A 72,089-nucleotide genomic window follows, 5' to 3' on the forward strand; every position below is an offset into this window, starting at 1 on the left:
ATTGTCCCGACCAGTTGCTCAAGTACATCCCTGACCGCTGTGTTGGATGTATTCACCGTGAGGGTGGTTGAGCATCTGTCCTTGGATGAACCAGGAGTGGTGGCATTGGCCAGGGCATTTTTGGCCTTCTAGAAGACTTCCAATGCTTCCTCATTCCACTTGACCTCTTTTTACTTCCCCGCCATGAGCGAGAATAATGGATGTATGGTGCGGGCTGCCGCCAGTATGAAGCGGTGATAGAAATTAATCATACTGGTGAACTTCTGGAGGCCGTTCACCGTATGTGGCTTGGTGAAATGCCTGACAGCCTCTACCTTTTCGGCCAGAGGTGTCACCCCATGTCTATTGATTCTGTGGCCCACGAACTGGCATTTGGCCGGTTTGATGGTCAGGCCCAACTCGCTGAGGTGGGTGCATAGTTGTCTTATGTGGGCAGCGTGCTCTTGGTGGTTGTGGCTGGCTATCAGAATGTCATCCAAGTAAATGAACGCAAACTTGCAATCCCAGCCTATGGCATCTGGAATGTCTGAATCGTATTTTTAAGCCCAAAAGGCATCCTCAGGAACTTAAGCAAACCGAAAGGTGTGACAATGGCATTTTTAACAGTGTCCTCTGGGTGGACCGGAATTTGGTGATAGACCCTTATGAAGTCGACCTTGGAGAATGTCCATGTCCCCTGTAAGTTCACAGTAAAGTCCTGTATGTGGTGACCACGTTGAGGCAGCAATAATCCCCACACAGTCTCCATACTTCTGCCTGCTTCGGTATCACGTGCAGGGGGGATGCCCAGGGACTGTCAGACCGCTGTGCTATTCCCAGCTCTTCCATCTTCCGGAACTCCTCCTTTATGAGGTTGAGTTTCTCAGGGGGAGGCCCTTGGTGAGGATGTGGTGCCATAACCGTGTTTTGGTTCTGTTGAGGTAAACTGTGGTACCACAATGGAGGGGAGTTCTGCCAGGATACATGTAAACTTGTTATTGTCGGTGGTGACAGAACATAGGTGGGGGGCAGGTACCTTGGCCTCCCTTAGGGTGGAAGGTCTGGAATGTTCTGGTGTGCATTAACTGCCACCCTTTTAGGCCACCAACAAACAATGAGCCTTGAGGAAGTCTGCCCCCAGTAGTGGTTGCTGCACTGCTGCCAGGGGGAACATCCATGTAAACCGGCTGTTCCCAAAGCAAAGTGGAATGGTGTGAGTGCCAAAGGTTCGGATGTTGGAATTGTTTGCGCCCCTCAGGGTGGGGCTTGGTTTCCCGTTCTGGGTGTTTCTGAGCTGAGGGTTACAGGATGCTGATCTTAGACCCGATGTCGACCAGGTACTCTTGCTCCGATAGGGTGTCCCACATGTCGAGAAAGCTGTCTCATTGGCCAGCCACCACAGCCATAAGCACAGGGAGGGCAGCATCGATGGGCCTCTGAACCCCACGGTTAGTGATAGAAAAAGTATTGTTCACTGGGGTGGAGGGGGGGGGGGAAGTCATTGGCTTTGCTGGTCATCTGTGGCTGCACATGAGGCCTTGTGACTTGGTCTACCATGATGTAGGAGTCTCTTTGGTCCCTAGAGGATGTCTGCTTGAGTCACGACCTTCCTGGGGTTGCTGAAGTCCTCCTCGACGAGCAGCAGCTGGATATCCTCCAGTAGTTGCTCCAGGAAGATCTGCTCGAAGAGCAGGCAAGGCTTTTGGCCATCGATTAATGCTAACATGCCATTCATAAAAGTAGAAGGGGCTCTATCCCCTAAATGTCCATGTGCAACAGTTGGGCCACACGCTCGTGTTTCACAAGCCCGAAAGTTGCAAGTTAATACCTCTTTGATGGCCACATATTTGCCCTGCTCTGGAGGCTGCCAGAGGAAATCAACCACCCTGGTGGCTGTATCCTGGTCAAGTGAGCTCACCACGTAGTAATACCTCTGGACCTTAGCTTCCTCAAATCATACCAGCGGCTGCGAAGTCCAGAACATCAGCAGTTTTAGTTAAACTGCGGGAGAGCTGCTTGTTCCTCTATCGTCAGGTCCAAATCGCCATTTGGACTGGTTGGGGTCACCAATGTAGTGCATGCTACGGCAGGGCATAAAACCAAGACACTGACACGAGGTGAATACAGTCAATACTGCTTTATTGACGGTTCGCCCTGCCTTTATAAAGGCCCACCGGGCCTGGTTGTCATGCTGCTTCCAGCGGAAATGCTGTAACTGGCTTCTTGCCAGTGTTCGCTGTTTCCCACCGTGTGGCTGGTGGCAGCCCATGAAGAAAACCGATTTAGCCAGCATGGCTTTTGCCGGATCGCCATGTTTGGACGCCATCTCGTGTGTCGGGCTGCCCCAGGCTGCCACACGCCCACTAAATTCTGTTCTTGCTTGAGATATCTGGAATCATAAAACTAATTGAACACCAGGGGAATTTAGCGTTCAAAAAATCAGATTTCCTGACAGAAAAGTGAGAAGAGTTGAAAAGATACAAGCAGGAGAATATAAACTGATCCATTCACGAGAAGAGAACTTTTGCTCTTTTGTTAAGTTGTGGAATCCTTATCATGAGGCAGAGGACATGGACTCAAGCCTCACCCCAGAGGTGTGAACATAGAGTTTAATCTAATAATTAAGTGGTCCACTGATTGTGAGTTGTTGGTTATGCCTTGTTTGAATGAGATGTTAAACTGGCCCCTCACTTGCCCACTCTTTTGGGTGGAAAGGATCATATAGCATTAAAAGCACTGAGATTTTAACCATAACTTGCACATATCATCAATACCAGGGTATTTCTCAAATATGTGTAGAATATTGGTCCACATAAATTGTTTTGTTTTAAATAACAGCCATGATAAATCAGGCAAAAGTAATTTGCTGTCAAAACATATAATAGCTGCTAGATATAACTCAGCCTTTTATTTTCTTTGTGGTCTTCCAAAAAAAAATCAAGATTCAATAATGTAGCTTTAAGAGTCAGTGCTCTGGGGAGTTTTGATCCAGCAACTTGGAGCCAATCATCAAGAAAATATGTGTCCCCCCCCCCCCCCCCCCACCTCCTCCTCCCCCCCCTCCTCCTCCCCCCCCCTCCTCCTCCCCCCCCTCCCCCTCCTCCCCCCCTCCCTCCAGCAACAGCACGTGGGGTGGAGATTTAACTCCCTCCCTCTGTCTTTTCCTTGAAGAAGTTACTGAAAAGTAACAAAGTGACGGAGAGAAAGAAGTTTGGGACAGAGCAAGAGAAGGAAAACCCCGACCGAAATAAGAAGCGAGTGGAGCTGAAAAGACCAGGAGGAAACAGAGAGGATCAGAGTGTGAGTTTAAGTAAAAGAAGGTTATTCATTCTGGGGTTTCAGCTTGCCCAGTGCGCGATTTCAAATGTGCCTGCTGTGGAGTGGGGGAGGGGAAGGCTCGCCCACTGCTCAGTTGTGCTTGATGCAGTGTGGGACCGACGCCTCGCCGGGCTTGGGAAAGAAAACCTCTCCTTGTGGGAAGGCTCTGGTTTACTAACCCTGGGTTCAGCTGATCTTTCCCGGTGTGTGGTAGAGATTTCCTAGTCTGGGGGAATAGTGTTTGGCCAGTAAAAATACAATGGTGGAAAAACTCAGCAGGTCAAACGTGTACTTTTTATGGCAAAGATAATGATACATAACTGATGTTTCAGGGCTTGAGCCCTTCATTGAAGGTATGAGAAAGTGTAGGCAGGTGCCTGAACAGAATAACAAATCTGTGGGATTCTCTCTGCTCCCCATCTGTGATCCTTGCATTCTGTATAGGTGCATGCTACATTTTGCTCCTACCTTGATGAAGGGCTCAAACCTGAAATGTTGGATATGTATCTTTGCTATATAAAGTACATTGTTTGACCTGCTGAGTGCCTCCAAAATTGTGTTTTTACTTCAAATACAGTGTCTGCAAACTTTCATGTTTTCCTAGTTTTTGTCCGGAGTAGGGGTCAAGTTTTTCTGGTTAGGGGGATAGTGTTTTCCCGGTGTAGAGGTGGTCAGTGTTTTCCTGGTCGGGGGATAGTGTTTGTCTAGTGTAGGGTGGGGTCAGTGTTTTTCTGGTCGGGGGATAGTGCTTGTTCAGTGTATGGATCAGAGTTTTCCTGGTCAGGGGATAGTGTTTACCCAGTGTAGGGGTGATCAGAGTTTTCCTGGTCAGGGGATAGTGTTTACCTGGTGTAGGGGTCAATGTTTTCCTGGTCAGGGGGATAGTGTTTACCTGGTGTAGGGGTCAATGTTTTCCTGGTCAGGGGATAGTGTTTGTCCAGTGTAGGGATCAGAGTTTTCCTGGTCAGGGGATAGTGTTTACCTGGTGTAGGGGTCAAGGGTTCCCTGGTCAAGGGGTGTATGATGTTTGCCCGTTATAGGGATCAGCGTTTTCCTGGTGGAGGATAGTTTTTGTCTGATATAGGGGTCAGATTTTCCCTGGTTTGGGGTGTAATGTTTGTCTGGTGTAGGAGTTTGGCTAGTGGTGGGTGAAATATTTTTCTAATGAGAGGTCTGAAGTTTGCATGTTTGGTATGTTCTGTCTATTCTGAGATTTATACTTTAATCCCAATTCTATTCTTGTTGCCGTTCTACTAACAATGGAACCAGGCGAAGGAGCAGAATTGCCTGATATCAGGATTGCATTGCATTGCCTCTTGTCCAACTCTAAAACTTCTTCAGGCTTTGCCATTGCTTTTGTCTTTCAGTTTTTCATTCTTCTATGACATTTGGTTATAGTTCTGGACTCTCTCCTCAGGATAGGATTATTCTGGTGACAGTACTTCAAAGGATCTGATCTAACCACAACCAGAGGACACTCTAAACTAAACCAGGACTGGAATCTGAGCCATACCAAGCCAAGTCTTTAAACCAAGCTGAACTGATCGGCACAGAAAGATGAATTGAATTGATTCAGGCCTGACAGCTGATCATAAACTGGATGTAGATTCTCTTTTCCCTGGTAAGTGGGAAACTCAGGCTGGCAGGACCCATGCCGTCTTGTTATAATATTTTATATTCGAGTTCAAAGTCTGTATTTCCTAAAGAATGTACTTTTGTGTGGTGTCTTCATCAACTCCAATACGTTGGGTTAATTTAGCACTGTTGAAATGGAGTCAGATAGAGGCATGCAGACAATTGCTTGAGAGCAAAATCCCACAAGTAGCGCTAAGATAATGACTAAATCATCTGGTTTAAGTTGTCAGTAAATGATAAACATTGGGCAAAGCACATGGAGACAGTGAACTGTGGAGCATGGAGAACAAAGGATTAAGTCCTTTTCCTGGGGTTTTTATCAGGTGTCCTGCATTTTAACCAGTGTTCTGTATTGGACCAATTTAAATTACAACTGCTGGGGCTGATCCGGGTCCAAATAACCAGCAAGATCCCAAACTTGTCTGGTTTTGTTACATCCTCTCAAGGTGACAATAATAGTCATCAATTCATTCTCGCTGTGATTTGTTCTCCTGAGAAAATGAAAAGACAACTTTTCAATTCACATGGAGTTTTGGTACACTAGAGTTTTTGGTCCGCTACCAGTACAATCAATCACAAATCATCTAAATTAGCATGGGACTAGTGTGAATTCTCCAAGTTGCGTACCTAGATTATCTGTCCAAATACAGCAGTTAGTTTAGCTCTTTCAAACTGATTTTTATTCCCTGCTCACAATTCATTCCTCATGTGCAAGACTGCGTACACCCAGTGTGGAGAAATTCTTCCTGGCCTGCAGGAAAACATGATATCAGAGTTCTATGTGATGTCATGTACGTGCTCTGACAATAAATCTGAACTTTGGAGGTCAGTCTGTCTCAGGTGGAATAGTCCTACAATGTCACATCTAGGAAGCTGAAAGGAGAGATGATCTGTGAAGATGTAATTTGCAAATGCCAGTAGTGTCAGGAGAGATATTTAATAGTGGGAAAAGTACAGGGATGGAGATTTAAAACAAATTTTTAGGCAGTGACTCATTTCATGAATTCCTTGAGCTTGTGTGAAATGTGCTATATATTTTGCACTAATTTATAAAGTTATGATTCCTCTTGACTGTTGCAGTGCAGTGAGATTCTCAAGTCCTTACCCAAGCAGATCTACTACATGGCCTGTTTTCTTTAGACATACAGCTCGCCTTTTCTGCCCACACCCCAATTACACCCAATTGACTTACAACCCTGGTACATTTTGAACATTGAGAGGAAACCGGAGCCCGCGGGGAAAATCCACACAGACACGGGGAGAACATGCAAACTCCTTACAGACAGCATAGGATTCAAACCCCAGTACCGATCGCTGGCACGGAAACAGTGTTGCACTAACTTTGTCCCCCCCCCCCCACCCATGTTGTTATCCTTCATGTCAGATATAGCTTTGTTAGTGCAGTTTGCCTGAGTCATAAGGCTTTGAATTTAAGAACCATTCCAAATTCTTGAGCACAGAACCCTGGGCTGTTGCACCTGTACAGTACTGAAGGAGTGCTGCATATTTGGAGGTGCTAGCCTAGGCTCTTTCTATTCTTCCAGACAGATCCCTGGTGATCTGTCCAAAAGCTACTTATGTTAATTTTATTAAAATGTATTATTTGGTCATTATTACATTGTTGCTGTTGGGATCTATTGGGTTAGGTGCATCCTTTCCAATAGTAACACCCCTAAACTTCAAACTGCCTGTCTGATTCCACTGTATCCCATTCTTTTTTAAACTTACTTCTGTACTTAATTTATTTTCCCCTTTTGACCTTTACTTCTTCCCCCACCCAACCTAACCGTCTTTCTACCTCTGATACCTTCTGCCCTATCATCCCTGGTCCCCTTTAACTCCCCTTTGGTATATGTAATATCACCCTCTGCCCTCTGGTCGTGTTAGACCTGGACTATTGAATGACCATTTCAACTTGTGGCTGCTGTCTAATCCCTGCTGAATTACTGCAGCAAAGCCTTGCTCAAGGCTCCAGCAACTGCTGTGTTTGAGTTTCTCTGCACTTCAAAGCTACTTTGTCATCCTTACACCTCCCTGGTTAACTAACTCCCTCGTCTCATTCCTCCCACCCTTTCCTACTTGTACTGAACGTTGAAATTTCCAATTTCAGGTAACTTTCATGTATTGCGTTCCCCTCTTTCTCTTTTTCTGATTTCTCCCTCTAGTCCTCTTTCCCCCTCCCTTCCTTTACAATTAACCCACCCATTTTCAATCCCTTCCTGGTTTTCTCCACCATTACCACACATTTTATCCAATAGATCCCCTCCACCTTCTGGTTCCATCCAGTCATGTCTTTGGTTCATCTCTCCCCTTATGGTTCCCATTACCACCATTATCAAATTTTTTTTACTTATTAGATAACAGTTCTAGTAGCTTTTTTCTCTGCTAATCGTCCTCCACCAGCTGTCTTCACCTTCACCCACATTTAGCTATCTAGCCCACATTTATGGGTTTCATTGTCGGGCACCTATTACCTGCCTCTGTCTCCTAACTCCACCCCTCACCCTCCCTATCTGTCCATCATGCTTCACTCTCCTTGGTTCACCCAACTTTATCTTCCCTCTCCAATACTCTCCTTGTACTGGCTATCTTCCCTCTCTATCAATTCTGATGAAGGGTTTCAACCCAAAGCATTTTAGTTTCCTTTCCCCTCTTTACTTTCCTCCCTCCTGCCCCCTCCCCCACTGATGCTGCTTGACTCCGCTGAGTTCCCCTGTTAAATTGTTTTTAGCTTCATAACAACTTTGGCTGCAAAGTGCTTTCAGATGTCATGAACAGTTCCAAACTATGCAAGATTTTTGTATGTATCTAGGGTACAGTTAAGTTCCATTCTGAGATCTCTCTTCAAGTCTAAATAGTCAATTGAACTGCATGCATCACAAGGTGCTAGTTATTACACAACACACATTTCTGTCCTTGGGGCAGAGGTTGCTGGTCATGTTGAGTGATAGGAATCCTACCAATACAATTATTGTTGGGGCAGGCCAGAGCTCAACTTAATTCCATGATGTGGAAACTCAGAAATAAGGTCAAATTATGAGACTGTGTAGCACTCTGCCCCCTGGATCGAGTTTGCAGATTCCACCTCCATTGCAGAGAGTTGGCTCATGGTTGGACTGATAGTTCATTGCAGTAATTTTGGGGATGCTCAGTTTCAGAAGAGACATGGCACTTTTTAATGAAGAATAATGCATTCTTTCCCAGGTCCTGATTAGGAACGATTATTTTGCTATTTATTTATGACTGAAAATTTGCAGTGTGAAATGTAGCTGCCACCGTTACTCACCAGAAGCCACACTTTCAGATACTTTTTTGGGTGTCCCAAGGTTATATCAGATGGCAGTATTTAATACAATTTCATTACTTTACTGTGAAAGCCATCAGTCAGTCCATAGGGTTCACACACAAACTTTAATCTTATTAATATTTAACATGTACACTGGTGACCAAAACTGCAGATATACTCCAAATTTGGCCTCATCAATGTCCTGTACAACTTGAACATAACATCTGAACTCCCACACTCCTATGAAGACCAATGTGTCAAAAGCTTTTTACGACCCTGTGTGACGCCATTTTCAAATAATTGTGTGCAGGTCCTTGCATCCGTAATGGGGAACGAAGAATCGGTCGTATGTCAGAATGGACACAAGTCGGAATTATGCCCACACACGTGGAGTATTGAAGCCTTAAAGCAAACTTTTTAATTAAATCTTTTTTTCAACATACATTTGATAATAACAACTTGAATAACTGAATTTGTCATTCAACATTGGTGGATCTTTCCACATTCTGGTCCATGCTTACCTTATTAGTCAGTGTTCTGGGGTCCTGGGGCTGGTGTGGCCATCTTGATTCCTGTGTACATGCGCGAGCCTTTGGTTGGTGCATGTGCGAGCCTTCAGTGGGTTCGCATAGTGGAGTTTGCTTGGTGCATGTGCGAGAGTTAAGCGCCTGACATTATTGAAATCGCATCCTTAACTCTCGCACATGCACCAATTAAACTCCAATACACAAACCTAACGTGCATGCACTGTGGGTTTGCGTATTGGAGTTCAGTTGGCGCATATGTGAGAGTTAAGCGCCTGACAATATTGAAGTCACATTCTTAACTCTCGCGCATGTGCCAACTGAATTCAATACGTGAACCCATTGTGCATGTGCCTACCAAAGTATCGCGCATTCACACAGGAATCAAGATGGCCATGCTCAACTCCGGGTCCCCGGAATGCTGACTAACAAGATAAGTATACATATTTTGGCTCTTATGTGCCCTGTGTCCCTGTAATAGTTTGTGAAATACAACACAAACTGTAAATTTTATATTTTTTTAAAATTCGGATGGTTATAAATCGCATAGGTTGTAAGTCATGGACTACCTGTATCTGTATTCCCAGACTCCTGATCCACTGAACTCTACAGTGCCCTAGCATTTGCTGTAAGCCCTACCTTGGTTTGTCCTCCCAAAGTGCGTCACCTCACACTCGTCTGCATTAAATTACATCTGCTATTTTGCAGCCCATTTTTCCAGCTGCTGCCGATTGTGCTTCAAGCTTTGTGAGCCTTCCTCTCTGACCATTACACCCCCAATCTTTGTGTATTCTGCAAAATTGCTGATCCAATTTAACACATTGAAAATCAGAGTGGTTGGCAATGTGTGGAGCCAAAAGAGTTGGGGGAGATCTTAAAAGGGTTTTTGCATTATTATTTACTCAGGAAACTGGCCTCAAATCAAAGAAAACAAGCAGTGAGGTCATAGAACCTATACAAATTAAAGAGGAGGAGGTACTTGCTGTCTTAAAGCAATTAAGGGTGGATAAATCCCCAGGGCCTGGCAAGACATTCCCTTGGACCTTGAGAGAAGCTAGAGTAGAAATTGCAGGGACTCTGGCAGAAATATTTAAAATGTCCTTAACCATAGGTCTGGATTGGAGGTTAACTCATATTGTTCCGTTGTTTAAAATAAAAAAGGCTCCAAAAACAACCCTGGAAATTATTGGCCGGTGAGCCTAACATCAGTAACAGGTAAATTATTGGAAGGTGTTCTAAGAGATCGGATAAACAAGAATTTGGATAGACAAGGAATGATTAGGAACAGTCAACATGGGTTAGTAGGTCGGGTTTTTATCCAATCTGATAGTTTTTCGAGGAGGTTACTCGGAAAGTTGATGAAGAAAAGGCTGTGGATGTTGTCTATGTGGACTTTAGTAAAACATTTGACTGTTGGGTGGGAGATTAGTCAGGGAGGTTCAGATGCTAGATATTCATGGTGAAGTAGAACACTGGATTCAGCATTGCTATATAGGAGAAGCCAGAGAATGGTGGTGGACTGGAGGCCTTTGACTAGGGGTATGCCTCAGGGGTCAGTGCTCTGACCATTTTTGTTTATTCTCCTTATCGGGGATCTGGATGATGATGTGGTAAATTGGATCAGCAAGTTTTCAGATGACACATTGTGTGTGGACAGTGAGGTAGGCTTTCACAGCTTGGAGAGGAATCTAGACCAGCTGGAAAAATGGGCTGGAAAATGGCAGATGGAATCTAACGTAGACAAGTGTGAGGTGTTACATTTTGCATGGACAAACCAAGAAAGGACATACACTTTAAATGTTAGGACACGGAGGAGTGCGGTAAAACAGAGGGATCTGGGAATACAGAAATATAATTCCCTGAAAGTGGCATCACAGGTGGATAGGGTTGTAAAGAAATCTTTTAATATATTGGCTTTAATAAAGGATTGAGAATAGAAGTTGGGATGTTACTATAAAGTTGTATAAGACATTAGTGAGGCCAAATTGGGTGAATTGTGTGCAGTTTTGGTCACTAGTCACAGGAAAGATATCAATGAGATTGAAAGAATGCAGAGAAGATTTCCTAGGATGTTGCCCAGACTTCAGGAACTGAGTTACAGGGAAAGGTTAAACAGGTTAGGACTTTATTCCCTGGAGTAGAAGAATGAGGGGAGATTTCACAAGGGGTAAAGACAGAGGGTAGGTGAGATACAAACCAGAAGACATGAGTTAAGAGTGAAAGGGGTAAAGTTTAGGAGGAACATTAGGGGGATCTTCTTTACACAGAGAGTGGTGGGGGTGTGGAATGAGCTCCAGCTGAGGTGGTGAATGCAGGCTCAATTTTAACATTTAAAAAGAATTTTGACATGTACATGGATGGGAGGGAAATTGAGGGCAATGGACTGAATGCAAGTCAGTGGAACTAAGCAGAAAAATGTTTGGCACAGATTTGAAGGGCTAAAGGGCCAGTTTCTGTTTCTATGGTTCTTTGGTTATCCAGATCATTGATATAGATGATTTAGATGTCTTGTTCCCTAATAGCAGATCCAGTACTGCATTCCCTAATTGGGATTTTTGATTAAGGAAACTTTTCTGAACAAACTTGTCAAATTCTAATGCATCCTATCCTTTTACAGTATGTGAATCTCAATGAGGAAAATTAAAATCACACCTATTACGTTTATTACAACTGTCTGCTATCTCTCTACAAATTTGTTCCTCCAATTCCCACCAACCCTTTGAGGTCTGTAATTTAATCCCATTAATGTAACAATTCCTTTTCTCATTCCTCCATTTTACCCATTTAGCCTCAGTAGATGAGCCCTCTAAATTGAACCCTGTCTGAGCACCGTCATGACATTTTCTCTGACTAGGAACACTACCCCTCTCCTTAAATCCTTCCCTCTCTATCACATCTAACCCCAGGACATTGAGCTGCCAGTCCTGCACCTCATGCAGCCATATCCCACAATGGGTGAACATGTCATAATTTGACGAGCTGATCTATGCTCTAAGCTCATCTGCCTTTCCTACAATACCACTTTCATTGAAATAGTCACAACTCAGAACTTTATTCCCACCATGTTCAACATTTTTATTTCTGTCTTTGTAGGCTTCAGGCCATCTTTTTTCACAACTAGGATGGCATGATTAGTTAGCAGTTAGTGCAACACTGTTACAGCATCAACGACTGGGGTTTAAATCTGGCAAGGAGTTCGTATATTCTTCCCATGTTTGTGTGGATTTCCTCTGGGTGCTCTGGTTTCCTTTCACCGTTCAAAACATACCGGGGATGTAGGTCAATTCGGTGTAATTGGGCAGCACAAAGACCTGATATCAAGCTGTAGGTCTAAATTTAAATTTAAACCACTCAACTATCTGCTCCAGCACACTGGTTCCCACCCCACTACACCATTAGTTTAACCCTCCCCTGAGCAACACTAGCAAACCTTGCTGAAGGATATTGGCCCCTTCCCTTCTGAGCCAAAGGAGCAAACTCCATGCCAGAGAGCTGACCACTTTGGCTTGTTACAGATAGGACACCTCCTATTGAGGGAAACAACCACTGGGTTACCCTATGTTGACTGACTAATCCCTTTTCTGTTAGTCACCAAGCTACATGCCTCCTAAGAGTGACTGTCTCTTATAACTCCTGTCTATCAACCTATCTGCCTTCCAAATGATTCAGAGTTCATTCAGCTCCCACATCCTTGTGTAGAAATAAATAAATAAATAAATAATTCTAAGTTTAAAATTCCCTGCAACACATGATGCTGGAGAAACTCAGCAGGTCAGGCAGCATCTGAGGAAAACAAGAGAAAATCAATGTTTCTGGCCAAACCTGTCATTGGGTGTAGAAATAAATGGGCAGACACCTGAATAAATCTCCCACCTAATCATACACAAATCTGCATTGAGACTTTGTTCTGATTTGGACTCCAGTCCCCTATTTCTGCATTCCAGTGCTGAGTTTGATTTTCTAGTGTATTTGTTGGGAAAGTTACCTGTGGGACCTTGCCTGACCTATTGGGTTTTTCTCTTCTCCCACCTCACCCTGCCCCACCAGCCTTGGTGCACAGGCACCAGTGATTCAATTGATGTCTTGCATGTGTTCAACTAACTGAAGTCAGATTGCATTGCAGAACTGTGGAGTTTGCTGCTCAATTTGGCTTTGTGTTGCTTCAGAGGGAGCTATGGCTCGTTGGGCAAGCCTGAATAAAAGGCCGCTTTAAACTAAAGCATGCTGAGAGGACAAGCAGAGGGTCATTTTAAACCTTGATGCCAGGAACAATATTGTCTCCTCACAGCTGCACTACTGAAACCCACCTGAGGCCCAGAATTTAATCACCACCCAAGTTTTGATGAGCAAACTTGTTACTTAACATTTTGTACATTGAGGTAGAGTGTTAGAAAAGAGTCGCATCAGATTCTGTGTAAACAATTGCAGTCCCCCTCTTGGTGAGATGACTAATCCCAGGACATGCCTACATTTGTTGCCCTGTCCCTGTTACCCTTGAGGAAGTTATGATGGAAGTTATACTTGAACAATTCATTTGCTCCAGTTGAGCACTTTGTTCGGCCCATCAGGTTTTGAGGATTGTGAAGGGAGTGGTGAATCAGATACAGGACCTCCCTGGATTAAGAGCTCCTGGTTTATGAACACCTGTACATATGAGCAAGCTCCCTAAAATATTAAATTGAAATGTGATAGTCTTGAAAACCAAACTTATTATCAGATACCATTGTCTCTTGAGAACTTAGACAGGAAATTTCACCACAGGTCACTTTAGAGAGTTTTGCAATTGACAAGCTCTTGCTCCCATTGATGCTTCTGCAACAGTACTCTATTAAACAATATAACAAGCTTATCAATGACATCCTGATTCTATACCATTGTAGCTTGGCAGGGGAAATGCAATAAGTAAATATTCATGTTAATTGACCCATGTCAAACATATTCATTACAATATTGTCGAGTGATTTTTTTTGTGTATTTCCTGACTGATGGACAAGATCGACCAATGGACATCTTTGGAAACGATGCCTGTTTGAAATCTGGTGATAAACAGCATTCAGCTATAACTGAAACCTATAGCTCCAACAGTTCTTGTCTTTCTTTAGCAATTATGTTTCCAAGGATCCAGAAAATTTAACTGTTCCATGTTAGTGAATTGATAATTAAATATCATTATATCGTGCAGCTCCTGGGAGTGGGTTTGTAACGTATCCAAATTTTTCAACCCCTTTGCCATTGTTCAAACAAGAAGTGGGTTGGAACTATTTTGGAATTGAGCTTTAGAATTTTATCCTTTAAATTTCTCACCCAATTCAAGTTTGCCTGTAATTTTTTGGTTAAAGTTCAGCCCTTCATTCACTGCTTTGTTAATGCACCAGCTGGTCTGGAAATATGTGATTTGCAATTTTGTTCAACCAATTCTTAAATACTGTATTCATTAACATGGCCAGCATTTTTATTCCCCATTCTTAATTGTTCTTCAAAAGGTGCAGGTAGACCCACCAGTTTGAAGTACTGCAGAGTTTCTGATAAAGATTTCTTTTAGTGCTGTTTAGATAATATTTCAGGATTTAACTCCATTTGTTACTACACCATTTATGTGGCTAAGTTAGGGTTCGTGGTCAGTAGTGACAGTGAAGGACCAGCCACACATCTTCAAATCAAGTCAAGATGTTAACAAAAGCACACCGAAATCCTGGAGGAACACAGCTGGTCCTTTCAGCGTCCATAGGAGACAAAGATATATTGCCCACATTTCAGGTCTGAGCTGAGCTTTTCAAAGAATAGGCAGAGATGGTGCACAGCTTGTATGAAACCGCACAGTTGGAGGTGGATCCACCTGTTTGCTGCCATTATTCTTCTTGATGATAGAGGTCATGGGTTTAGAATATATTGTTGGATTAGCATAGGTGAAGCCACAGTGCAGCAGTGGTGGATGGATTATGCATGTTTAAAATGGTTGATGGCATGTCAGTCACTGACACTACAAAGCACTGAGCTGCTTTGTTCTGGATGCTGTTGAGCTGTTTTATTGAAAGTGCACTCATGCAGATAAACAGAGAGTATTTCTGACGATGCCGCTTTAGTTGCCCATTCTGAGCCAGCTCTCCAGCGCATGACGTCCTGTTTTGCGGAAACTGCCAAAATGTTTGGCCTGGAAGTCAGCCTGAAGAAAACTGAGGTCCTCCATCAGCCACCTCCCCACCATGACTACCAGTCCCCCCACATCTCCATTGGGCACACAGAACTCAAAACGGTCAACCAATTTACCTACCTCCGCTGCACCATTTCATCTGATGCAAGGATCGACCACGAGATAGACAATAGACTCGCCTAGGCAAATAGCGCCTTTGGAAGACTACACAAAAGAGTCTGGAAAAACAACCACCTGAAGAAACACACAAAGATCAGCGTGTAAAGAGCCATTGTCATACCCATGCTCCTGTTCGGCTCCAAATCATGGGTCCTCTACCGGCATCACCTACGGTTCCTAGAACGCTTCCATCAGCGCTGTCTCCGCTCCATCCTCAACATTCATTGGAGTGACTTCATCACCCAATTGACTTAAAGACCCAACTGCGCTGGGTGGGTCACGTCTCCAGAATGGAGGACCATCGCCTTCCCAAGATCGTGTTATATGGCGAGCTCTCCACTGGCCACCGAGACAGGTGCACCAAGGAAGAGGTACAAGGACTGCTTAAAGAAATCTCTTGGTGCCTGCCACATTGACCACCGCCAGTGGGCTGATAGCGCCTCCAACCTTGCATCTTGGCGCCTCACAGTTCGGCGGGCAGCAACCTCCTTTGAAGAAGACCCCAGACCCCACCTCACTGACAAAAGACAAAGGGGGAAAATCCCAACCCCAACCAACCAATTTTCCCTTGCAACCTCTGCAACCGTGCCTGCCTGTCCCGCATCAGACTTGTCAGTCACCAACGAGCCTACAGCAGACGTGAACATACCCCTCCATAAATCTTCGTCCGCGAAGCCAAGCCAAAGAAAGAAATTTCTGACTTGTGCCTTGTCCATAATTGGAAGTTTTTAGGGTGACTGGAGGTGAATTATTTGTGACAGGATATCTTAGCCTCAGGCCTCCATTTGTAACTATACTATTTATGTGGCTAAGTTAGGGTTCGTGGTCAGTCACGACATCCCCGAATTGATACTGATTTTTGTGGACTTGGTCAGCTCTCTGCATTATCATACAGATGCCAGATTGTAATTGTACTGAAAAGTTTAACCAGAGGTGTGGCTAATTCAAGGATCAGGCTAGTATGCTGTGTGGCCTTTACTGACTTTAATACTCTCACCTATACTTAAGCAAGAAGTTGAAAGTCAGAAGTTCTCACTGGGGAAAGCTGAGGCAAGTACTAGAACTAAAAAAAAACACCATCTTATGTTCAGACATTACCTCCTGAGGAAGTTTTTTTTCTCTCTGTGACTATCACCAGAATTGGAACCCTCTATCTGAGAGGAAGAAAGTGGAGAAAAAATTGATGGGCAGTTGCATTCTCCAATGCTTCATTCTTGCTTTCACTTCTTACACCTGATACTAATCTTCATGGAAGGAATTAAAACCAGCAATAATTGACTGGTTTGGAAAAGATTCTGAAAAAAATAAATACATTTTTAGCAATCTTGAAAAAGAAGTGATTTGTTTAGCTGTTGGGACAAACCATGTTATCTTTACTGGTGGGTGTACCTCTAGAATTTGGAGAGCTGAACTCAATGGATGAGTTTTGATGAGCTGCCTAGATTCCTTTGTAGCAAACTTGTGAAGGAGATCAAGAGTATCCAATTACTTATTCAATGGCTTGTATTTTTGTTTCCATTACTCAAAGTTTATTCCAAACAGTGAAAGACTATTTTTGTGATGCAGCATTCACTAAAAACAGTCACAATATGTTTAAATTTAAAATGTTTGAAAGCACGGGCAATTGGCCTGTAGAGGACTGGCACAGAAGAGGTGCAGATCAGCAAATGAGTGGCAGGGCCAGCAGGAGGGTCATGGTAGCTTACTCCTGATCCTATGTACTTATGTTCTTAACTATTATTTATTTGAATTTTCTATCTGTTCAATTTCCACTGTATAATAGGGACTAATATTCTGGATTTCCTCTCTCCCCCCCCCGTCCCCCCCCCACAACATTCTGATTAATTTTGTATCCTCTATCAAATTATCTCTCCGGCTCTTCCTTGCTGCTCTCCTTGGTGCTGCCTCTGGTATTCAGGTGTCTGCATTGTTACTTGGAGATCAAATCAATTCAAACCTCTTTACCAGTTCATCATTATCAATAACATTTCAGTCCTGTGCCTGGAGTTTAGCATCTTGTGTGTTCAATGAAACCTGCAGAACAATGAAGCAATTTGGTCCATTGTGCTTGAATTAACTGTTTGAATGCGTTGTCCAAATAAAGAAAAGATGTGTAATAAAACCTAGTTCTCAGTTCATCCCTCACAATCTTATACATTTTTTCCTTTTCAAGTATTTCCTTCTGAAAGATGGTGCTTTTTCTGCTTCCACCATGTCCTCAGATCACGATAACTTGCTGAGAGAAAGACGTTTCTTATTTCTACTCTGGTTCTTTTACAAATTCTCATAATTAATTGGATGTGTTGGTCTGAATGCCTTGCAGATTAGCAAAGGATCTCCATGAGCCGGGAACACTAAGAACTAAGGACCTGCTGTGTGAGTGAGTGATGGGTAAGTCAGAGGTCATTGTGTTCCAGTGCATGGAGTTAAAATGGATTCTTAAATATTTGATGCATTTTTACAATTTTCTTTCCTTGCCTCCCAGCCACATGTTGACTTTTACTGATTGAACTCTGCAGATGCTGCATCCTCCCTGGTATTTTTCCCTCACGTGGCCTTTTATTTGAGAGTCCAAATAATGCACGTGGCTTGTTGACCATAGGAGAATGATAGTTGAGGCAATTCCTAATCCAATATCCATCTCAAATCCCATAGTACGCATTTCACAGGTGATAGGTGTGATGTCACTGATGCGTCTAGTTGTAGAAATCATTCCTCACAAATAAGACTAACAGTAACATGATGATGACCTCCTGGTCAGGGGAAATAATCAAATGGCATGTAGGCCATGAAGTTTGATTTCTTTCCGATGATTGAGGATGTGAGCTGATTCCCCATTTTAGGTTGGTTTAACACCCTGGTTTAGAAGTGTGTGGGGGAGCCAGGGAATGGGGGTGTTAATGACAGGTTTCGTTAAAAGATGGCTTACAGCTTCAAAGGATAGTGATGCAAAAAGTAGCAAGTGATTTATTCATTGCGAATTCTCCTCGTCACATTCGATGAAGGTGGATGGTATAAACTTAACTGCTGAAAAGTGATGTCGTTGAGAGTTTTTTAAAAGTTCAATTATTTAGATCTAGACAAATTGTCTTCTGATAAATTAAAAAAAATGAAGAGCTTAATTTTCCAGCAACATCAGTTCAAATGTGGCCACGGCAGAGTATCAATGTAAAAATGATTATTTCGATTAATTTTGGAATTTACGGAAACAATCTAACCAGTTACAATTACCATGAAACTACCTGTCTGGTTCACCTAAATCCATTTAAGATGAGTAGATCTACCATCTTTACCTATCTTAGCCTACTAGTTAGGCCAGATTATGCTCACTGCAAAGGCTCCATAACCTGATATGTCACGTCGATGGGTCTCGGGTGCTGAAGAATTTCCTGATCATGTCAGAGGTTTGGATCTGGAGTGTTGAGTTGCTGATGGATCAAGTAGGAGTCTGTGCGGCTGCAGAGACTGGGAGGGCTGGAGGCGAATCCACGGACACTCAGTGACATTGACAGGACTCTTTTTTCCTTTATTTTCTCTTGTACTGTAAGGGACACTGGGAAACTATAATGGTGGCTCTTTGTCTGCCTTATGGCAGGCAGAAGGCTATTTCATGTAATATTAAATGTTCTCTGCTATTACATGACAATAAAGGAATTTTTGATCTTGAATATCCAATTGTACCAAACTTCTACATCAATAAAAAATAAAATTGAACAGCATCAATCTAGGCACTGCATTGGAAATATTGACTGTAAATTCTTCTTGAATATCTTGTGACTAAATTAGGAGAGCTAACCCACAAACTTGACAAACAATGGTCCTAAATTTTCATGCTGACTAAATGATACTTGGCCTTTTCCAAGTTCCATGGGTATGTCTTGTATCATCACCAAATAAAGCCATTGGAGGTAGTGTTACAGCAGTTGGAAGTGCGGCATGAGTGACTTCAACAAAAACCTGCCAGCGGCTATACTTCATGGGGAGTTTGAGGAGATTTGGTACATCACCAAAGACTCTTGCAAACTTTTACAGATGTACCATGGGAAGCATTCTGGCTGGTTGCATCACTGTCTGGTATGGAAGTGCCAATGCATGGGACAGGAAAAACCTACAGAGTTGTGAACTTTGCCCGCACCATCACGGGCATCAGTCTTCCCTTCAGTGAGGAGATCTTCAAGAGGTGGTGTCTCAAGAAAGCAGACTCTATCCTCAAGGATCTCACCACCCAGGCCATGCCCTCTTCTCATTGCTACCATTGGGAAGGAGGTACAAGAACCTGAAGACTTAACACCTGGCAGTGTAAAAACAACTTCTTCCTCTCTGCCATCAGATTTCTGAATGAGCCACAGGCACTACCTCACTTTTCTTTTGCATTAATTTGTTTATTTAAAAAAAAATAATTTTGTACTGTAATGCTACAAAACAATGAATTTTGTGACATGTGTTCATGACAATAAATTCCGATACCAAAGTTATTGCCATTCTCTGAGTAGTTTCATCCTATCAGGTCAAACAAGGGCTGATTACAACCTATAACCCTCCCTCAACTCTCGTATTGGTAGAATGTTACTTCCAACAGCTGCATCCATTTACTTAATTTGATCAGTGCAGCAAATATAATTCTGAGTGCTTAGCAAAAATGATATTAAACTAAAGCTGCTGCCAAACCACAGAAGAAGCTATGATTGAATGCGATAATAGGCTGGATGGTCAACTATATTCTTCATATTTGCAGTTCCATGTTGATGTAAAACACAATGCTGGAGAAACTCATCAGGTTAAACAGTGTACTTTATGTAGCAAAGATAAAAATACATAGCTGACGTTTCGGGCTTGAGCCCTTCATCAAAGTTTGGAAAAATGATGGCAGGCGTCCGAATAAAAAGGTGTGGGGGGAGGAGCATGGTCGGAAAGGTAAGAGGTAATAGGTGGAGAAGGTAGGGAGGGCACAGCAGTAAGTAAGGGGAGGAGGGATAACGAGGTGAATAGAGAGGGAAGGGGGTGGAGAGCTGAGGGAAAGAAGACATGGAAGGGAGGGAGAATGGAGAATAGGTTAGCAGAAACCAGAGAAGTTGATGTTCATGCCATCCGGCTGGAGAGTGCCCAGATGGAAAATCATGTGTTTTTCCTCCAATTTGTGGGTGGTCTTGGTGGGATAGTACACAAGGCCATGGACAGACATGTGAGTATGGGAGTGTGATGCAGAACTGAAATGGTTGGCCACTGGGAGGTCCCTGCCACTGGTGTGGACAGAGCGGAGGTGCTCAGCGAAGCGATTTCCTAGTCTGTGTCCAGTCTCTCTGATGTAGAGAAGGCCACATAGGGAGCACTGGATGCAGTAAAACAATCCTGAGGATACACAAGTGTTGCTTCACTTAAAAATCCTGTTTGGGGCCCCGAACTGTGGTGAGGAAGTCGTTGTGGGTGCAAGCGTGGCACCTTCTGTGGCCACAAGAGAAAGTGCCGGGGTAAGGGGGGGGCGATTGGTAGGGAGGGATAAGTGCACGAGAGAGACATGGAGGGAACGGACCTTAAGGAAGACAGAGGGGAGGGGAGATGTGTCTGGTAGTGGGATCCTGTTATAAGTGTTGGAAATTCCAGAGGATAATGTGTTGGATGTGGAAGCTGCTGGGATCTGTGTTTGTTGCGTCTGGGTGTAGAGGGGTCCAGGGCAGATCAGAGGGAAATGGAGGAGACTAGGGTGAGGGCTGAATTGATAGTGGTAGTCACATTTGTGAAAGAAGGCAGATGTTTCAGAATATCTGGATTGGAAGAACTCATCTTGGGAACAGATGTGGTGGAGTCGGAGCAATTACGAAAAAGGAATAGAATCATTGAAGGAGACAGGGTGTGAGGAAATGTGGTTGTGGGAGTTGGTGGGTTTGTAATGAATGTCGGTGAGGTAGCCTGTGTTCTAAATTGTTCCATAAATGTAGTTGCATCTGCATGGACCTGGGGCCAGTTTCTCGTGCCCCTTGTTGTGCAGCCAAAATTTTGATGGGGAAGATTCAGACCATGTTTGATGTTTCAATTAACTGGAGTAATCTTCACATTTTAATGAGTGAAGGAATATGGTGATGCAAGTTAACAGAAGTTGTTCACGTCATTACAAGTTAGTGGCAGCTCTTTATTTTAAATTTAGAGATATGCCATGGTAATAGCTCCTTTCAACTCATGAGCCCCAGCCACATCAATACACCCATGTACCCATGTGATTAACTAACCCCTTTTGTCTTTGGAATGTGGGAGGAAACTGGAGCCCCTGGAGGAAAACCATGCGGACACAAGGAAAGAGAATGTATAAACTCCTCTCAGACAGTGGAAGATTTGGACCTGCGTCACTGGTGCTGTTATCGCGTTGTGCTAACTGTTACAGTAACCGCACTGCCTTCGTGGAATGAAATGTCAGAAAACTTAAATAATTTTGGTTTGGATTTCCTGCCATTTCTTTCTAGCACTATTGCCATTAAGTTGCACTGAGATGGGGAGGCACCATGGACCAGCAGTTGGTGTTGCTGTTGGACAGCTGCAGGAGTTGGGTTCAATCCTGATGTTGGCTGTAATGAGTGCAGAGTTTGCATGTTCTGTCTGTGACCACATGAGTTTGCTCTGGTTTGTTCCCATATCCTAGGGAATTGCTGTTAGCCCAATTGACTACTGTAATTTAATCCTTCGTGCAGGCTAATTTTAGTCAGAGGATTGACGCATGAGAGGAAGAATAAATTGTATAGGTACAAGAGAAAAAAATTAAAAAGGGAATGGGCCTAATGGGATTGCACTTCTGGAAGTTGACATAGCTTGAGGGGCTGAATGGTCCTTTGTGTTGTAAGAGGTACAAGATGAAGATAAACTGTGCTGACTTTGGATTGGCTCCTTCCTTCCCAGCCCCTGTAACCAGGACAAAGCGCTGCCCAAAATTAGAAAGTATAATTGTGTGGTTATGATTTATGTATGACATTGTGAACACTGGCATCTTGTTGCTTTTTCCATCCTGTAATATCAGCAACTGTTCGCAGAATAAATAAGCTTCAGGAAAGAAAATAAATTCAGATGGATATTTGGGATGTTGCAGCTCACCCGCTGAGGTCAGGGCCTAAATATGTTGGTTAGGTGAAGTTACCCCTTTCCCAGTGTAAGTACAAAGAGAAACCATCAGGATCACAGACCTACTAATGCACTTCCAGCATTCAAAGAATCATATATGTTTTTTACACAGCTGCTACGTTCCAGGAAATTTTTCCCATTTTCCCATAATGCAAGCTGTGTAAAAAAAAGAACAGAACTGTAATTAAGGTACCATTCCAGTTCTGATTTTTTTCCTCCTAGACTCCTTGTCATTTTCCCAGATTGCCCGAATGTAAACTGCACAGCAGGCATTCTCCGGGACCAACTGGGCTAATGAATGCAAAGTCACAGTCGACATTGATGCAGTCCCGCATCTTTAGATGCTGCCATTAGGTAAACCTATTCTGCAGGAGAAGTGCACAGGTGGAAAATTGTGATTGTTGAAAGCTTAAATGCTAAAATGACATTGGTTATTTCAGGGGAAATGATTCTATGCATTTCTGAGGTTTGAGGAGACTCACTTCCCTCGATTTTTGCCTGAGGTTTGGGGAGATCCGTTTCCCTCAATTTTTGGAAGGTCAGTCTGTCTCTTCCAAGTTACGCTGAAAGGACAGGTGACTGTTTTGGGGACTGCACAAGTGTGCTTTGACAGTGTAACAATCCTGCAGATTGAGTTTATTTCCCACTTTGTTCGAGTATGTGAAGATTAAGAAATTACATTTTCCAGGAATAAATATCCAGCAAATCCGCAGTCAGATCAGAAATGTGGACAGGTTCCTCATTGTGAATGTTAACCGTGTTAACTTATTTATTTTCCAACAAAATTCATAAACAGTCCGGGTGGGTTTGATGACCTGAAACGTTAACCCTGCTTCTCTTTCTGCAGTTGCTGTCTGACATGGTGCGTTTCTGTTTTTTTTATATTTCAAATTTGCAACATCTGCAGGATTTTTCAAACTCTTGGTTTAAACCAAAAAAAACCATTACCAAAGTTAAAGTGTGGTCATATTAGTTTGATGACCAACTTGTTTTGAAGGGCCATGGGCTTACTAGAAAGGCAACTGTTTATCACTCATCCGCAGCAGGTCCCACGAATGTTATACATCACAGTTGACGTTGACGCAGTGGCGTTGCACTTCCCGCCTCTTTACATACGGCAATGCCGGTCGGTATATTGTTTAAAATCACAGACAGAAACAGAGATTTGCAGTTTTGGTTGTTTCTGTGTGAACGACCAATGTCGGGATGTCGGAGACTCTTCATAACGGTAAAATCCCGCGAAGTCTGTGGAAAAAAAAATCATAATAGAACCTTATGGTACAGGAAAAATGTGAGTTGGGTCATTCTCCCCAAATAGATCAATTGTTTCTATAATTCTGTCAAGTGATAAAGTTGGTTTGATAAAGTTGTTACAAGGATAGACTTTACAGTATTCTTGTACTTAATCCAGTAATTTTAGTTTATAAGCAAGTTAAATTGCATGTTCATTGTAAAACATGTAAATTCTTATAATTATCAGGACGAAACATGTTTAACTTTACAGCCCAGCTGGAGAGAGAGAGGGGGAGGGGGAGGGGGAGGGGGAGGGGGAGGGAGGGGGGAGGGGGAGTAGGTCTGCAGGAGCTGGTTGAAGAATGCTCTGGTTGTCTGCATTCAGGACCTCAAATTGAGTTTAACAGTCATCCTGCTTACTCATGGGGAGGGAATGTTTGCTGGTCTCTTTCAGACACACATTTAACTCCAGGCTCTGGCACAGATGCATCATCTCCACAGACTTTGTCTGAACTCACTTTCTCCTTTAATCGCCTCTTACTTCAGCTCCTATTGTGTGGAATTAAAGGATCTTAACTATTTACAGAGGATGACACTGCTTTATCATTCACTCTCCTTGCACCTCTGAATCATAGGTGGATGTGTTTTGTTTATTTGCAGTTTTGATGGCCAAAAATCTGTGCATGTGCTCTTCTCTTCCTAAAGAATTGTACCTCTTGCTTTCCTGTCACACCCCTCCCCCCCCCACCCCCACCACCATGTAAAGTGTGTGTGCGCGCGTGTGCGTGCATGCAGAACTGATGGTGAAGGTTTTTTGAAGTGGTGTGCACTTGTGACCACATTCATAGGGCCACAATAACATTGGTAGGGGGACCAACCTATCTCTCTCTGTTTGCATTATACATATATAGATCCATACCCATCTCTGGTTTTCTGTATTTGGTCTAATACCATTGGGTGTATCTTTGGCTTGGCTTCGTGGACGAAGATTTATGGAGGGGGTAAATGTCCACGTCAGCTGCAGGCTCGTTTGTGGCTGACAAGTCCGATGCAGGACAGGCAGACATGGTTGCAGCGGTTGCAGGGGAAAATTGGTTGGTTGGGGTTGGGTGTTGGGTTTTTCCTCCTTTGCCTTTTGTCAGTGAGGTGGGCTCTGCGGTCTTCTTCAAAGGAGGTTGCTGCCCGCCGAACTGTGAGGCGCCAAGATGCACGGTTTGAGGCGATATCAGCCCACTGGCGGTGGTCAATGTGGCAGGCACCAAGAGATTTCTTTAGGCAGTCCTTGTACCTTTTCTTTGGTGCACCTCTGTCACGGTGGCCAGTGGAGAGCTCGCCATATAACACAATCTTGGGAAGCCGATGGTCCTCCATCCTGGAGACGTGACCCACCCAGCGCAGCTGGATCTTCAGCAGCGTGGACTTGATGCTGTCGACCTCTGCCATCTCGAGTACTTCGACGTTAGGGATGAAAGCGCTCCAATGAATGTTGAGGATGGAGCGGAGATAACGCTGGTGGAAGCGTTCTAGGAGCCGTAGGTGATGCCGGTAGAGGACCCATGATTCGGAGCCGAACAGGAGTGTGGGTATGACAACGGCTCTGTATATAATCAGCAAAAGGTTCTGAACTCATCCACTCAGGTTTTATGAATTAACAAGGAGAGAAGGTAGTCAAGGTGCTTGACCTAAGTGTTTTAATCCTTAATCAAGAAATGATAATGCTCAGCAGTAATAGTTCCTCAAACACTGAATCATTATAAACCATATAATAATTACAATACGGAAACAGGCCATATCAGCCCTTCTCGTCCACACTAATTTATGTGAAACTCCAATTAGTTCCACCTACCCACTCCCTGCCCATAACCCTCCAACCCCTTATCATCCATCTACTCATCTAACTTCTTAAATGACAGAATTGACCCTGCCGCAACTATATTAAAATGAATGTTTTTAATTTGTTTTGAAGGTTTTTGTTTAATGTATTAGTGTTGGGTAAGTAGTAAAGAACTAATCATTTTGTACTGAGTTAAAGATGTAACATGTTGTGCAATACATATAAAGAATACTGTAAACAAGAGCAGCACACAAAATGCTGGAGGAACTTAGTGGGTCAGGCAGCATCCATGAAAGGCCAACATTTTTGGGCCTATCCCCTTCATCAGGAATGGTAACTTTTTCTTCTGTGATGCAACGATCCAGGAATAACAGTCATAAGGACCCTGGGGAAACATTTCAAGATCAGAAACCACAACATAAGTTTAGCATTGGAAATGAAGATCAGAGAGATAGAGGGCCTCTGCAGCTGTTAAATTCCTTCCTATTGTGTTCACTGTGGGCTTCTCAAAGGGTAAAGACACAGAAATTTAAAGCTGGAAATAGTTACTTAGGATTTGAGGCAGCTTTGCGAGTTGCATATCGACAGTGTCCTGAAAATGGCAGAGTGAACAAAGGAAAGAGTATTACTTTATTCCTGGATGTGGGAGTCTTTGACAACGGCCATCACTTTTACCCATCCACTTCCTTGAACTGTTTCCATGCATCCAGGTTTGGTTTGCTGCTGGAGATTTAATAGAGAGTGGAACTGCACTATTTCGAAAGAACCAGTTGGTCCTTAGGGACTGTGTTAAAGCACAAGAAATAGTAGCAGGGATAAGTCATTTAGCCTCTAGTGCTTGCTCCAGCTTTCAGTGGAAACACCTGATCTCTTACTTCTCAGTTGTTTTCTTGCATTGATGTCCTATCTCTTGATTTACTAGACCAGCGCCTCTTGGTTCAAGAACAGATTCTCTTCAATACCTATCAGGATCTTAAACCTGCCTTTGTTACACTAATCATGGACTGTTTCAACATCACAGAAAGGACAGACTGTTGTAGCAACAATTTTTTTTCTTGCATTATGGTAACAAAATATTTATTATCTATCTTTTGTATTATTATCTCCTTTTAATTTAATGTATATAATAATAGTTATTTTTTTCATTGCACAGTACCTGATTGGCTGCAGCAAGTATGAATTTTAATGCATATATACACTGTGCAATGAATATGTCAGTAATATCTTGTCATGTCCAAATGTTCATTGGTTTTCTTTGAATATAATCAGAAAATCAAGTCTCCACAGTACTGTTGAAAAAAGCATTCTATTCATCAGTCTATGGGTAAGGAAATTTCTCCTCCATGTCTTCTAAAACTGATTCTTAATTTTGAGATTGTGACCTCTAATTTTAAAACACTAGAAACTAGAACGTTCCTACGGAACCTTTTGAAAGTCAAAATGGCATAAAGCGAAAAAGCAATTACCATTGATTTCTATGGGAAATATTTTTGTGCGTCTCCAGACCCAAAAAATAGCCTACCAAATAACACATAAAACCTAAAATAACACTAATATATAGCAAAAGCAGGAATGATATGATAAATACACAGCCGATATAAAGTAGAAATAATGTATGTACAGTGTAGTTACTCTTACCAGAATCGGGAAGACTGAGTTTTGACTGCCAGCCACCCTGTGACCTCCCCGCCGGCCGCCCTGTGACCTCCCCGTCAACGGCATGCTGACCGCTCCGTAGCCGCTCTGTGACAACTCCACTGGCTGCTTTTTCATAAAAGCGAAATCCTTTCGTAAAAGCGAATACAAGTTTCTTTACTTACAAGTGAATTTGCATAGAGTGATAATTCGTAAAGCGGGGTATACCTGTATTGCACATATTAAGTGGGAAGACCAGATCTCTTCATAGTATTCCAGATGTAGTCTCACTAATGTCCTAATAATTGCAATACAGAGTATTTACTCTTGTACTCAAATCCTTTGCCAGTAAAGGACAGTATTCTGCTTGCCTTTTTTAATATCTAGTTTTATGATCTGTGTACAAGGACACTCAGATACCTCTGAACAACATTTTAAAATCTCTCACCATTTTCTATTAAAATTGATTACCTTTCATTTGTTAACATTTTTCCATATCTTCATAAAGTTCAAGTCTGATCTAGCAAAAGCTGGAAAACCATCCTGTGTGCCCCACAGTATTACAGGTAATTTTGTCTGCCAGTGTCTACATAAGTTAAATGTTTTACATGATTATTCCATTACTTTGTAACACATGCCTCTAATTTATATTCTGCTCTTTATTGACAGCACTGTTTGTGGGCCTTTGGAAAACCCCCACCCATGTTTTCTGCCTCCTGTTTCTTGCTCCATCCAAACTGATTGTGCTGTTTGGTTGGGTGAGCTGCATTCCTTGCCTTGCCTCCTTCATTCTATCCTGAATCATGAAGACCACCTCTCCCTTTCCATTTTGCTTCTCCGTTCTTAAAAAAAATTAAAGTTATCCTGAAGTATTTAGTTACTAACCTTGGCCACTCTCCAATAATTTCCACAGTGATTATTAGGCCAAGATCTCTTTTTTAAATCAATGCTATTAACTCATCTATTTCATTGCATCTGCTTCGCATATTCAAATACAGAACCTTTCAACTTGACCTTGTTCTTTTTCTTCCCCTCCCCCTAATACCATGGGAGTTGCTGATGCCCATTACATTCATTGGCCTCCTCTGACATGCTGTTTATTTTTACCCAAATTCTTTTCCCTTGTAGGAGGTTAACATTTCTTTTGCAAACTTTACACTTTCCTAAATCTTCCCCATCTTAAGAACTTAAAGCTATGTTCACTGCTTTAGTTATTCAATTCACCAAGGCATCGGTTGTAATGTTCAATTAAAGTCTGCCCCAATGGAATAGCGCTGTTACTTAGGACCAGTGCGGGTGCTCCAGGAAGTCAAAGCCCTTGTGATAACCATTCAAATGATCTCATCTGTTTATCCTCAAGGCATCTGGCAAGTACCTCAGTAAATGATCCAGATATATTATCTTTAAGGTTCTGTTTTTTTTAAAATTTGCAACTCAACTCCTCAAATTTTCCCTTGGCAGAACTTGTAATCATATAGCCCTTTGGTACCCTATGTCTGTGCCAAACTGCTTATACTATTCCTGTTTACAACACTTGGTCCATAATATACAATGCCTGTGCAAACATCATTGCACTTTCTACCTAGTTCGTTGCTTTCAACATGCATTTCACTAGCTAGATTCTGTCCTTCCCCCTCTTCAGCATTGAAGAGATGAACTTACTGTGGCACATGGCATGCCACACAACTTGATGAATCAGTATTTATTGTCACGTATCACAATTTGTTGTCTTGCGGCAGCATTACAGGTGCAAATAGCCATAAATTACATTTTTTTAAAATAAATGTGCAAAAGAAGAGAAAAGTGTGGTAGTGTCTGTGGTTATTTGCTTCTTCAGAGGGGAAGAAGCTGTTTTTAGACAATAGGGTCTTCGCCTTCAGGCTCCTGTACCTTCTTCCTGATGGTAGCAGTGAGAAGAGGGCATGGCCTGGGTGGTGAGGGTCCTTTAGGATTGATTTTGCTTTATTGAGACATCACCTCTTGTCCTTAATGGAGTAAAGATTGATACTCATGATGGTAGCCTTTTCCTATCCTGTGCATTGACACCTCCATATCAGACAGTGATGCAACCAGTCAGAATGCTCTAGAAATATGCAAGAGTCTTTGGTGACATACCAAATCACCTCAAACTCATCACGAAGTACAGCTAGTGGCAAACCTTTTTTATAATTGCTTCGACATGGAGGCCCCAAGATGGATCTTCAGAGATGTTGACACCCAGGAATTAGAAGTTCTTAAACCTTTCCACTGCTGACCCCTCGATGAGGACTGGTTTGTCTTCCAGGCATCCACAATCCATTTCTTAGTTTTGCTAATGTTGAGTGCAAGGTAGTTGTTGTGATATCACTCAAGCAGCTGATCAATCTCCCTCCTGTATGCTTCCTCATCGCCGCCTGTGATTTTGCATATCCCTCTCATCCTGTCCCATAGCACAAGTACTTTGCCGGGCACACCACTCACTTCTTACTCCCATTAAATAGGGCAAATATTGATTCCCGAGTTCTATTCTCGCACCAGCACATTTTGCTACCATGATGTCACGTGATTTGCGCACACCTGTCAGAATTTTTGTGGCATTCAGGGTAGGAATCTCCTTGGAGATTTCATGAATCCATTCATTTGAACAGATTTTATGTCATTTGGAGGGAAGATAAGATTTTTTACAATTTTTTTGTGTTTACAGTCATGTAAAACCAGTGTTTTACGTGGATTTGTTTATCAATTTACAATATTTAATTTTTAATTGTTCATCATTTTATAATTAGTTTCTAGATGTAAGGGACACTCAGAAACACCTAGATAAGGGAATACTTGCTGTATGCAGTGTTTCTCTATGATTTTGACAGAAGCCCTTTTTCCAAGTGGAACAGAGAGTCGGGAAACTTTTGTCCAGCATGTTCTTCCTTATAAATGAGATACAGATATTACTTATTGTCATGCAATAAAACAAATGTAATATTACACAAAATTGCCTTTAAGACGAAGATTTGCCATTAGCATTGCCCAGCACCCTTTACAGTCAGAGAAAGGGAAGCAAAAGAGAGACACCCACCGACTGTCCGTGGATTCACCTCCAGGGTCCCTGTAGCCTCTGCAACTGCACAGACCCCTGTTCGATCCATTGGCAATCCGAGCTCCAGATCCAATCCTCCGACATGATGAAGAGGTCTTCAGCGCACAAGGTCTTTCGGGAGCCCTCCTTGCTCTCAGAATTCTCAAAACCCATTTCTGATACCTGCTTCTCATGAACCAGTCTCCAGCAGCCCACAGCCTGGTGTGAGTCCTTTGACCTCGTCACAAGCAGTCTGTGTGGGTTCCTTGCCTGCAAGACTCTCAACAGACTGCTGCCTGTTTGTGTCCTTCAGCTCCTCGCTGATCTGCCACCGTGCTCACCATTCTTAGGGTCTTCTCTGCTTCTCCTTCTCAACAGGAGGAGGGGTGGGGTGTTCTACCCATTATTGATGCCTTACACCCGTCTTCTGCTTCATCCAGAGTCTGCAACCCCTTGAGGCCGCTGCCGAACACAGGCACCGCCATCTTGGGACCTGACCCTGTGGTTGCAAGATTTTAAATAAAACACCATTGACTCCTTTAACAGGCCATTTAAAGGCTGAATGGAACTGTCAGCAGTAGAACTAGGTGGTAGGACCCCACAGGGGATTGCTGTGCCTCCACTCTCTGCTCTCCCTGTGTCTTTTTTTCTTTTTTTTCCCCTTTTTTTTGAGTAAGTATGTGTCCTTTGTTCATCTGTGACAAATCCGAGCAGCAAACCATAGTTAGCAACATTCAGGCTAATTTTTGAGCAGGTATTGGTGGTGTACTGATCATTGTTTATCCCACAATCAATGCTGCCAAGGTAGGCAAATGTGTCATCAGTCCTTGATGTCTTGGAACTGGTATCATGTTTCAAAGTGAGCCCATTTTAAAAATGACATAATTGGTTGTAAAGCACCCTGGGATGTCTTTAAGCCAAGATTGACAATATTTTTGTTTTTTTCTTCATAGTCATATTCCCCATTTATTCTTGTTTCTGATTTTTTTTTTGATTGTGACCAATTCTAATGACCTTCTTGTCTCGGAATAGATAATTAGGACCTCTATCATCTTGAATCCTTTAAAAATATTAAACCTCTCACTTGGCCTGCTGTACGTAGGGAAAACAACACAGATTTGTTCAATTGGTCCTCATTTAATCCTCAGTCCATATTGCAATTCTGATTCCAGATGGAGTTCAGTTAAACTCTAAATAATCCAGACTAATTTTCTCATGATATCTTTGTTCTATATCCTCTTCCCAGTTTATATTTTCCGTCTCATCACCTCGAGATAAATGAAAATCTCTTTTTCCACTCTATCAATTAATTTTATTTGATTAACTTAGTCGCTGTTTTAATGTCCTCCTGCTTACTATAGGGAAAAATTCATCGCTGCTGAGGAGAACAAAGATTGAACCAGTGAATGATGATGTCAAGTTCACAACAACTGTAGAGTCCAGCACTGTAATGGAGGCTGTCAACTTCACTGCCTATGACACAGGGAGGGATATCATTCCGGTTTACTGCTCCATTCTCGCAGCAGTTATCTTGGGACTCGTCATCTACGTCACAGTGAAATGGTGAATATTACTTCAAATGGAGATGTTTCCAAAACACATTTTACATTTTGCTGTGGTTTTATTTCTGCCTCTTCTGAAAGGAGGGAAAGTGTACAAACTAGTCAAACAGAGGAGTAAGATCCCAGGTGTGATCATTGGGACATTCCAAGTTGGCCATTTTGCCATTTCAGGAGGAGTAAATAGATATGGGAAAAGACATGGGAAAGGGGAAATGGGATGGGTGTAGAGGGATGACTAGGGCAAAAAGTGAACAAGGGAATGAGAACGATGAGGGACAAGTATATAATGAGGGAGAGGGGGTGAGCAAAGATGGGAGAAAGGAAGCAGAAGAAGAAGGGGGAGGAAAAGCTTTTGATCAGTGCATGCAGATTGATAGCCTTGGATTTTTTTATTTTAGCAGACACACTGGGCTGATTTCTTTTTTCGTTTATTTCCTGGAGTCACAGATACTTTCAAATGGTGAACTACATCCTCTCTCCACAGAAATTGTCTGCTCTATATTTTGATAATGTGATGCACTGTTTATCTCTTTCTTTCTTTCTCGCACTCTCCTTCCTTTCATTTAAAGTCCTTCCTTCTCTCTCCCTGCAGCTGGAACACCTGTAAACAGAAGAAGCAGCTAGCGAAGGCACGAGCTGGTGAGCTTGATGGAGGGGGTGAAGGCGAGAAGCTCCACAGTGACAGTGGAGTGTTTGTGGACACGCACAGCCTCCACGAATCACAACTCAGTAAAGGTAGGCTCGTGTCATCCAATTGCTCCAAGGGACCTGCCATTAGAGGCACAGCAATGCAGTGCTTGTTTTTGAGGGTGTGCAGCGAAGGTTCACCAGACTGATGCATGACTGATGAATGATGAAAGACTGGATAGACTGGGTTACACTCATTGGAACTTAAAAGAATTTGAGAGGATCTCATTTGGATGTATAAAATTCTGACGGGACTAGAGGGCTTAATGCAGGAAGAATGTTCCTGATGTTGGGGAAGTCCAGAACAAGGAGAAAGGCTAAACCATTAAGGACTGAGATAAGGAGAAATTTTCATTAGCGAGTTGTGAATTTTGGAAATCCTTGGCACAGAAAGTTCTTGAGATCAGATCCTGAGATCTATTCCAAAGGGAGTTGGCTAAAGGGATCAAGGGGTATAAAGAAAGAAGTGGGCTACAGATGATGTTTGATTAGCCATGGGTGGCCTTCTCCTGCTCCTGTTTAATATTTCTATGTTTCATTGGGGATTGACTCAACATGAGAATTCTGGGAGGCTTGCCATCTCCCTGATAGCTGCAGAAGTAATGTGGAGAATGTTTAGGGACCACTTGCACTGGGTTCTGAATAGGTTTGTCCCATTGAGGCAGGGAAAAGATGATCAGGTAAAGGAACCATGGTTGACAAAATAGGTAAGACAGCTAATTGAGGAAGAAGGAACGATACATAAGGTTTAGGAAGCAAAAATCAGGAAAGGCTCATGAAAATTATATGGTGGCCAGGAAGGAACTTAAGAAAGGACTAAGAAGAGCTAGAAGAGGGCTAAAGAAGGTCTTGGCAAGTGTGATTAGGGAAATCCTTAAGGCGTTCTGTGCATACATGAAGAACAGAAGGATGATTAGAGTGAAGGTAGGGTTGGTTAAGGATAAGGAAAGGAACAAGAACCTGAAGGCAGAGGAGGTAGGAAAGATCCTAAATGAATACTTTGCTTGAGTGTTCACTAGGGAGAGGGACCTTGATAAATGTGAGGTTAGTGTCGAGCAGGCTAATGTGCTGGATCTTCTTAGAAATATTTGGATTGAAAAGTCCCTGGGACTGGATAAGATGTACCCTAGATTACTACAGGAAGCAAGGGAAGAGATTGCTCATGGTTTGACAATGATCTTTGAATTCTCCCTGGACACAGAGGAGGTACTGGAGGATTGAAGAATGGCAAATGTAGCCAACTTGTTTAGAAAAGTAAAAGGAGAATCCTGGGAATTATAGACCAATGAGTTTAACATAAGCAGTGGACAAACTATTCTTAGGGACAGGATTTACAAGCCTTTGGAGATAGTCTGAGATAGTCAGCATGGCTTTGGGAGGGGCAGGACATGCCTCATGAGCCTATTGAGTTTTTTTGAGGATGTGACAAAAGGAATTGATGAAGATAGGGCAGTAGGTGTGGTGTATATGGATTTTAGTAAGGCATTTGGCAAGGTCCCCCACTAGACTCATTGAGAAAGCCATGAACCTTAGCTGTATGGATTCCTAATTGGCTTGCCTGCAGAAAGCAGAGCTAGTAGTAGATGGAACGTATTCTGCCTGGAAGTCAGTGATTAATGAATCTCTTTTGGGGCCCCTGCTCTTTGTAATTTTTTATAAATGATCTAGATGAAAAAGTAGAAGAATGGGTCAGTAAGTTTGCAGCTGACATGAAACTTGGAGGTGGTGGTGTAAGTTACAACAGGATATAGACAGGATGCAGAGTAGGGTGGAGATGTGGCTGATGGAGTTCAATCCAGAAGAATGTGAAATAATGCCTTTTGGAAGGTCGAACTTGAAGGTGGTTAATGGTAAGACTCTTAACAGTGTGGAAGATCAGAGGGACACCGGGGTCCAAATGCTTATGCCACTCAAGGTTGCCCCGCAGATTGATAGGATAGTTAAGAAAGCTTATGTTATGCTGGCCTTTATTAGTTGAGGCATTGAGTTCAAGTGCCATGAGGTAATGTTACAGCTTCATAAAACTCTGGTTGGACCACACTTAGAATATTGTGTTCAGTTCTGGTTGCCTCTCTACAGGATGGATGCGGAAGCTTTGGAGATGGTGGCGAGGAGCTCTTAATGGCTTGATAGAGATCTATGAGGTTATGAGAGGCATTGATAGGATGGACAGACAGTATCTTTTCCCTTGGTCAGTAATAAACACAAGAGGAACATCTGCTTAAGGTGAGGGTAGGAAATTTTTGGGAGATGTCAGGGGTAAGTTTTTTTACACAGAGAGCAGTGAGTTCCTGGAATATATTGCCTGGGGTGGTGGGGGAGACAGTGTAATAGGGATGTTTGTAAGACTTAGACAGGCACACAAGGCCAGAAGAGCCCACACACTCGACTACTTCTACACCACTATGAAGACTATGAAGAACATCTACTGAGCGAACTATACCACGACCACACTTTGGCAAGTCTGATCACTTGGCTGTACTGCTACTCCCAGCATACAAGCAGAGACTGAGGACCATAGCACCAGAAGTGAAGATGGCAAAAGAATGGTCAAGGGAGGTGGAGGAGCGTCTGCAGGACTGTTTTGAATCAGTGAACTGAACCATATTGAAGAACTCATCCTTAGACTTGAATGACAATGCAACACATGTCACCAAATTCATCAAGTCCTGCATGGACGAGTGTGCCCACGTCCACGTTCTGGACGTTCTCCAACTGGAAGCCTTAGACGAATCAGAAGATTCGTGAGATCAATGGTGTTTAAGGCTGTGGATCTAGATCTCTACAAGAAGACCAGGTACGACCTGTGGAAGGGTATCCCTGAAGCAAAGTGGCAATTCGGAAGGTAGAGACAGAGACAGATGCATGCCAGCTATGGCAGGGAATGAATGCCATTACAGCCTACAAAGTGAAGGTGAACATCATACATGGCTGTGATGCTTCATTACCTGATGAGCTGAACACCTTTTATGCCTGCTTTGAGAAGTAGAACCCAACAGAGCCATCTAGAATCCTTGCAAAGGCTGAGGACTCTGTGATAATTGTCTCTGAAGACTGATGTCAAAAATCATTCAAAGTGTCAAGCCTTGACGGCGTACCTGGTAGGGTACTTAAAATCTGTGCCAACCAACTAGCCAGAATTTTCATGGACATTTTCAACCACTCATTGCTGCAGTCAGAGGTTCCCACCTACTTCAAAAGGGCATCAATCATCCTGGTGCCCAAGAAGAGTAGCGTGAGCTGCTGCAATGACTTATCACCCAGCAGCACTAACCTCTACTGTGATGAAGTGCTTTGACAGGTTGGTCATGACCAGAATTAACATGTACCTAATCAAAGGTCTGGACCCACTACAATTTGCCTATCGTCACAATTACACCACAGCAGATGCTCATGATTCAGCTCTGGATCACCTCAAACAGCAACTCATACATACAGCTGTTCTTCATCGACTACAGCTCAACCTTTAACACCATTATTCCCTCAGTGCTGGTCAAGAAGCTCCAAACCCTGGGCTTCTGCAACTGGTTCCTTGACTTTCTCATCAGAAGACCACAGGCAGTACGAGTTGGAAACGTCTCCTCACTGACTGTCAACACAGGCACACCTCAAGGACGTGTTTAGCCCACTGCTCTACTGACTGTGTGGCCAGGCACAATTCCATGCTATCTACAAATCTGCTGAATCAGAAATGGCAATGAGGAAGGAGGGAAGAAGTTGTCCTTGTGCTGCTGATTTTAGGCTCCTGTACCTTTTTCCTGATGGTAGCAGAGTGAAGAAGATGTGGCCTAGGTGGTGGGGGGTTTTTGAGGATAGAGGTTAAGATGCCGCCTCGATGGTCTGGTGCCAATGAGTCTGTTGATCTCACGAAAATAGAGAATACAGTTTCTGGTGTCCATGATTAAATGTGAAACAGCTGAGGGATGAACAGGTAGTTGATGAACACAACAAGCTGAAGAATGTAAGGACTGTACTGGGCCCAAATCTATATATGGTTCTCTTTAATGTACTTCTTTCCCTGGTGAGCCTTTACAACAAGTGCTGCTGCTTGTCCCCATCCATCATTCAAAGAAAAAGAAAAGTGTCTTTCATTGAGATCTGAGTAATTGAAGGGAGAATGTGATACTCGGGGTAAAATGAACTTCAAGTGCAGATTTAACAACCCTTTAGAGTTTTCCTTGTCCTGAGATTTGGCACCTCCATACCGGGCAGTGATGCAAGCAGCCAGTACACTCTCCACAGTACACCTGTAAAAGTTTACGAGAGTCTTTGGTGACATACTGAATCACTTCAAACACCTCACAAAGTATAGCCGCTGGGGGGCCTTCTTCATGATTTCATCAACATGGAGGATAGATCCTCAGAGATGTGGACAGTCAGGAATTTGAAGTTTTTGATCCTCTCCACTACTTCGATGAGAACTGTGTCATGTTCCCCTGACTCCCTCCTGAAGACCACAATCATCTCCTTGATTTTGGTAACGTTGAGCGGAAGGTCATTGTTGTTACACCATTCAACAAGTTGATCCATCTCTCTCCTTTATGTTTCCTTGTTGCCATTTGTGATTCTGCCGACAACTGTAGTGTCATCAGCAAGCTTGTAGATAGCATTGGAAATGTGCCAGGTTACACAGTCATGTGTGCATAACAAGTAGAGCAGTGGGCTAAACACGAATCTTGGGGTGCACTTGTGTTGATAATCAGTGAGGAGGAGACATTGCTTCCAAATCTGCCTACCTTTTGGCATGCCACATTTCAGATGCACTTCAAGTCCTTAAGACACCTCAGGTCTACAAACCCTTTATCCATTATAGAGTGGTGTAATGAATATAAGTTGCTCTCACCATTGAACCCCTTGAGTTTAATTTCAGGCTCATTACTAGGTATCTGTTCTCTTGGTTAATTTCTGTCATTTTGTCCAGTGTTGACGAGTGATTTTCTTTTTTCTCTCCTAGTTGTTCATGCAGAGCCTGTTCTTTACAGCAAGCTTCCACTACAAAAACGGGAGGAGATCGAGCAGCTACTTAGTGGCCAGGGTTCCAGTAAAGCTGACTGGCGTATCCTGGCTCATCTGCTTGGCTACGATGAGGAGCGTGTGGCCACCATTGGCCGAGGAGAGGATCCGGCTCACACACTGTTGTCCGACTGGTCAACGAGGGCTGATGCCAACCTGGATGTGCTTAGCAAGGCACTGGGAAGGATGGAAAGGGCCGACATTGTAGAACGTCTAAAATCAGAGCCAGCTGTGACTTCTGTGGTGTGAAGGAAAAGCGAGTACCCATTGTCTGAAACTAAGTGGGCTCACCCAAATTCAAAAGCATATCTGGTTCATTCAAAAGTATTTAAAAAAAAACAAAACATCTTGGTTATACCTTGGACATTATGAGGCAATCCATTCATTGTTTAAATAGAAAATCTCTCAGAGGACAGTCGTGTCTTTCGTTCATACTTGACAACTTAGCATATAACACGTGGGGATTTTTCATTGCTCTTGATTTCAAGCATCACATATCCTGCACAGTGCTTTTCAGGCTGGGTGCTCTGGCCCATATTTAGAATTTTCTACACTTGCTTATTTCCTCATCATTGTGGATTCTTTCCCCCCTCACCTTCAGCAACCTTACTGAAGCACCCTCTCTCTGGCTAGAGCAGCCAAGTTTGGGTACTCTTTGGAGAGGCAACATAGCCAAACTAATGCTGTTCTCACCAGATCTAACAAGATGGGGAAAACACTTGTTCATGGAGTAGGGCAATGTGCCCCTTGTAGTATTGATAAGATTTTATCTTGGTGTGGGAAAGGGAAGAGGAAGCTGAACCACTGGACATGGTCCAGGTTTGACATTTCTCGTCATTAAATTGTATCTAGCATTTAAATGCCTCTGCATTTGCTATTCAACTAATTACTATTCCCAATCACATCCTTCCTCTTTGACTGTGTTATTCCTAAATTCATCAATTAGAGTTGTATGGTACAAGAGCTACACACTCAAATGACAATCAGCTCTAACAGAAGGTTTCCCTCAGCTCTGATTTGTACCAATGATTTAGATGAAAATATACATGGTATGATTTTCAACTTTGCAGATGTCTCTAAAGTGTCTAGTACTGCTGAGAGTGAAGGTGGTTGCCAAAATTTGCAGCAGGGTCTTGATCAGATGGGCAGAGGAATACTTAGTACAATACTTAGTGTTAAATTTTGGGAAGTTGAACATGGGTAGGAACTACACAGTCTGGATCTGGGGAGTGTCACAGAGCAGGGTCCAGAGAAGGCAGTTGAGCAGGTACCGTGGCAATGTTTTTTTTTAATTGGATGGATATATCATTAGGATAAGTTTAGAGGGATGTGGACCAAACACAGGCAGGTGGGATTTGTGTGGGTGGGACATTTTTCTCAGCATATCAAGTTGGACAGAAGGGCCTATTTCCTTCACTTTAGACTGTTCAGCAAACTATTGGAATGTGCATTAGTTAGATGATATGGAGGCCCACAAGCAGCTTTGTGGCATTTTCTTGACCTGATGAGGGTGGGGAGGGAGTTCACCCTAGCACTTTTTGTGGAAGTTACACAGATTTCAAATGTGAGGTTCACAGAAGAGTCAATGACATTGTCAATTTCAGCACGTTATTCTCTGTTGGAGGTTCTCACAGTCGTCCAGCATGTGCCATCTCTGCAGTGTCTGAATGCCTGCACTTTGGAGGAGCCTGCATTGTAGGTAAATTCCTATGCCCAATCTGCCTGCTCCAGGGGATGACAGGAATTCCAGATGTACTCTTTTTGGATGTGAAATTTGGGTGACTGGTCAAATGTAGAATTGAGCAGAAAACCATGAGATGTGCAGCAATGTTTGGCAATAACATGCTGGAATGACACTGGGAGCAAGGAAGTTGAGTGTGACCATGATTCTGGTCTGCATAGGTAAGATGTGTATGAGATTCTAAGAGGTCAGATATACTGATTATCATTACAAATGCAATTTTATTCCCTATAGATGTCACAGTTTCGTAGAAATGGGGTTAGCAAAACAAAATCTAGTTATTTTGTGGATAAATTAGAGTTGATAGGTTGATCTATTTGCAAATGTACTATGTCATGAAGTGGAGTTTTAGCCAACTGAAAAATATAAGGGAGGGTCAAAGTTCAGTGAGAAATTAGTTGAACTTCTGATGGACACAGGTACCCAGAAATAGTGGACACAGGTGCCCAGAAATAGGCACGCAATTTCTCTTCTGGATCAACACAGCACAGCACTTTTTTGCAGCTACGTAAACTAAAAAGTAAGAAAACAAACCACTGGAGGAACTCAGTGGGTCAGTCTGCAGCTGTGGAGTGTGGAGGGAAAGAGATAGTCTATGTTGTGGGTTGAGACCCTGCAGTTACAGCCTTGGAGAATTTGGGAGAAGGTATTGTTAGCTGTGACCCTTACCTTGTAATACCATTCCAAGATGATGGAAGAGTCATGAAAGAAAATTGTTTTGGCCGTTTGAGGGAGAAGTTGTGAATTGGGGGAAGGTTGGTCCTTTTGTGGAGCGGAACCTCAAAGTCAGCATAAACACTGCAGCCAACAGTGTCAAGAGAAACTGAAGAATGCCTCACTCTCAAAGATTTAAATTATTCAGCTTAAACCTCTCTGCACAGAATGATAGTTTTAGTATCACATCAGAATCCAAAATGAAATCTCACTAAATTTATGCAAGTTTCCACAGAAATAAATTCATTCCAAGTCACTTGAGTTCCAATGGAAGGAACGTTGATTCAACAGTGGGACAACATGCATAAAACATGGAGCAGGCTCATGGAATTTTCCAAGGGGGAGGTCTGACAGAAAGAATGCCTAGTCCCCAAGACAATGATTATAACATAAAGCCCTGATCTTAGCTGGGGCAATGGGTGGATCTGTGGTTCAGCCTCCAAGGAACTCTGGGGGCCCTTCCCTATACGTCATGGTGGACTGTAACTTTGATATATGTCTAACCATCGCTAATGCTATCATGGACAAAAAAAAAAATTATAGCGCTGAGCATTGAAATCTACCTTAATCCACATATAACTCAATCATTTCAATCAAAGTCAGGGCAATAAAAACTGGCAGATTGGTTAAAACCTTTTTTATTAATCGAAACAGTTGTCATATTAACTAAAGTGGCAGCTTGTGTTCATTATTGTGAGGTATTTACTAAATAATCTCATTGCCCTTTTTTGGTGGCAATTTGTTAACATTTGTGTTTATACGATTTTGTCAATTAAATACTGGATATGTAAAGGCACAATCGCAAATTAGAAATGGTCAGTCCACTTTTTTCTGGAATTTGCACATAAAAAATGAACAATGGACGTTTCAGGCTCTTGTTGCAAATATTTTCACCATGACCTTGTACTTTAATTGTATCATTGTGTCTTACAAACCAATTCATATCTTAAAAATTATCAATTTGATATTATGGCAATTAAACATATGAACAAAACTCATGGTCCCATTTTCTTTCTAGTTCAGTAATGCTTGTGGTTACTTTTTGCCATTGTGATTTTCTAAAATTGTTTAGTAATCTGCTGACATGCCACTTTTAACTGCAGGCACAAACCTTTCCCGTCACATTCCATTTTCAGTAGAGTTAATTAGCTCTTTCAAATGGCCTTTTGTCCTTCGTAATTCAGTTGGTAATGAGCATCAGAGACTGTTGGTCTCATGAAAGTAGAGAATACAGTTTCTGGTGTCCCATGATTTAATGTGAAGCAGCTGAGGGACGAGCAGGTAGTTGATGAACAGAACAAGCTGAAGAATGTAAGGACTGTACTGGGCCCAAATCTATATATGGTTCTCTTTAATGTAGTTCTTTCCCTGGTGAGCCTTCACAACAAGTGCTGCCGCTTGTCCCCATCCATCATTCAAAGAAAGAGAAAAGTATCTTTCATGAGATCTAAGTAATTGAAGGGAGAATGTGATACTCGGGGTAAAATGAACTTCAAGTGCAGATTTGCTGAGGTCAAAGGTGAAAGGCTGTGCCCTCACAACTGTCATTGACAGTTTATTGAAAGCATTTGTGGACAGGTTTAGAGGGGGACAGAACCTGATTGAATATCACAGAATTCCTCCCTTGGCGTTCACCAAGAGGCTTTCAAAGCCAACTGGCCAGTTTACACTTGAACCTGGTGTAGGTGCCACAGCATGACTTAGAAAGAAGAAAATTGATGTGTCAGTCCTGGAGTGGGCATAGGCCATCAGGAGAACTCTGAGGATATATTACATAAAACGTAAGTGTTTGGCCCTTCATGTGTGCCCTCCCCTTCAATAAGATCAGAGGTGATGTGCCTAGGCTTGATCTCCTCAAGTCTGCCCTGCCCTCCAATGAGATCAGAGATGATGTGCCTAGGCCTGATCTCAAGTCTGCCCTGCCCTTCAATAAGATCAGAGGTGCTCCTCAGCTTTAAACTCCTGTACCTTTTTCCAGATGGTAGCAGAGTGAAAACTGCATGGCCTGGGTCATGGGGGTCCTTTAGGATAGAGGCTTCTTAAAACACCACCTCTTGTAGTTGTCCTCAAAGGAGTGAATCTGGTGCCTGTGATGTTGCATGCCGAGTTAAGGCTCTGGAGTATTTTCTTGTTCTGAGAGTTGGTACCTCTGTATCAGTCAGTGATGCAACCAGCCAGAATGCTCTCCACAGTATACCTGTAGAAGTTTGAGAGTTATCAGTGACACCCCTCAAAACATAACTGCTGGTGAGCCTTTTCGTGATTGCATCAACATGGAGGCTCCAGGACGCATCCTCAGAGATGTTGACACCCAGGAATTTGAAGTTCTTATCCCTCTCCACTACTGAGCCCTCGATTAGGACTAGATTGTGTACTCCTAAAGTCCACAATCATCTCCTTGGTTTTGCTAATGTTGAGTGCAAGGTTGTTGGCGTGACGCCATTCAACGAGCTGATCTATTTCCCTCTTGTATGCTTCCTCATTGCCATTTGTGATTCTGCCATTTACCAACATACAATTGCAGTATAACCTTCCAACATCTGTATTCAGTTCTCTGATCGATGAAGGCCAGTGTGCCTCCAATGCCTGAATACCATGTGCTCTCGGGCAGCAACCTTTTTATGTGGCACCTTGCAAATACCTTCTGAAAATTCTGAAAATGGATCGCATCCATGGGTTCCCTCTATTAACTCTGGATGCTGGCTACATCCTCAAAAGAACTCCAGAAAATTTGTCAGACAGAATTTACCTTTAATAAAACTATATTGACTTAGTTTGATTACACTGAACTTTTTTAAATGACCAGCTACTTCTTCCTTCATAATGGCCTCCAGCATCTTGCTAAAAGCAGGTATTAAGATAACAAGCTTATAGTTGTCTACTTCATCATCTCTCAATCCTCTGCCACCTTCCTGGAACTCAGTTAACTGACTAGATACTATCTTCCAAAGCAAAATATCACAAATAGATACATGTGAAATTTTGCACTTTGAGATGTCTAACATGGGTAGGACCTACACAGTGAATGGTGGGGATCTGAGGAATGTTGTGGAGCAGAGGGGATTTCAGAGTACAGGTATATAGTACCTTGAAAGTAGCATTAGAGGTAGATAGAGTGGTCAAAAAAACTTGTGGTGTGTTGGTCTTCATCACTCTGAGTCCAGAAATTGGGAGGTCATGTTGCAGTTGTGCGAGATGTTGATTTGGCTCCTTCTAGATTATTGTCTTCTGTTTCGGTCATTGTGCTGCAGGAAAGATGTTGTCAATGTGGAGAGGGCACAGATAAGATTTACAAGAGTCTTGCCAGGACTCGGGGCCTAAACTACAAGGAGAGGTTGAGCAGGCTCTTTCGGTCTAAGGTTCACCTGGCTTCTGGTCTAACATGCTACGGTCTACTATTGGCAATGACTGAGCAATATTTTCAAGTCAAAGGCAGCTTTGTAAGAAACACATCCTTATCTCATTTAAAGATTTTTATTTAACATTTTAAAGACCACATGATAATGGCTGTGGCCCAACAGTCAGCCATGGCCCACTGGTTGAGAACCACTGAGCTAGGGGTTTATTCCTTGGAGTGCAGGAAGATAATGGGTGATTACATCAAGATGTACAAAATAATGAGTGGATTAGATTGGGTGAATTCAGAGAATCTTTTGCACAGAGTAGGGGAATCGGCAATCAGAGGAGATAGGTTTAAGGTGAGGGTGAGAGATTTAACAGGAACCTGAGGGATAACCTTTTTGCACAGAGGATGTGTGGAATGGGCTGCCAGAGGAGGCTGGTACTATTGCAATGTTTAAGAGTAAAATTGGACGGATACATGTATAGGATGGGTTTAGGGGATATGGGCAGGTTAACTAGTGTGGATGGGATAACATGGGGAATTGGGGCCAAAGGGCCTGTTTCCATGCTGTATGTCTCTATGACTCATTCTCCAATAAATGCTGAAAATTGGAAATAAAATTAGAGGTGTTGAGCAGATCAGAGGGTGAAAGAGCTAACAGTTCACATTTCATGTCGATGGCCTCCATCAGAATACCGAGAAAGACTGACCCAAAACTTTGATTTTGTTTTTCTCTCCACAGGATTTGAAAAGGTGACTGATATTAGAGATGGCAGCAAGTTCAACAGCAGGCATCTGGAAGATGGAGAACGATTTACATTTTCAGCGGTGTTGTGATCAAGAAAGGCATTTAGAGTTAACAGGTGAAGAGGGAGGGGTTTCACTGAGAGAAGATGAAATCTTGGAACAGGACTCAGATGAGGCTGAGGGAATATAGGGGCAATATGGCACAAAGCTCAAAGAAATCCTACTGTACAGAACAACAGACAAAAGATATCAATTGCACATGTATGTAGGCTTGGCATTTTTTGGCATAGGAACTCAGAACCTCTTGACACTCTACAACCTACAAGGTCACCTACCTTAACCATGGAAGCCAGTGCAAGCAAACCCTGACTGAAGAAAGATGAGTAGGTTTTAACTCCACATTCTAATCAGTTCATTCTCTCTATTCATTTGGGATTTCTCTTGGTAATTAGATCTCACTGCTCCAGGATAGTCAGGTGAAAACATGTGAAGTTAATGAAAAGCCCCCTCTCATTTTTGCTCTGAATTTCAAATACCGAAATACCTAATAATTAACAAAAATAGTTCCCTCTCTTGGGTTTGCACATGGCTCCTTGAACAAAACATTTATTCAACCCTTTGTCATTCTGTGAAGCTGGCTCTATGTGGGAGAAATATTTCTGTTATCTTCTTCAAAGTCACTTTCAGCTTGGGAGGTCCTGTGGGCGATTCTCAAAAAAAATTTTTTTCTCTTAGTTGAAGGACTATGAAATAAAAATACCAGCTATTTATGCATTGAAACCCATCCATGTACAATTACAATAAAGTGCCTAGAAATTGGACCCATTTGTATCTGCTTTTTGAATGTAAAATACATATTAAAGGCAAAAAGCCACCTGTTTTATAGTTGTTGCACACCTTTCCAACAGACATCTGCACCTCAGGAAAGCAGACAATCACCTCCTGTTATCCTTCTCAAAAAGATGGCATGATTTCCTGTCATTTTTTTCTGCATGTGATAATGTTATCAATGTACAAGACTGTATGAGGCTTGCAATTTACTCTCAAAAAGCATGGAGTACTTTGTGCTGAATACCATGAATCGCTTGTGATTTAATGGGACATTGTTACAATATTGCTTTTTAAATTACCCATTGATTAGGTTGTGAATTTAATTGTGCTAATATGTCTCCCACCCACACCATGCACTGTGACCATGGGCCCAGCTCCTGCCTGTCTGGACAGTAGCTATTGTAATTACAGCTGTCACCTTGTCTCCAAACTGAACATCTTGCTCCTGGCTTCATCATGTTTCTCCAGAGCATGGGGGTCTTGTTCTGTTAAAACCATCTCAATCCTAATTCCCCATTCCTCCTCAGTTTCCTGTCCTCAGGTTCAAGTTCAAGTTCATTTATTATCTGATTGTACAAGTAGCAATGTTCTCCAGTCCTCAGTGCAAACAAAATTCAGACAATACACATACACACAAACGATACATCACCTCCAATTGCCACTTAGCCCCCAGTAATAAAACATGAAAATCTGTAGACACCGTGGTTGAAATAAAATGCAATGCAGGAGAAACTCAACAGGTCAAACAGTTCCCCACCCCGCTACTCTTTTATTTGGACGCCTGCTGACATTTTTTTATACCTTGATAAAAGGGTTCATACCTTTGCTATATAAAGGGCCCTGTTTGACCTGCTGAGTTTCCCCAGCTTTGTGTTTTAACTTTTGCAATTTCCCCCCCACTCTGATCATCTTTCCAAAGCAGCTTCTAATAGCGCCAGCTCTCCCGGAGATCTAGGGAACAAGAGGGACCACTGCTCAGACCCTCTCATGCAGTAGTGGCTGTAAATTTAAAATGATTTTTAATGTGACTTCCAATTAGCACCCAGTTGGTACACCAAAATTGCTAATTTCTAGCTGAAGATTTCCTTACTCTAAACCTCCCAAGAAGGTCAAAGGAGAGTTAGATAGAGTAAGACTTCCTCTTCCTTATAAACACCCAAACCTGATGTGGGTTCATTTCAAACCACAGGCCTCTGAACATCTGCTGAAGGATGTTGAGTATTGATAAAACATGGCAGTTGTAAGTTATTTCTGTAGGTATCCTCAATCAAATGACATCTTAATGTCATTTCTTGATAAATTGATGTTTCAAGGAATGAAGGTATCTGGGTATGAAAATCAAGGTCAACCTTTATCACTTATCTCTAATTGTCTCTGAGAAGGTGATAGTGAACAGTTTTCTTGAACTACTGCAGTCCTTCTGACAAAAGTACCCCTCAGTTATGCTGGATGGCAGAGGTTTCTCCTTGAGCAAGTTCCATGATTTTCAGAACCAGATTGCAGATATAGTTTCACAACAGGACATTGTGTAAGTTAGAATGGAGCGGGTAGTTGGTGTTCCCATGAACATGCTATCTTTTGTTCTCCATGGTGTTAGAGGTCACTAACTTGAGAGGTGTTGTTACATGCTGAGCATGTAACTGTGGTGCATTTTGTAGGTGGTGCACATTTGTAGCCATTTTAGAACAGAGAACATAGAACATAGAAGCCCTTTGGCCCACAGTGTTGTGCCAATCTAATAACCAACTGTTGCCTAGAATTTTCCTACTGCATAACCCTCCGTTTTCTCAGTTTCAATTACGTATTCAGTTATCTCTTAAAAGATCTTATTGTACACGCCTACACCACTGTCGCTGGCAGCACATTCCATGCATCCACCACTCTCTCTGTGAACAACTTACCTCTTAGATCCCTCCCCCCCCACCTCACCATACTTACACCCAAGAAACTTAAAACTACTCTCCCTCGTGTTCGCCATTTCAGTTCTAGGAAAAAGTCTTTGCCATTCACATGATCAATATCTCTCATCATCTTATGTACCTCCAAGGAATAAAGACTCAACCTATCCTCATCAGGCATGATTTCCAAACCAGCCAGCATCCTTGTAAATGTCCTCTGCACCCTCTTTATAGCATCCACATCTTTATTGTAGTGAGGGTGACCAGAACTGAATACAATATTCCAAGTGGGGTCTAACAATGCATCATGCAACTGCCTCTTGAACATGATCCCATGGTGACTGAAGGCTAACACACTATATGTCTTCTTAACAACACTATCAACCTGTTCACCAACTTTGAGTGATCTATGGACATGGACCCTAAGATCTCTCAGGTCTTCCGCGCTGCTCAGAGTCCTCCCATTAACATTGTATTCTGCCTTCAAATTTGACCTATTGAAATTTACCACTTCACATCTTTTTGGTGTGACAGAGTATATAGATATATTTTTGGGAGATAAATTGGGGTAGGGTTTTTAGTGTAGGTCACATACAAACACTTTACAACAGATCTTATTTGAAACACTGGAGCTCTGCTCAGGCTAGACCCCACAGCCTTTGCAAGAATGCCCAAGAGACTTCGCTAATAGATTGTAGTTTACAAAAAGGCAACAGATGAAAAAGCTTGTTGGAGGAACCTTCTGTCTGGAGGGGAACTTGCTGTTCTAAGAGGGTCATGTGGTTTTGCAAGCAGAGAGAGTCAAACAGGATTTCTCTCAGAGAAATTTCTCTCACACACACAGAGATCTCTTCTACAGTGTTACGGTCAGCAGCAGCAGCTGGGACTGGAACAGGACAAGCTGGCAAGCTTGTGGAAAACCCCATTTGGAAGATGGGTTGTGAGTTCTTGCTTCAGCCTGGTCAAAGCCCTTGTGGTTCATGCAAGATGAGAGGACTGGCTGTCTAATGTTTTACTTGGAATAAGAGAAACAGAAAAGAACTTTATGGTGACCTGAAAGAAAGAGGTTATCATCTGGAGAATCCTGAGGGGGCAGGTTTCATCAGCAAGACACTGAAGTGGCTGATTAAAAAGGAAAAACAAATCTTTCTCTGAAAACTGACAAGAACCTTTCTGCCTTTCACCAAGGCCTGGTGAATTTTATAAATGTTAAATTCTGTGCACAGTATAAGAACTGCCTGCAACCAATGAACTTGGAGGAATGAGAACTGAGATAGGACTGTGAATCAAAGAACTTTTCTGAACTTACCCACAAATTACATACACATGCGCTTAGAATTAGAAGGGGGTTAAGTTAGTTAAGTCAATAGTGATAAGTTAAGTGTGATGCTGTTTTCATGTTTAAAGATAATTAAAAACAACTTTTGTTTAAGTAACCATTTGTCTTGGTGAATATCTATTGCTGCTAGGTTTTGGGGTCCTCTGGGCTCATAACACTGGGTTGAGTGCCATTTCTCAGTCCAACTCTGCATTCTATCAATGCAACCTTTGGTAACCCTCCAAACTATCCACAGTACCACCAACCTATGTTTCATCCACAAACTTACTAACTCACCCTTCTAGGTCCTCATCCAGGTCAGAGGAGGGATCCTAGAATACAAACCATAGCAACCATCCTCTATCTTCCATGGGCAAGTCAATTCTGTATCCACAAACAAGACCTCCTTGGATTCCATCCTTCCTTACATTCTGAATGACCCTTGCATGGGGAACCATATCAAGTGCCTTTCTGAAATCCATATATACTACATCCACCACTCTATCTTCATCAATGTGTTGTTTAGTTATATCCTTAAAGAATGCTGTAAGTTAGTGGTTCTCAACCTTAGTCTTCCAACCACACCACTTTAAGTAATCCCTATGCCATAGGTGTTTTGTGATTAGTAAGGAATTGCTTAAGGTGGTATGTGGGTAGAAAGAAAAAGTTTGATATATATGACGAATTTAAGAGTTGGTTTAAAATTGGATGTTTCAAATAGCATTTATTCGTCTGGCTCTGGCAGTGGCTAGAAAATGTATAGTGGTTACATGGAAAAATGATGTAGAGTTAAATATTCAATGATGGCATAATGAGTTGAAATCGTCTATTTATTTGGAAAATATAACATTTAATTTACATAATAATTATTCCTTTTTTACTAAAATGTGGACTCCATATTTAAAATGTATGAATTTGAATATATTTTAAGTAGTTTATAGAAATGGCACACTCCACGGCATATAATTAATTGATTTATGTATCAGGCTCCTCACTTAAGGGTAGTTGGGGAGGTTTTTTTTTAGTTGGGAGGTGGGGAAGGGGTAGTAGAGAATTATTAGGTATTTTGATAATGACTTTTTGTAAGTTTTTTAAGATATATTTGTATTTTATATCATATAAAAAAAGTTTTAAAAAAAGGAAAGAAAAAGTTTGAAAACCACTGTTTTAATCGTACCTAATTGACTCGTTATGTGCACTGTTTCATAACTCCAAAGGTAATGGGCCAATGACAATTTTTCTCAAGCAAAATATTTCAATAACAATTGAGTCTAGAGTAATGGTTCCCAACTTTCCCTTCCCACTCACATCCCACCTTAAGCAATCCCTTACTAATCACAGAGTACCGATGGCATAGGGATTACTTAAAGTGGTATGTGAGTGGAAAGAGAAAGGTTGAGAACCACTGGTGAAAGTCATCCTCACAATTGCCAAGGTCCTTTTCTCTGGTGAAAACTGAAGCAAAGTATTTATTGACAACTTACTCCAGCTTCATGCACACATTTCCACCATCACCCCTGATTCGTCCTATACTCACATGACTTATTGTCTTAGTCTTCACATAGAATGCCTTGGGGGGGGGGGGTTTCCTTAATCCTGCTTGCTAAGGCCCCTTCTATATCTTATAAATCCTTTCCTAAGCTCTTTCCTGGCTCTCTTGTAATTCACGAGAGCTCTATCTGTTCCTATCTTCTTGAACCTCTTGTAAGCTTTTCCTTAACTACATAAGGGATATTCTACATCCCTTATACACCACAGTTCTTTCAACTTATCATCCTTCTCCTGTCTCAATGGAATATACTTATATAGAGCACCATGCAAATTTTCCCTGAACATTTGCCATATTTTTATCTGTACATTTCCCCAAATACATCTGCTTCCAATTTATGGTCCCAAGCTCCTGCCCAATAGCATTATATTTTCCCCTACCCCAATTAAATGATTTCCCAAATTGTCTATTCCTCTCCTTCTCCAGGGATATGGAAAAGGAGAGGGAGTTGTGATCACTTTCTCTGAAATGTTTACCACTGAAAGATCTGACACTGGACCTGGATCATTTCCCAAAACCACATCCAGTAAAGCTTCTCCTATCTACATACTGTGTTAGAAAACCTTCCTGAACACACATAATAAATTCTCCTCCATCTAAACCTTTCACTCTAAGATGGTGCCAATCAATATTAGGAAAGTTAAAATCACCCATCACACCAACCTTATTTTTTTCACTTTTCTAGAATTGGCCTTCCAATCTGGTCCATGATTCCTCTGATATATTAGGGGGTCTATAATATACACCAGTCAGATTATTGGCCCCCTTCCCATTCTTTTCTACCCACACTGACTCAATAGACAATTCCTCCACTATTTTACCCTTTTCAGCAGCCATAATAGCATCCCTGCTCAACAATGCCACTTGCCCACCTCTTTTTATCTCCCTGCCCCTCCTGTCCTTAATGAAAGTCTAAAGCTTGGCCTGTACAGCAGCCATTTCTGCTCCTGAGACAGCCAAGTCTCTGTAATGGCCACAGCATGATTGTTCCATGTATTGACCCATGTTCTGGGTTAATCTGCTCTGTTCCTAATTGAAGTACAAACATTTCAACCCATCCAACTTACTGCATTGATGTTCCATCCTTCCTCACAGTCTCACAACATATAGGATTTACTATTTCACCAACCGCTCCATCATTTAGTGCTGGTGGTGGAGGAATGAATGAATGGTTAGGCTGTAGAGTGGTACAGCATGGAAACAGGAGTTTTGAGCCAACTCCTCCATGCCCAAAAACCTTTCCACCTGAGCTAGACCCAGGTCCCTCCAAAGCAAGGGTGGCCAAACTTTTGTATTCCATTTGTCAATTTTTTCCACACACAAGTTCAGTTGCGCCATTACAACTCTTGTACCCCCATTCAATTCTTGTAAAGATATGTAAACATGCTAAATATGTCTTTATTTTAAACATATCGATTTAATATATAAAAAAACAAGATAAACATTACTTATCTTAATGACAGTTTTGAGACTGTTTTGATTTTGCCAAGCTTTTAGTGTTTGGAGTTAAATTAGTTACTGAGAGCAGCAGAGAAATCTTCAAATTTGAATCAGTCAGTCACAACCTGGTTTTGTTTTTAATCAATTTCATGGCTGAAAATGCTTGTTCACATCTGTAGATTGTTCCGAAATGACAGATATAACTGGGCAAATTTTCTTAGTTCTGAAAAATGTTCACAGGGTAATGATCTCTCCAGAAATTAATAATGTCAGAAGCATTTAGGACTGAGGGAAGCTCATCAAATTTCATGTTCAATGAAGAATTTGTTTTCAAGTCAGTAAGTTCCATTAGAGATCTTCATGATTTTTTTTGACGAAGTGAAAATGAGTTTATAAATGTAAGTACCCAGTCGCCTTCTTTAGCAAAATAACAAAAACGACTTTCAAATGACTCTTTCAATACCTGATTTTTTAAAATATATTTTGTAAATTGCCATTATCTTTAGCACATTCGCTCTGCTCTTTTAAGTGCGGAAACTGGCTCAAATCCTTATTTTCTAACTGACAGGTAAACAGTTTTAACTTCATCTTGAATGCATTAATATCATTTACTAAGCTAGGAAACAATTTGTTCTTGCCCTGGAGTTTCTGGTTTAGATCATTGAGATGGCTGGTAACATCAACTAAAAATGCTAAAGCAAATAGCCAATTGTTCTCACAGTAAAAGGTTCTTTCCTCAGGCAGCTTGTTTTTCTCTTCTAGAAAATTATGAACCATATTTTTCAGTTTCCAAAATCCACTCAGAACCTGTCCTCTAGAAAGCCAGTGCACCTCACAATGAAGCAAGAGATCGCCATATGTCAAATCTAACCTTCCACAATATTCTCTGAATTCTCAACTGTTTAATCCTCTTGATCTAATTTTATTCATGCATTTCACAACCAGTAACATAACATGCTGCACATTTGAAGTTTTTCCACTTTTGGTGTATATTTTAGTAGAGGACGAATGTTAAAAAAAAGCTTAATTTTTGAAAAAGTACAAAACTGCAAATATCCATTAAGGACGAACAAAGCATAAATCCATAGCACACGAGTGTCAATTGTAAATTGACTGGCAAAAACCTGTTATGCACCGCTGGTGGAGATAGCTGGTGCTTCAGGATCAAACAAATATCAAACATGTATGAACAGTTATGGAACGACTGTGGAGCAAAAGTCCTTCTTTCCTAGTTTGACTCATTGAGCATTTTTTTAAAAATTGAAAACAGATTAATGTAAAAGAAAATAACATTTGCCAAAAGATGTGCACAAAATAATAAAATAACTAAAAATAATTGCTGTTTTACATTTATTCTCAGTAAAACCCATTTCTAGCTTGAAACTACTTGAATTCGTTATAGATTTTTTCTATTGTTATGGGCCCAAATGACCCCAAAACCCAGCAGCAATAGATATTTATCAAGACAAATAGTTACTTAAACAAAAGTTGTTTTTAATTATCTTTAAACTTGAAAACAGAATCAAACTTTAACTTGTCACTATTAACTTAACTAACCTAACTTCACCCCCTTCTAATTCTAAGCGCACATGTATGTAATATGTGTGTAAACTTAAGAAAAGTTATTTAGTTCACAGTTCAATCTCACTTCTCATTCTTTCAAGTTCTCTGGTTGCAGGCAATTCTTATACTGTGCACAGAATTTAACGAATAAAGTTCAACAGGCTTTGGTGCTCGAAAGGTAAATGTTTACCACTCAGGAAAGTTCTTGTAGGTTTGCAGAGAGAGATTTGTTGTTCCAGGATTTCCACAACTGAGGTACCACCATTAGTCACCTCAATGTCTTGCTGATGAAACTTGCCCCATCAGGGTTCTCCAGATGATAACCTCTTTCTTTCAGGCTACTACAGAGTTCCTTTCTGTTCCCCTTATTCCAAGAGAAACATCAGACAGATAGCACTTCCATCCATCCGCCGCTCTGGAGCTTCTGTTTCCACTCCAATAAGCTTCTCCTGGCTTGTTACAGCTTTCTGTGTCACACACAGTCCAAGACTCCCTTCTCTCTCTCTCTCTCACTGTAAAGTCACTGAATATGAATTCTTCAGTATTTCAAATAGTGCATGTATGTAACAGTATACTATACCATTCCCAATTTTTCTCCCAAAAACATTCCTAAATATTCCATCACACTATAGATCCGTTTTTGGTGAATACTTCTTGCGTGAATAGGCTTACTTTTTTATTATTATCACTGGGGTACAATCTGCCACTTCTAATCATCCAATGCATCACTTTTGGTGCATATGCCATAGGTTGGGCATCCCTGTTCTAAACCCTTCTAAACCACGTACCTGTCTATAAGATCTTTGAATATTGTAACTGTCCCTATCTCTGCAACTTCAACAGGAAGCTCATTCCATTTCCACACCAACCTCTGTGTGAAAAATATGCCCCTCAGGTTTCTTTTAAAACTTCCTCTCTCAATTTAAGTCTCTGCCCTTTAGCCTGGGAAAGAGATTGACTACTTTATGAACCCTTCATGATTTTATAAATCTCTATAAAGTCACCTCTCAGGGAAAAAAGTCCCGATCCATCCAACGTCTCCTTATAACTCAAGTCTGCAGTCCCAGTAACATTTTTGTGAACCTTTTCTGCACTCTTTTCATTTTTCTATAGCTGGAGCATGGTCTCACCATTGTCTTGTAGAACTGTAATGATGCCCCAATTCCTAGATTTAATACCCTGACCAACAAAGGCAAGTACACTATCCTGTCTACCTGTATCTTTCTGTTCCACAATGCACTCCAAGGCTCTGCCATTTGCTCTGAAATTCCTGTTTTGGTTTAACCTATCAAAATGCAGCACCATGCACTTGTCCATGTTAAATTCCACCTGCTCTGCCTTCGCCCATTTCCCCATTCCCTTAATGCGCGACCATAGTAATTATCTGTCTCATTCAGGTGAGTTTCTGATCAATGGTGACCCCCAGTATATTGATGGTTGGGAACACAGGAATGAACTTTCCTCTGAATATCAAGGATAGATTAGACCGTCCTTAGATATAAATCACTGTCTCGTACTTATAAATATTACTTGCCAGTTATCAGGTCATGCCTGATAATTACAAGGAGTCATCATTAGTTATAAGATTTAATTAGCCATGCACAAGACAGGTTGGTGCAGACCAGTTATGGGAGCAGGATTAATTATTGTGGTGGAAATTGTGTTTGAAAAAAAATTAGGAAATCAAAACAAATGGTGAGATGGGACAACAATCATAGCAGTGGCTGAGAATGATTATTTTGTTCTTTTGATTTAGTAAAAAGTCAATACAAGCAGAATTAGGCCATTTTATCGAGGCTAATGTATTTTGCTCTCTCAATGTCATTCTCCCTAAATCTTTAACACGCTTGCTAATCAAGAACCGATCAACCTCCACTTGAAATATACCCTATGATTTGGCCTCCATAACCATCCCTGGCAACAAATCCTACAGATACACTGACCTCTGGGTAAAGAAAATTCTCCTCGTCGCTGTTCTAAAGAGATGTTCCTTTGCAGGCTGTGTCCTCTTGTCCTAGACTTTCCCATAACTGAAAACATCCTCTCCACATCCATTGTACCCCAGGGATACAAAATTCAATAGATTTCAAGTAGATTTCCCCATACTCCTTTTAAACTCCATTGATTACAGGGCCTGACCCATCAAACATTCTATTAACCCACTCATTCCAGGGATCATTCTCATAAACCTCCTCTGCACCCTCTCCAACACTTCTCCCTTGATATGTGGCCCAAAACTGCTCGCAATACTCCAAATGTGGTGTGATCAATGCCTTATAAACCTTTTATATTCCAGTCCCCTCAAAATGAACATTGCATTTGCATTCCTCATGACTGACTCAACCTGTAAATGAATCTTCAAGGAATCCTACACTAGGATTCCCAAGTCCTTTTGGACCTCCTCTTTCTGAATTCTCTCCCCATTTAGAAAAATAGTCTACTTTGTTATTCCTTCTACCAAAGTGCAGGGCCATACACTTTCCAAAGCTGTCACTTCTTCCCCCAACCTATCCAAATCATTCTTCAGAATGGAGGGTGAGTGGGTTCTCTCATGGGAGAATTTTGCAGTTGAAGAGATATACTTAGAACATTATGCACAGTAGTCCCTTCAGCCCATGAAGTTGTGCCGACCTCGATAATTGTCCACATGAACCCAATCTGAAAATGGTGTCATTGATTGAGGGAAGAGGAGCCAGATAGTTTTTCTCCCAGATTCTGAAAGATCTAATTGCCTGCGTTTGTACAAGTATTGGGAGAATGACTAAAATGGAGGATTTAAAGGCAGTACTCCAATTGGTACATGATACCTTGTACCTGCATGGAATGGACTCCTGTAGGAAAGAGGAAAAACAGGAGCAAACCTGAAAGATGCTTCAGAGGAGGAATGTTGACTTCAAATAGAAACATTAGAGAGGCATAGGGCCCTGGTGTTTTGCACCCCTCTCCTGCTCCCTTCCCCTCCTCTCCCCTTACCCCAGCTCAAACCCAACGTCGTATAGCCAGGCAGGCAGGATTTAATGCTGGATTTTGGTTTTCAATGTCTGCATATGATTAAAACAGCAGATGGAGAGGCAGCTGGTCCATTTAAAAAAAAACTTTTGATCATTAGTGTCGAGTGGAACAAGCCATAGATTCTACATTCAATGCATACAACCCCAAAGTTATTGAGTGATCAGTAATGAGGCTTGTTGAAATGGGGTAAAGTTCACAACTATGGGGCAATCTACTCCAGAGCTGTCATCACTAGCAAGCTCTCCAATTCTCGTCTGATCTCTGGTGGCACAATTTTTTTCCTTACTCGTTTTCTTTCCAAAACATTCTGACATTTGCCAAAAGGAACTCGTCTGAAATCCAACCACAGAGTTAGCAACCCACAGCAGGTTTTAATAAAACGGCGTTTGTTCTTTGAGAAGTACACCCACAGTCCGAGCCGTGGCTGAAAGAGGCCATTGGATGCAAGATAGCACCAACAGTCGCATGCCCCAGTTCTCAGATTAATGAGATCTAATTGAGGTGTTAAAATGATTAAAGGATACACAAGCATAAAGGGAAGCCATTTACAGTCAGTCCAAAACAGTAAGATAAGCTCCATGTTTGTGCCAGGCCATCCCAGGCAGAAATGAGGAAGCACTTGGTCTAGATTAACTGCAGTAAATATCCAGGATGAAACACGATTGTAATAAAAACAAAGAAATGCTGGAGGAAGTCAGCAGGTCTCACAGTGTCTATAGGAAGGTAAAGATATAAATCCAACATTTTGGGCCTGAGCACTTCTTTAAGGTATGAGTGAAAAAGCAGGCACCCAAATTTAAAAGCTGGAGAGAAGAAAAGGCAGGGGGTGTACAGAACAACAGACAAAAGGTATCAATTGCACATGGATAGGAGGACTGCAGAGGAAATGAGACACAAGATGTGGGGGGGATGGTGGGAAATAACAGAAACCAGAGAAGTTGCTGTTAATGCCATCTGGTTAGAGGATGCCCAGACAAACTATGAGGCATTTTTTCCCCTTCAATTTGCAGATGGTCTCAGTCTGGCTGTACATGAGACCACGACAGACAAGTTAGCAAGGGAATTGAAATAAATGTATGGCCACTGGGAGATCCCTGCTATTGCAGCGGGCAGAGGCAAGGTGCTCAACAAAGTGATCCCACAGTATCAGGCTCTCTGACCACAACAGGAGCACCGGATGCAGTAGATGACCCCTGCAGATTCACAGGTGAAGTCTTCCTAAATGGTGGTGAGGGAGGAGGTGTGGGTGCAAGTGCAACACCTACTGCAGTCACAGGGGTAGGTGCCAAGGGGGCAATTAGTGGGACAGGAGTGGATGAGATTCATGGAGGAGTCAATACCAGTGGAAGGCGGAGAGGGAAGGTGTCTGGCAGTGGGATCACATAGGAGATGGGAGAAATGGTGGAGGATGGTATGTTAGTGAGGATAGTTGGTGAAGACAAGGAGAATCCTGTCCTTGTGTGTGAGGGCGAAGGGGGCCAGGGCGGATGTACAAGTAGTGGAAGATATGTGAATGAGGGTCAAGTTGTTGGTGGTCGAAGGGAAACCATGTTTTTTGAGGAGTAAAAATCCAAACCTTTTCGAAACTCATCGAAGTGGAGCCACTACTCACCAACTGGTGAGAGTCGGGAGCTGGGCTTTGTTTTTGGTGCATTTAAAAGGGGAGTAGCACGAAGCAGAGCAATGCCCAGCAGAATGAGAGAATTACACACAGGACCAGAAGCCAATAAAAGTAGAGATAGAGTAGAGCAGCAAGTGTGTGTGAGGACAGTGTAAGTGTAGGAACTTAAGCCTTGGCTCAAGGCTTTGATAAGGATGCGCAGGTAAAGGTTTTGTAGTGGTTATATAAATGTCACCAAATTAGAGGTAATTAAATAAAGTAGGCATGCAGGATCAAGTGATGTGTTGTAGCTGCATGATGTGAAAGCTGGTGGACCCCGTTGTGGTTCTTGACTACGTCTTCAGCAAGTGTTGGTTACTCAAATAATTCAGGCTCAAAATTGATGACCTGGAATATAAGCTTCAAACAGTGCGACACATCGGGGAGGGGGAGAGGTACCTGGACACCGTTTCAGAAGGCAGTCACAACCATTAGAATAGCTGCCTCAAATTCGGCTTGTGGTCAGGGATATAAGAGGGTGTGACTGCAAGGAGGCAGGTAGTGGGATCCAAGAGACTGTGCTGAAGGAGCTTCTGCCCTTGATCTTGCCTCACAAGTCCGAGATTCTTACTGCTTGTGTGGATAAGAGTGGGGGCTGTAGAATGAGCAACCTAACAGTGGCACCATGGTGTTCAGGGAGCCATTCAAGAGGGGGGGGGGGGGAAAGAGAAATGTATTCACAATCAGGGATAGTATAGTTAGGAGAATAAACAAAGTTCTCCGTTGCGGGGATAGAGCATCCTCAAGGCTGTGTTGCCTGCCTAGTCCCTGGGCTTGGGACATCTTATCTGACTTGCAGAGGAATTTGCATTGGGAGGGGGAATAAAAAACAGTTGCCATGGTCCATGTAAGTACCAACGATGTAAGTAGAACCAGGGAAGAGGTTCTGCAAAGCGAATTTGAAGAGCTGGGGTCTAATTTAAAAAGTAGAATCGAAAAAGCGTTCATCTCTGGATTACTTCGAGACACATGCAAATTTGCACAGGGCCAAGAAGATTAGAGTTAAATGCGGGGCTCAAGGATTGGCGTGGTGGGTTCCATTCCATGGTAAATCGGCACCAGTATTGGGGAAGAGGATGGGCTCCAAATGAACTGTGATGGACTGTGGACAGAGTCTTAAACTAAATAGAAGGGAGGAGGGTTCAAGAGATTGGAAGGAAATTGCATGGAGAGAAAGCCTGGGTGACAGCGAGAAGAGCTAGCATAAAACAATCACACTGCACAGAAAATGTAAATGCAAGTAAACAATGAGAAAAGGTCTAGAAAATGTAGATAAAACAGAATAGCTTGTCAACCAAATAAATATGGGCCACGTGGAGAAGATAAATGGAACTCTCATGACAGGCAAGTGAATCTATGCAAAATTATTTCCTTTCAAACTTGCAGAATTTGAGTTATTCAACGCGAAACTTTAGAAAGCAGTAACATTGAATGAGAGCATTGATTAATCTCTACTTTCCAGTTAGGTCCTCTCATGTGTCCCTAACCTGTAGTTTACTGTTTCTTCAATGATCATACCAGTTCCTCATCTGACCCATCTTAACTCTCCGACAGAATTCAATTTACAAGAGTATGACTTTAACCCTGTATATTATATCTATATATATAGATATATATAGATATAAAAAACAAACTATTTATTTAAAAGGAAGACTCCAAAGCAGATTTCAAACAATGTATACTTTTTTTTACTTTTAAAAATACACGACATTCATCCCTGCAAATTTCCAGCTCCTAGCACCAAGTGAAATCTCTGCCAGTTGTAAAATTACAAACGCACAAGCCACTTAGCAGAGAGCACCCACTGAACCCATTTTCCAGAAAGTCAGAGAGTGAGTGAGACAGTGAAAACATGCAGCGGCAAATCATTATTAGGAGTCAGAACCTCTCCTTGCAAGAATGTTTTCCATAGCTGCTTAACAATTTCAGAAATACTCGGGGAACTGTTGTTCTACTTAAAAAAAAATCATTGTCCTATAGTACAGAATTAAATTGCTTTTCAAACTGGACGTTTCTTTCAAAGTTTTTCTACCAGCCTCTAAATAGTTAATGAATCTATCCTGCTACCCTACCATTCCTCAGTCAGGGGCTTTCAATTAATAATTAAAAATATTTTTAAATCAATCAAACATTCTTTTAAACAGCAAGATAGGTCTGAGGTTATTGTATTTTGGGCTGAACTTAAAACTGTTGCAGTGAGGGTAACAGTGATGGCTAGTAAGACTCAACTATTCATTATAAACTCCTTACTATCAACTCTGATAGTAAAAGCTATGAGTGAGCAACAAATCTATTATGGATCGCACAAGAGTTGAAAGTTCGGTTCATGGTGTGGTGCAAGGTTGGCAGCAGCAGGGAGTGGGTGGGGAAGAGTTTCTGTAAATTTTTACCAACACCCAATTTTAGTGCTTAAAACAATGACACTGATTTCTGGGAGCAAGTCAAATAATTGAATTGGGACTCCTGAAGATAAATTTACAGTTAATGCCATCATCTCTTGTTCCCACCACTTCTTCCAAAAATCACTTCAATTTAAGCAAGGGTTCTTGTGTCCAAAGAAGTTGCCTCAAGAGGCCATTCACACCTGTGAATCTGGATTGTCAGTACCAACAGAGTAGATTATTGCAGGATGGCATCATAAGGCTCAAATTCTATTCTCACACTATCTCTTTCTGTTTGAAGGAGATTTAAGGGGGAGGGTGGTCGAGAGGAAGGTGGGTGCACAAGGTAGTCACAGGAGCCAGAAGCTTGCTCAAGCGTTTGTCATTTCCCAACTCCACCAAAAGCATAATCTTTAACACCAATGAGCTCCTAACCAACCCCAAACCAGAGATGGAGGAAGCCTCAACTTTTCTGGCCTAGATTCTCACTGCAGTTTTTGAAAGGGGGTGGGAAGAGAACGGATGATCCCAATTAAAATTCATTTGTTTTGTTTAACCAGACACTAGTTTTTCTTTACTTAGTGAATTAACACCACCGTCTGCTATCCAAACAAAAACAACAACCTTTAAGTCAGTACTAGTCACAGATAGTTTTGCACAAGTTTTTTTTAAAAAAAAAACAAAAACAGTTTTAAAACTTTTCCAGAACACTCATTGTCACAATTCTCTTTTTGCAGACATTAAATTGTAAGCAAAAGAAGTTTTTTAAACATTTTCTTTACATAAAAAAGTCCGTAAAAATTTAATACAGTAAAATGATTCTTTTTTTTTAAAGTATGACAGTTCTTTGCTGACTGTCAGTGATATACAGTCAGACTGAATTGATATCTAACCAATATTATAGTATTTACACAGTAAAAGAGGGAGAATGATGAAATCCACACAATCCCACAACCTCTCCCCCTCAAAAATGTAATTATCAACGTGAATGGGGTAAAGTTAACTAGAAGTGGTTTCATTGCTTTCTCAATATATTCACATATGCATTAAAACAGTATAATACAGATAGCTATGAGGAGATTGAGAAGCTACTTATAGATTCACATGTTTTTTGCTCGAGGGCAAGACAGGTCTGTGGGAGGGGGAATGGGGGGGGGGGGGGGTGGGTGGGATTTATCATTCAATCAACGTCTGGTTCTTCTTTCGGCTTGTAAACAGCACCAAATTTCTGCATGTACTTCTTGATGTATTCCTTGGTTTTATGCTTCACATTTTCATTGCACTCCAGATCTTCAGGATTCTTGCATTGTTTCAGCTCCTTGTTCATGACACCATGAGTCAACTACATGAGGGAGACAGAGAAAAAAAAGTGAGAGATGTGGGGACTCAGTGGCAGGGTATTTGAGGGAGAAGGAGAGGCTAAGGGAGTGGAGCTGAGGTGGTGGTAGGGGGCAGAAGATAATGAACAAGGGGGAAAGGGAGCAGCAGGGTGGGCATGATGGAGGTGAAAGGGCATCTGGGGCATGGGATGTGCAGGTGAGCTGAGGGCAAGTGGGAAGAGGCCAAAAGACAATGAGCAGGTGTCAAGGGGCACATTCTTGAAAATGGGAGCCAGAAGACTGCATGGCTACATGGTTTATTTCAGCCAACTTGATTTGATGCTTTTTATGCAAGTTCATCCCCTTTCCCATCCCACTTTAAGTCAGTAAGAGCACCTGCAGCCCATCTACAACTCAGGTTGATGTTAGTTAACTCAGCATCGGGTGCTGAGTTATTGATGAAATCTACCCCCTTATTGGAACGTACCTTTACCAATTGCCCCTGTGACATGTAGTTTTCTAACTGAGGCCTCAGGAAAAAAAAATGCATAAAACAGGAAAAATAAACTTCTTGTGTCTTTACCTTTCGAGCCAGATGTTTAAAGTCTTCTGTTGCTACGATTCTTCCTAACTTACAATCAGGCTTCCGGTAGGGATTCAGACACAGAACAATGAACTGTGAGATCTGGAAAGAAGGAAACAGGTAAAATGGGACTGAAGAAAAAATATCACATCTCTGGGAAGGGGGGGTGGGGAGAAGGGAAGGGCGACTCCAGTGATCCTCTCTGGCTTAATGAGCCTATGGATTGGCCTCAGATCCTCCACTGCAATTGTACCACACTGTGCTGCAGCCATCCATTTGACAGAATGGTGTCCGGTAGTCTTGCCCTCCTCAGCCTTCTAAGTAAGTGCAGTCACTGTTGTACCTTCCTAACAAGTGAGGAGATGTTACTTGTCTAGGTCACTTCTTAAGTGAACTTTGTGCCCTCCACTACTGAGCTATTTGTGTGTGGCAGAGGTAGTCGTCCCTGGTCCTCTTGAAGGTCTTGACCATGTTAAGACTCAGACTGTTATTCTCGCACCATTTCACGAGATTTCCCACCTCTCTATTTTGACTCATCATTGTTGCTGATGAGGCCGAGACTGTTGTGTCATCTGTAAACTTAATGACTCTGTTGGAGCTGGATCTGGCCACGCAATGGTGTAGACCTTAATGGCTTAGGTACAATTAGAAGTTGTGTATAAAGAAAAGGACTATCTCAGGATATGGAAAAATATTGATCAACTGATAAATTGGGCAGAGTAATGGCAGGCACAATTTAGTCTTGTAAGTACAAATTGATGTATTTTGGGAGGTTAAATAAGGATGTACAAACATAATAAATGAGGGGGGCCCAAGGAGAACTGAGGAATAGAAGGCCCAGGTGTATTTCCAAAGATCCCTGAAAGTAGCAGCATAGTTAGAGAAAGTTGTAAAGAATCTTTCTTTTTCAATTTTTAAAATTATGTTTTATAATAAAAACAGTACAATGAAGAAAAAGGTCCAAAATATATACCATGATAACACTTAAACAGTATAAATGGTTCCACAATTGAACTGCTTCTTAATTCAGTCTAATACCATCTTCTTAACATGGCTGCCTGCTTTAACCCATGCTACAAATAAATATATGGATAGAAAAAGTTTAAAATGGGCAGTTTAAAATGTTTATAAAGCACTCCTATGATACTTCACGGGACTTAACTTTGCATACAATTAATTATACTTAATGAACAATCATTAAGGAAATGTTGAAGTCATTCATGCATATTAAATTTAACACACAGCATTCAGATAGATGACAAATCCTGTATTTAAGGAGTGATACGAAGACCTATTTAACACCTATCAAACAATGAGATAAATAACTGATTCATTTGGCTGTTTAGCATTATATAGCTGCATGTCTTTTTTTTCTTTGGCTTGACTTCGCGGACGAAGATTTATGGAGGGGTATGTCCACGTCTGCTGCAGGCTCGTTGGTGACTGACAAGTCCGATGCGGGACAGGCAGGCACAGTTGCAGCGATTGCAAGGGAAAATTGGTTGGTTGGGGTTGGGTTTTTCCTCCTTTGTCTTTTGTCAGTGAGGTGGGCTCTGCGGTCTTCTTCAAAGGAGGTTGCTGCCCGCCGAATTGTGAGGCGCCAAGATGGACGGTTGGAGGCGATATCAGCCCACTGGCGGTGGTCAATGTGGCAGGCACCAAGAGATTTCTTTAAGCAGTTCTTGTACCTCTTCTTTGGTGCACCTCTGTCTCGGTGGCCAGTGGAGAGCTCGCCATATAACACGATCTTGGGAAGGCGATGGTCCTCCATTCTGGAGACGTGACCCACCCAGCACAGTTGGGTCTTCAGCAGCATGGATTCGATACTTGCGGACTCTGCCAGCTTGAGTCCTTCGATGTTGGTGATGAAGTAATTCCAATGAATGTTGAGGATGGAACGGAGACAGCGCTGATGAAAGCGTTCTAGGAGCCATGATTCGGAGCCGAACAGGAGCGTGGGTATGACAACGGCTCTGTACACGCTGATCTTTGTGTGTTTCTTCAGGTGGTTGTTTTTTCAGACTCTTTTGTGTAGTCTTCCAAAGGCGCTATTTGCCTTGGCGAGTCTGTTGTCTATCTCTTTGTCGATCCTTGCATCCGATGAAATGGTGCAGCCGAGGTAAACTGGTTGACTGTTTTGAGTTCTGTGTGCCCGATGGAGATGTGGGGGGGCTGGTAGTCATGGTGGGGAGCTGGCTGATGGAGGACCTCAGTTTTCTTCAGGCTGACTTCCAGGGCAAACATTTTGGCAGTTTCCGCAAAACAGGACGTCATGCGCTGGAGAGCTGGCTCTGAATGGGCAACTAAAGCGGCATCGTCTGCAAAGAATAGTTCACGGACAAGTTGCCCTTGTGTCTTGGTGTGAGCTTGCAGGCGTCTCAGATTGAAGAGACTCCCATCTGTGCGGTACCGGATGTAAATGTATACACACATATGCATGCACACACACACACACACACACAATTGTTCTTCTTGACAGTAGTGAGGAAAGACATGAATGTTGACCACATGGACTTTAGTAAGGCCTTTGATAAAGTCCTCCATGGGAGGTTGGTCAAAAAGGTTCAGTTGCTCAGTGTTCAGGATGAAGAGGTAAATTGGATTAGACAATGGCTTTGTGGCAGAAGCCAAGGAGCAGTTGTGGTTGATTGCCTCTGACTGGATGCTTATCACTGGTGATGTGCCTCAGGGATCAGTGCTAGAACTATTGTTGTTTATCATCCATATCAACAATCTAGATGATAATGTGGTAAATTGGATCAGCAGTTTTGCAGAATACACAAAGATTGTGGGAGTAGTGGACAGTGAGGAAGGATCACAAGCTTGCAGCAGGATCTGGACCAGCTGGAAATATGGGCTGCAAAATAGCAAATGAAATTTAATGTGGACAAGTGTGACATGTTGCATCTTGGGAGGATTAACCATAGTAAGACATATATGGTAAATGGTAGGCCAATGAAAGGTATAGTAGAACAGAGGGATCTGGGAATACAGATCCATAATTCCCCCAAAGTAGCGTCACAGGTAGATAGGATTATACGAGCTTTTGGCATATTGGCCTTTATAAATCAAAGTAGATTTTGTGTATAGGAGTTGAGATGCTATGGTAAAGTTGTACAAGATATTGGTGAGGCTAAATTTGGAGTATTGTGTGCAGTTTTGGTCACCTAACTGCAGGAGAGATAGCAATAAGATCAGAAGAGTGCAGAGGAGAGTTTCAAAGATGTTGCCGGGACTTGAGGAACCGAGTTACAGGGAAAGGTTAAATTAAGACTTTATTGCTTGGAGTGCAGAAGAATGAGAGATTTGATAGAGGTATACAAAATTATGAGGGCTATACACAGAGTAAATGCAAGCAGGATTTTCCACTGAAGTTATGTGAGATAAGAACTAGAGGATATGAGTTAAGGGTGAAAGGTGAGATGTTAAGGAGGAACATCTTCTTCATGTCAAGTCACCTTTATTTATCGTTCATACCACATTCACATGGTAAAGACGAAATATTGTTTCTCCAGGACCACGGAGCATATTTACATAAATACAAGTTAGAATAGAAGTTAAACACATGAAAATATCACAACATATACAGTAAAAGTCCATGGTACACTATCCACATATGTTCTGGGAATTCAGGAGCCTGATAACTTGGAGAAAAATTGTGGTCCAATCTGGACATAAGGACTTGAGTGCTATGGTACCTTGTACCAGATGGCAGAAGGGAGAAAAGTTTACATGAGGGGTGTGTGGAGTCCTTCACAAAGTTTATTGCCTTTTGCCTGCATTCATGCAGAGAGTGGTGAGAGTGTGGAACAAGCTGCCAGCAGAAATGGTGAATGCTGGGTTGATTTTGAAACCTAGGAAAAAATTGGATTAGTCATGGATGGGAAGGGTATGGAGTGCTATCGTCCAGATGCAGGTCAATGGTACTAGGCAGAATAATAGTCTGGCACAGACTAGATGGGCCAATGGCCTGTTTCCTTGTCGTAGTGTTCTATGAATTTCTTTATACTATAATGCATGACAAGGGAAAGGAGGTGGATGAGAGGAATGTGTAAAATGAAATGGGAAGGTCAAAGCTGAACTTTATGCTGTGCACATACCTCATTCCTGAACATCTCTTTACTCCTCTTGGCAAGCTCACTTGAAGTGTCAGCCTCTGCAGTTTTAGGCTTTTTCTTGGAAGACTGTAATGGGAAAATGAGTGGGTTTTGATAACTTCAAAATAAAAATGCAGCAAAAACCAAACTGGAGCTGAATTTCCAAATTACAATGGAATTCCACCAGATTGCTCTGGTAGCTCCAACAGCACTCAGCAAATAAAAAGGTCCGAGTTCTTATTCATCATATCCTTTCATCGATTTTAATTCCTGCATGTTCTTCCATGGAGTTATCCTGATGCCAACCTCCCTGAAGTCTGGATACCAAGCATACCTGCACCTTCAGGTGCCTGCCTGTTTATGCTTATACCTGATGAAGGGCCAAGATCCTTACTTCCTATGGATGCTGCATGACCTGCTGAGTTTCTACAGTACCTTTGTGCACTGCTCCATACCTCCCTTTTCTGCCCTTCACCGCTCTGTACCCTGGGACTTGAACTTGTCTCAATTGACATCACCAGTTTATATCATTATTACAATATGCAATGTTTCAAACTTAACATTTTTTTGGTGTTGAAAGCACTGTGAAACCCAGATGTCACTGGCCTGCTGTCCCCCTCCTTTAAGCACACCACTGTAGGAGGATTTGACTTCAAGTCCTCTACAGAGAAGCTATGAGTTGATAGCACGACAATTGCAGGGCACAGTATCCAACAGGAGGAGCTGCCCATAACCTCTTTTTGATTTATGCATGGGGAAAAAAAACAGGGAGCTATAACTTCAGTAGCCTCAATAATTTCAAAGAAATGGAGGAGGGGTTAGGGGGTGACCCAGTGGTTAGAGCTCAACAGCCATCAGCAATCACCACCAAAAATAATATTTAATGGAAATAGCTGGAATATCACCTGGAAGGCAGAATTGGAGAGCATTTTTTAAAATCTTTCATTTGACTGAGGAACACAAGCATTGCTTTCAAGCAAAGACAGTTCAGTTTTTGCTTCTGTATCAATGTGGGCATTTTGCTTGTATATGTCAGCAAAGCTTTCATCCAAGGGTGAAAGGACACAATTAGCAAGGTAGTTGAAACATGAACTCACCCATTATCTTTTAAGAATTTCAACAACTTTTTACACCCAAGGAAGCTATTGTAAGCTTGAATTCTGGGTCACGATGTTTAGGATGTATAATTTTGTTGTTTTATTAAATAAAATTTCCTTGATTATTCCAGAAGATTGTTTCGAGTCAACTTTCTTAGCTTGGAACTGGAGGTACATAGCGTCCATACAGGGAAGGATGGTCAGTTTCCTTTGCAAAAGATGGCTCTTCTGCCACGAGGCATGTGTAATTAACAAACCTGAACTCTCCAGCCATACGATTTGTCAAACTAATTCAATTAGTTGAGATTTCTAAACACCATATAGCTTGTCTATTTTTAAATTATTTATTTATTGAAGGATAATTATAGATGCTTTTTTAGTCAACGAGTTTTTCATTTCAAAATTACACTAATATACCAAGTACAAGACAACATTTTTAACATTACACAAAGGAAGGAGTGATGCAGAGAGCTAGTGCTAGAGACCAAGTACTTGAAATGGTATGTTTGAAATTTAGGGCACATTAAAAAAAAAAGTGCCCGTGAGACCAATGTATGAACACATTTAGATAAAAGGAGGTAAGTGAAACGGCATGACTGACCTCTTGTTTATAATGAAAATGAATACTCTGAATCCTTCCCCATCAACATACACACACTAACATAATATACACTTTCACGCACCTGACTGTAAGAGTTGGGTGTCCCATCTCCGCTACCATCTGGCCCGTGTCGATCAGTGATCATTGGATCCTAAAGTTCAACAAGCAAAATGCCATTAAGACATCCCCTCAATGAAAGGATGTCACTCTCTTGGCCCCAAGGTCAAAGAAACACGATAATACCAGCACTCTAGAAGCTTAATTGAATGTTAATGGAGAGAAACAATGGTAGATATGGGCACAATTACAGGGTATGAAGGATCTAGAGTGCACTGGTGATGTTGGGGAGGACATGACACAGAGTGATAAGGGTAGTGTCACTGGATAGGAAACATCATTAAGTGTTGCATTAGATGAAAAAATAATTTCAGCTTACTGTGAAAATTTCATATATTCAGATATTCCCCCCCACCTCATTTCAGTAGCAAAAACAAATACCTTGGCTGGATGTTCATCGTATGTGGGTGTACCCAGATCCATTTCGGCTTCGTGACCCACGCTTATGTCATCACTGCCTCCATCCCATAATGGAGGGTCCCACTGCGTTTGCCTGAAGAAAGATTTGGACAGGACTTTCAGTTACCAAGTCTTAGACACTCCAGTATGTGATCAGGAGATTGGAAAGAATTTTGGGAATGGTGACCAACAAACGTACAAGAATTTCTGAAGCTGTGCCAAGACTGAGGAACATAAGGGTAAAGTACTATTTTACTTCTGAATGGATGGTTGAGCAGAGATCACAAGAACTGAGATTGTGAATGATGGAAAAAGGGAGGCCAAAAGGGACTACACTGTTCTGAGACTTTGCAGAAATAAAAAAGTATCTATTATCATGTGGCAGCTCACCCACGCTGCAAGCAAACCGGCTCCAGCGTTCGTGGGTGGGTCCACAGACAGTGGCATCCATTGGAACTCTCAATGCAGGACAAAGCCTTGGCCTGGAAGCCAACATCACTTCCACCCCGCAGGGCATGAAGGTCACTGGGAAGCATGGGCTTCTTAAGTGTGTGATTTTGAACTAGTAAATCATTTAAACAAACTCTGCTTGACTCGGTGTATTTCTTTCACTCGCAGAGGCATGCCAGCCACATTGGTCCAACAGGATTTGAACCCGATACAATTGACATGGACAACGTGAATGGCTCAGCTCTTCAGAATGCAGTTCTGTTTAAACTGCAAAGTTTCTGGACCACTCAGCCCCTCGTCTGGTTTCAACAAGCAGAGGCCCAGTTTCAGGTCAGGAACATTATCTCTGATGAGACCAGATACTACTACGTGGTGCTGCTCTTGACCAGGAAATATCGGGCCGAGCAATCATCTTTCTGCAAAAGCACCTGGAGGTTGGCCGGTATGAAGCACTCAAGGTTCTGTTGGTCAGCACATTCGGCCTCTCACGCTGTGAATAGGCCACGCAGTTGCTCCATATGGACAGCCTGGGCGACCGCGTGCCATCAGCCCTGATGATTGACATGCTGGCATTAGCAGATGGCCATAAGCTGTGCCTACTCTTTGAACAGATCTTTTTGGAGAAGATGCTGGAGGACCCCCACCTCCTACTAGCAAATAGCACTTCTCCAACCTGCAAAAGGTGGCTGCCCGCGTGGACATTCTGTGGCACGATAAACAAAATGGCGGAGACAGCATCAGGATTAATGCTACGTCATGACCGAAAGCCCAGGCACACTGCATCCCAACAGCAAAACCTACGAAGTCCGCACCAAGAGACGACACCATTTTTGAGTTTTAGTGTTTTTAACCATCAAAAGTGGGGATCCAGGGCCCGCTGATGCTGACCGCCATGCTCATTCCAGGGAAACGAAAAAGCCGTTGCTGATAGATATGGTGGCTGGCCACTGTGATAGCCTCCTATACATCTGGAACAGACACGCCGGGCGCAGATTCCTGGTAGACACGGGAGCAGAAATCAGTGTCCTTCCCCTCCTCGAAACACGATAGCTGAACCAGAAGGGCTGGACCGGAGCTTACGGCAGCCCACAGCCGCACCCAAGGCATGAGGACTATCACCTTGCAATTCGGTTCCAGCCGTGCACATGGACGTTTATGTTGGCCATGGTGAGTCTGCTGGGTGCAGACTCACTTTGCGCACACTGTGTGGTCGTGGATCTGAAGGAACGATGGCTGGTCGAAGCAAAGACATTCCTGACCTTCTCTCTCGGTGAGGCCAAATTGCCAGCTCCATGCCTGGACTCTCTCAAATATTTGCACAAGTTCGCCAGGTTGTTGTAGGAGTTTCCATCCATCATCATGCTGCAGTTCTTCACAGCAGCCCTCCAAACACAGCGTGATACACTATATTTCCAAACAGGGACAACCCCTGTACACCCGGGCCTGGAGGCTACCTCCAGACAAGCTCCGACTCACAAAAAGTTTAACAAAATGGAGGAGATGTGGATTGTGTGGCATTCAGATACCCCATGGGCCCCCCTGCTCCATATGACGCCCAAGTCCACGGGAGGATGGAGGCTGTGTGGTGACTATAGGAGGCTGAATGACGTAACCATCTCTGATAGACCTGCCATTCAGGACTTCATGGCCGACCTGCATTGGACACGTATCTTTTTAAGGATTTATCTGGTTCAAGGGTATCATCATCTCCCTGTCCATCCAGATGATATTCCAAAGATGGTCATCATTACCCTGTTTGGACTATTCCAATTCTGTAGGATGCTTTTCGGCCTTAACGCAGTGCAGACCTTCCAGCGCCTCATGGACACAGTAGGGCAGGATCTGCTCTTTCTTTTCTTCCACCTAGATGGCAACCTGGTAGCCAGCCACTCCTGCCAGGAGCAATTGGCACATCTGCGTCTGCTCTACTGTTGCCTCAGTGACTATGGCCTGCTAATCAACCTTACCAAGTGGCAGTTTGGCCTACTCATCATCGACTTCTTTGGACACTGGATTGACCATCATGGAGCTATTCCTCTGCTGTAAAAGTGGAAGCCATTTGTCATTTTGCCAGGCCCAACACAGTCAAAGGCCTGCAGGAATTGGGAAGGATTAAGAGTTACCACCGGTTCATTCCCTCGATGGCCCGGATCCCCTTTTTGGTTTGATGTCCAGCAAAGCCTGGACAGAGGAGGCAACGGTAGCTTTCGACCAAACCAAGAACGCCTTAGCCAATGCCACGCTCCTGGTCCACCCTTGGGTAGACGTCCCCATGCTTCTCACTGTGGATGCCTCTGAAGCAGCAGTCAGTGCTGTACTTGAACAGCTAATTGAAGTCCAGTGGAAACCACTTGCTTTCTTCAGCGGGCACTGCAACCTCCAGAGATCAAGTACAGCGTGTTCCGAAAGAGAACTGCTGGCCCTGTACCTGGTCATCTGGTTCTTCAGGTATTTCCTAGGAGGGATTTCACAATCTTCACAGATCACAAGCCCCTCACCTTCATGTTTGCCAAAATGTCCAATCTGTGGTCAATCTGCCAACAGTGCTACCTGTTGTACGTATCCAAATTCATATCCACAATCAAGCATATCACCGTGATGAACGTGGTGGCCAACGCGCTGTCAGGGCATCCATTCAGCTGGTGCACACATCTGTCTCCAGGGGTGGACTATGCAGTGTTAGTAGAGGCGCAGCAGGTGGACAGTGAAATACCAGCATACCGAAGGGTAGCAAGCTCCTTTGCGACATGTCCACTGGGCAACTTCAGCCACCTTCGTGCCCAAGGACCTTCAATGGAGTGAATATGTTTTCGTTTGTTGAGAAGCATACAGATCACCCCTGCAGTGGCCACATGAAGAACCCTTCAGGGTGGTGCATCGTAATGGGACAATTTGTGTTCTGAACATTGGTGGCCGGGAGGAGATTTTTACCATTGACCATCTAAAACCAGCTTACCTAGACATTGAATGCCCATTTCTAGTGCTAACCGCTAAGAAACGAGGCCAGCGGCATCCACAGGGACTCTCAGTGTGGGGCAAAGCCTCGGCCTGGAAGCCACCTCACTTTCACCCCTCAGGGAGTGAGGGTCGCTGGGAAGCACGGGCTTCTTAAGTGCATGATTTTGAACTAGTAAATCAGTTGAACTGAAACTCAGCTTAACTCAAGGTGTTTCTTTCGCTCACAGCCACAATCTGCAATTATCACCAAAAAATATAAAGGATGTAGTAAACAGTCAAGCATTTGACATAGCAAATTCAAACAACAATGGCGCTGGTTGAGAAATAAATATCAATTAGGAGACTGAGGGATCATTCACACTATTCTACAGATAACTGTCTTCACAACATGAATGGTAAGATTGCTTAATAATCAATTGAAAAAATATAGCATTTCTGAGACTGTAAGGTTAATTCAATACGACACTGCTCCAAATCCTGGAGTAGCAAGAATCCAACCATCAGAGCCCAGTGTAATCAGAACTAGTTCAAAAATGATCCTCTTGTGCTGTAAAATTTTAAAATTCTGGAACATAAACTACCGGTACATTACCTCCCACATAGACATTAAGTGAAGGGCTTTAAGAGTTACCCTGAGCTTCCAGGGAATATTACTTCAATTCTCTATCTTTCCAACAAAGTTCAGCGGATGTATGAGGGCCAGAGACGTGATTAAGATGTGATTTTAACTCAAATTTTGTCTTGGCACATTTGCTGCCAGACCTGCACTCTGGTTTGGAAGAACATCCCTCATCATTACTGGATAGGAATCCTCCTGGAACTGCATAACAGCACCGGGGGAGTATCTTTATTGGGAGAATAGTAGCAGTTCAAAACCACTATTCCCATAGGTGTTTAGGAGAGGGAAGAAACAAAAGAAACATTCTTTATTATTTCAGATTGGTAGCAGTTGCAGTGTATTGCATTGCAGAGTTCCTGTGGTTCTTTTCCTCTCATAATTTTTGATTCTCATTCAAACATGGCATTGTAATGAAAAAGTCTTCACCCACCTGTTAGTACCACCATCTTGGAGGTCATTCACCCTTTCTTGGCCTCCAGC

General features: G+C 42.4%; 2 protein-coding genes and 1 long non-coding RNA gene across 3 annotated transcripts in view; 2 read left to right on the forward strand and 1 right to left on the reverse strand.

Moving 5' to 3' along the window:
• Positions 1 to 3,081: 3,081 nt before the first annotated feature.
• LOC138755679 (uncharacterized) lies at positions 3,082 to 26,283 on the forward strand. Its single transcript, XR_011352465.1, has 4 exons — positions 3,082 to 3,279; positions 4,715 to 4,918; positions 17,376 to 17,443; positions 26,146 to 26,283. It is a non-coding gene; the product is annotated as an uncharacterized lncRNA (long non-coding RNA).
• Positions 26,284 to 26,496: 213 nt separating this feature from the next.
• On the forward strand, positions 26,497 to 40,621 carry LOC138755678 (tumor necrosis factor receptor superfamily member 16-like). Its single transcript, XM_069922089.1, has 5 exons — positions 26,497 to 26,547; positions 27,367 to 27,424; positions 31,272 to 31,473; positions 32,065 to 32,207; positions 37,114 to 40,621. The coding sequence occupies exons 3-5, from the start codon at positions 31,361 to 31,363 to the stop codon at positions 37,419 to 37,421; spliced, it is 564 nt and encodes a 187-aa protein (XP_069778190.1). The 5' UTR covers positions 26,497 to 26,547; positions 27,367 to 27,424; positions 31,272 to 31,360; the 3' UTR covers positions 37,422 to 40,621.
• An 18,032-nt stretch (positions 40,622 to 58,653) lies between these two features.
• Positions 58,654 to 72,089, reverse strand: part of setd2 (SET domain containing 2, histone lysine methyltransferase) — a 138,067-nt gene continuing 124,631 nt past the window's right edge. The window contains exons 19-23 of the mRNA XM_069922090.1: positions 67,565 to 67,676; positions 67,149 to 67,217; positions 65,372 to 65,455; positions 61,272 to 61,373; positions 58,654 to 60,711 (exon numbers count right to left, since the gene is read on the reverse strand). Coding sequence (XP_069778191.1) covers positions 60,550 to 60,711; positions 61,272 to 61,373; positions 65,372 to 65,455; positions 67,149 to 67,217; positions 67,565 to 67,676 — 529 coding nt within the window. The 3' untranslated portion in view covers positions 58,654 to 60,549. The remainder of the gene's footprint in view (positions 60,712 to 61,271; positions 61,374 to 65,371; positions 65,456 to 67,148; positions 67,218 to 67,564; positions 67,677 to 72,089) is intronic.

The sequence above is a fragment of the Narcine bancroftii genome, chromosome 2, assembly GCF_036971445.1.
Source record: "Narcine bancroftii isolate sNarBan1 chromosome 2, sNarBan1.hap1, whole genome shotgun sequence".
Classification (NCBI taxonomy): Eukaryota; Metazoa; Chordata; class Chondrichthyes; order Torpediniformes; family Narcinidae; genus Narcine; species Narcine bancroftii.

Coding starts and splice junctions, on each gene's coding strand:
- LOC138755678 (XM_069922089.1), top strand. CDS start 31,361: ATGGAGGCTGTCAACTTCACTGCCTATGACACAGGGAGGGATATCATT. Junction 31,474..32,064: donor ATCTACGTCACAGTGAAATG/GTGAATATTACT, acceptor CTCTCCCTGCAG/CTGGAACACCTGTAAACAGA. Junction 32,208..37,113: donor CGAATCACAACTCAGTAAAG/GTAGGCTCGTGT, acceptor TTTCTCTCCTAG/TTGTTCATGCAGAGCCTGTT.